A 60,948-nucleotide genomic window follows, 5' to 3' on the forward strand; every position below is an offset into this window, starting at 1 on the left:
GATGGAGTCCAGCCAAGTTGGTCGTACTGCAAGTGAAAAGGCATTGCAGTGGCTGGATCTCTTTCCTGTTTGACTCCAAAGAACTTCTGAGCTGCTTGGGGGGAGAAAAAAATAATTAAAAATATCTATTGTTGAGGCAGTGTTAGAAAGCTTAAAGTTAGTGCCTCAGCTGAGGCCAAACAAGGTAAAGGACTAACTGGTGTTGAAGTGAACTCCCTGTGACATGCAAAGCTCCCTGCCAAACCAGTTTCTGTAGCTCCATGTCCCCTTTGTGTGAACATTTGTTCTCTAAAAAGGAAAGAACAAGTGCTGAAATCGGTGCCTGACATGTTTGGGCAGATCTCTCGTAACTAGAGGGTTGCTGAACTACCCTTTAGGGATGGGTGGTGAGAGCATTGCCCTCCATTGGCATTAGCTTAGCAAGCTATAGCAGACCTGCTTTGCAGGGCAACTCCTGATAATCTGCAGCAGGGACCAATGGATCCAGCTGAAGAGCTCTCCCATGCAAGAGGTGTTGGCCTTGAAATTGCATCTCATGGTCTTGTGCAATCAAAGCCATAAAGTGGTGTAAGTACTTTTAGATAAAAGGGAATTGTAGTCAGCAGAGAATATTGAGTCCTAGTTTATCTGCAGTTGCTGTTATTGCAGAAAGTGTCTGAATTCTGGAAAAATGGCATGTAATGAGAGGAAAATTTAGTGTCCTCTATTTTTTTTTTAATTTTACCACCCCCCCTCCCCTCTGCAGACTACCCAGACTCTGAAGATGCCATATATCTGACCACCGTGGATACTCCTGTGGTAGGTATTGCCTCTGCATGTTTTAAGCAATACATAGCCACTCTGGTCTGTCTGTGAAGCTTTCTGAATACCCTTCCCCCTGCAAGACGTGGCATCAAGATGAATTTACCTGCATGAGCAGGAACAGTGTGCTTGTAATGCACTAAGCAAACTTTCTTTTCCCTGCACACCCTCCTATTTTTAATTGTAGGTAGGCTGGGTGCTGCTTACTGATGGGTGTGGTCTGTCTATGTTCTGTAGATATCTGACAACTATATCCCTGGAGATACTGAGAGAAAGATAGAAGGTGAGAAGAAAAACACAGTGGTGGACAATGAAATCATTCCAGACAAAGCTGTACCTGTTGAAGAGAACCTGTCCAACAAGATCTCCATGGCTAGCACAGCCAACAGCAGCATCTTTGAAAGAACAGAAGTCCTTACAGGTAATACTTCACCTTGTCCTGATAAATCATTAATACTGTAAATCAAAATGGCTTCTATTGTTCCTGTGTCTCTGGGGAGCAGTTCCCTGCTGACAAGGGGAGTGAGGTGCGTTACCTCTGTGACTGCCTGTAGCAGGGTCCCTTCTGCCTTCTAGTCCTTAAACAGCAGAAGAGCCTACTGCTTGCCTTGCTGGGGTAAACAGCTTGGTTTTGCACCTGCCAGCTGACTGATGGCTTAAGTGCCACAAGTCATGCGGCAGCTGCTGTGCACCCAGATACCACCTCACGAGAGGCGTATCTAGCCATAAATCAATGACATCATCGACTTTCATATCAAATGCAGGCATCTTCCTTCTGACCTCTGCCCGAGTCCTGCCTTCTCTGCACCAAACAGTTCCTCTAAGGGACTTGAACCCCTAGTCAACTGTTATGAATTTAAGTACCTCTGTCTAGAGCAAAACCAAGCGACTGGCTTCCCCTCAGCATATGGGATAGATCTGTGTCAAGGCACATTTTGTCAAGCACTTGGCCTGATGGTCTGAGTACGGACCTCAGCACACGTTGCAGCTCTGCAGCCATCCTTCCAGCTGGAGGAGTGGATTGCACAGCCACCGAACAAATAAGTTGTTTTAGTGCAATGAGTAGGTGTCACAGTAAAGGATAAATTTCACTGAAGTCTTGTGGCTGCCCTTGGTGTGAGGACAGAGAAAACTGTGGTGGGTTTTTGTGGGTTTGTGGGGATTTTTGTTGTTGGGGTGTTTTTTGGAGGGAGGTGGTGGTGGTAGTGGGATGTTGCTGTTTAATTGAAATACAGAGTCCCCAGAGCGTGCTCACACAGGTAGTTACCAAGGGTAAATCATGCTTGACCAATCTGATAGCTTTCTATGATGTTATAACTGGTTGGAGAGTCGTGGGTGTCATCTACCTTGACTTCAGCAAGGCTTTTGACACTGTCTCCCATGACATCCTCGTTAGGAAGCTGAGGAAGTATGGGCTAGATGAAGTGACAGTGAGGTGGATTGAGAGTTGGCTGCGGGACAGAACTCAGAGGGTTGTGATCAGCGGCACAGAGTCTAGTTGGAGGCCTGTAACCAGTGGTGTCCCCCAGGGGTCAATACTCGGTCCAATTTTGTTTAATATATTCACTAATGACCTGGATGAGGGGACAGAGTGTATCCTCAGCAAGTTTGCTGATGATACTAAACTGGGTGGGGTGGCTGACACCCCAGAGGGCCGTGCTGCCATCCAGCGTGACCTGGACAGGCTGGAGAGCTGGGCAGAGAAGAACCTAATGAGGTTCAACAAAAGCAAGTGCAAGGTCCTGCACCTGGGGAGGAAGAATTCTAGGCACCAGTATAGGTTAGGGGCGGACCTGCTGGGAAGTAGCTCGGAGGAGAAGGATCTGGGGGTTGTGGTAGACAGTAAATTATCCATGGCCCAGCAATGTGCCCTTGTTGCCAGAAAGGCCAATGGAATCCTGGGCTGCACAGGGAAGAGTGTGGCCAGTAGGTCGAGGGAGGTCATTCGCCCCCTCTACTCTGCACTGGTGAGGCCACAACTGGAATACTGTGTCCAGTTTTGGGCTCCCCAGTTCAAGAGGGACAGGGAACTGCTGGAGTGAGTCCAGCAAAGGGCAACTAAGATGATTAAGGGCTTGGAGCATCTCCCTTATGGGGAAAGGCTGAGAGAGCTGGGACTCTTTAGCCTGGAGAAGAGAAGGCTGAGGGGAGACATTATGGCGTACAAGTATCTAAAGGGTGGGTTGAAGAAGGACGGAGCCAGGCTCTTTTCAATGGTTCCAAGTGACAGGACGAGGGGCAATGGGCACAAGTTAGAACACAGGAAGTTCCGTTCAAATACACGGAAAAACTTCTTTACGGTGAGGGTGACAGAGCACTGGCACAGGCTGCCCAGGGAGGGGGGGAGTCCCCTTCTCTGGAGATTTTCAAGACCCGCCTGGATGCAGTCCTGAGTAATGTGCTCTGGGCAATCCTGCTTTAGCAGGGGAGTTGGACTAGATGATCTCTAGAGGTCCCTTCCAACTCTGAAAATTCTGTGATTCTGTAGTTAACAAAGCATTTGAATCAGAGCTGTACCATTTTCCTGGAGTTGATGGTGTTTGTGGGTTGTGGTGGGGCTTTTTTGGGTGGTGGTTTTTTTTTGTTTTGTCTCCGTGCAGGGAGGATGTCTTTTTGTCAAAACTTCCTTCTTGCACTAAACTGAATTATTAACACAAATTGGCTAGTGTGGAACGTGTGATTATTCTATGGTTGGATGAAAAGCGATTTCTGGCCTTTTCCGATAACATCTGCTGTCATTGAAAACGCCAGCACATGTGGTGACAGGCACATGGACAGCATGGACTCTGGAGGCAGTTCTGAGGGCTGGTACTCCTGAAGCAGATTTGGAGATGTAGCTGATGGTTTGGAGTTGTCCAGGAGTTGACACTTACTCTATGCTCTCTTTCCCTCCCCAGCTCTCATTGCAGGAGGGGCGGTGGGCCTCCTGTTTGCTGTCTTCCTGATCCTCCTCTTAGTCTATCGCATGAAGAAAAAGGATGAAGGCAGTTACGACCTTGGGAAGAAACCAATCTACAAGAAAGCCCCTACAAATGAGTTCTACGCTTAGAGCTCAGCAGCACCTTGTGCCCATCAAGGGACAAACAGACTGTACGGAAACACTGTGCCCTCAGATGAGATGTGCTGAACAAATGCTCTTTTGGGATTGAATTTCAAAGCGACTTCGAGAAAAAACAAACTTCCTACGTGACCCTTCCCATCCTGCTCACCTAACAGGGGCCCAATGAAATACAAAGAGTCTGAAAAAAACCTCAGTGTATTTTTTTCTAAAGCTAGTGTAAAAAGAATAAAGATGCCAAATTTTCTGCTTGGTTTTATAGAGGGTATGTAAACACAAAACAGACTGTATGGAAGCAAACACTGTGTGTTTGCATCCAGCGTGCTGTGCTCAGATCGGCTGCTTCTATAGAAGGTGGCTTTTCTTTTTATAAACCTTGCTAATCGATGTCTTGCAGCAGGCTGTTATGTGAAGCATTTTTGTGGACAACTATTTATGAATCTCTTACACTACAGATAATGTTGCCTTATCAGGGAGTAAAAGGCCCATAGGGGCTCAAAATCCCTGAGTGCCATAAAGGGCCTATGGGAATGTCTTCCCCAGGAGACTTCTGTCTCTTCCTGTCGGCCCCAGGCAAGGGTCATTAATCCATGAAATCGGGACAGCCAGTTCTGTTTGGCTATGACGACACCCTTTCCTTGCCTTCAGTCTCTTACCTTTTTTTAAGGATTGCTTGTAGGATTTTTTTTTTATAACAAAATTTTAAAGAAAATAGCCTAATGTTTATATAAAGTTTGTAGAAATTGTTTTGAAATAATAAAAAAATAATCTACTTTTTTAATTTCCTCAGATTTATTTTTTCAATCCCTTTGTGTTTCCTTTGGCCGGGCGTTTCTCTAGAGATGTTGTTTTATATGATTCATAGTCTGAACTGAAGCAGAGTTAGCTACAGTGTGTTACAGTTTTCTTTTAGTTCTATAGCAGCTACTGTAGAGGGTAAAGATATTTATGGTTTTCCTGTAACTTTTTTTTAGGATTTGATTTTATTTTTTTTTAAATAGAATTATTTATAGTTTCTGAAATGGCTGCTCTTCTCATTTAGTAACTTTTATCCTTTTTATGTAAAACACTAATATAATGAGTCTCTGTGAAATCTATTTAAGCTTTATTCTGTGAATTTTAATTATGAATTCAAGGCAATAACTTCTAGGATTAATCTGTATGCAAAATTGGATTCATAATATGATTGAAGTAGGGAAAAGACAAGAGTATTTCTAGCCTGTAATATATTATAATCAGTCCTATAGAGCTATATATTATGTATTTTACTGAGAAATACACAGTTAAGAGCGAGAAGGCTGGAGTTAATTCTTTAGCAGCCTTAGTGTGTGTAAGAGGCTTGATCTCATTTGTACTGCTGTTTGTCCAGTGTCTTGCCTGGAGTGCAGGTGGGCTTGTGCTGAAGAAGGTGGCTGGGAGCAGCCTGAGCTCTGGAGCTCCGTTGCGTGTCCCAGGCTCCGGTCGGTGATGTGCCAGGTTTGATGCTCTGAGTTGGAGCAGAGATCCCCATCTCTGTTCTGGGGTTGCTTTTTGAAGCAAGCGTTGGAAGCGTGTAGTACAGAGAAAATAACTCTTTATTTTGGGGGCTGGCTGCACTGCAGAGTCCCCTGCGGTACTGTGCTGAGTACCTGCCTCTTGCAGACAGCTGGCTTTGGTAGCTCGAAGTCTGCCTTGATGGCAGCTCCCTGTTGGGAGCATGGAGCTTTCGTAGATGGCTAGCTAGGAACCTCCTGCACTGGGTTCTTAATATATCATGTATATAGCTCCTACCTCTACTGAGAGACCAATTCCCCCAGTGCTCCTAGAGTGAAGGGTAACGTGTGTGTCCGGTGCCTCTGTTTTAGGAAAGCGTTACAGAATGACTTTGTGCAAGTCGTGTCCTACTGTAGCTCTCGGAATCTGAGGGTGGCTTAAGACAAAATCTGAGTGTGGGTCCCTAAACTGTGTAACTGGGTAGGCAGCACAAAACCAGACGGTTGCGAAGGCTGTTCAGAAATCTCATCGACTCCTGAAGCCACCTTACCCAGGCTTTCTTGTAGGCTTGAGGCCAAATTCGTAGAGGCGATAGAACAAAGAAATTCAGCTTCAGCCGGTGGCAGCTGCTTCTCGGAGCTAGGCAGGCGAAGCGGAGATCGCAGGGGAGCCATGTATTGAGACATTGGTGTGAGAGGACTTTTCCCAAGGTTCCTCCTCCGGATTGACTCACTCACTTGGTCCCAGGACAAGCATGTTTGGGGAAGTTGCGGGCTCTGGGAGGCTCTAAACTGCACAGAGTTCAGTGTAGACTGGGAAGGAGAGGGATGACTTTACTGCCTATGGGCAGCACTACCAGGAAGGCAGGAGCAGCGTCTGCTTCTCGGGATATTTAGATTCTCTTGTGTAATTGCTCTTGGGGATTTTCCACTGTTACTGATTTATATTTTTTTTTTTTTCCCTCCCCTCAAATAAACTGGTACTTTCTAAAATTGGCTTTTTGGACTGTTTCTGATCTGAAATTACTTTGGGGAGCTGGATAACAGAAAGCTCATGTTTGTGTAACTTCTTGGTTTCCCAAAGGGGGAGGCATGCTGGGATGTGGCTTGGCTGTGGCCTGCAGCTCAAAGGGGCTTTGTCAGCTGCTCCCAAGCTGTCTTCAGTGTCTGACCCACAAGTGACTCCTGTAGGACCAGCGTCACTGGGGTTCTGGAGCTCCTGAAGCTCTTCCAGGCAAGTAAAGCAGACACAGGATGGCACAAGGAGGTGAGTCCATCTCTTCTCTGGTGATCAGTTTTGTGGTGGTGGTACTTGGAGAGGGTTGTCCCTGTGCAGCCGGAAGGGGCAGAGGGAGGTAGAGGTGGGCATGTGAGTGTCCCCTGATGACAGCAGCACGTTCCTGTGCCCTCAAACATGAGCAATGTGCAGAGTCTTGCTCCACCAAGTTTCAAGCCAACCTTGTTAACTGATGGGGGCCCTTCAAGTGGGGGTAGAGCTGTTTCAGTGTCTCGGCAGCAAGTCCACAGGTGACTTCATGCCACTTTGGACTAAAAGAGCTCTTCTCTTAAGCAAGACCTGGTGGCAGCTGCTGCTTTTCCAAGCCCCTCTGCTGTGACGGCTTGGTGCTCTCGAGGGATGGGACCCACCTCTGTCTCCCTGGGCACGTGGGAGAGGGTGGGCTGTGTGGAGAGCAGGGCTGCTCGCTGGGAAAAGTGCTGAGTCTCCTAAGAAGTGCTGTATTTAAATGGATTATCCTCCTTGAGAAAATCTAATTCCCTTCTCCCTGGTGGGAACTCCTACTCCTGGTGGTTAGGATTAGCAGGGATGGAGGAAACAAATTAGGACTAGTACATGGGCTCCCTTGGGGGTGAGGGAGTAGCAAGCATTTGCTCTGTCCTTCTTGCCCACTCCGTCACCGGTGTGTTCTCAAAGGTCCTCCGAGAATTTGCTTCTGGTACCAAGAAGCAGCCAAGTGTTTGCAGAGCTGCTCATTGCACTGTGGGAGCTGCTGTTTGTCAGTAAATCAGTGACGTATGCCTGCGATCTTCATGTTCTTGTGCCTCGTGTGGCTGTGACAGGTTCTTGGACATGCTCCTTGGAACAACGTATGTTTGTCTTTTTCCTCTTCTTTTTTTTTTTTTTTTTTCCTTTTCTCCTGGGCTTCATCTCTCTGTTACAAGAATCCCGTGTACTTTCCAAAAACGCCCTCAGCGTAAAAGCGCCTTGTTTTTGCAAAGCAATCTGGACGGGTACTCTGCAAATCCCCAGAGCGCAAGCCTGGCTGCCTGCCCATGCTTGCAGAGCCGTGGTTCCTGGGATGGATTTGTCACCGTTCCCTCCGTCTGCATTTCTGCCCTCCCCAGCCAGCCCGCTTGTATCTGATGTTAGCTGAGGGGCGACTCACACTAATGCCTCGTGAATTCCTGGTGGCACTGACCAGCTCTGACCCCTGAGATGTCACTCGGTTGTTCTTCCTCCTAGCACTGCTCTAGTTTTAGAACCAAAAACCCTGAGGACCTGCTGTGCCTGACTTGAAAATAGCTGGAACCCTCCTGGGTACCGATGTGATGGAGTGGCCATGGGCAGCTCTGCTCGTCCCAAACGCTGCCTGGCAGGAGGGACTCGAGGGAACAAACGGAGGAGCTGGAAGATGAAGTGTAGCCTTGCTGATCCCCTTTACTTTATGGCTTCCGGGAAGGTTTTGAGGTGGAGTTTGTGGGTGTTTGGGTGCTTCGTTGTGCAGGGTGAGCTGCGGCAGGTGCTGTGCTGTGTGTCAGAATGGTGCCGAAATAGGTCACGGAGATGGTGTGCAATAGTGTTGGTGATTGCGGTGTCTGTTCCCACCACCTCCGACCCTCCAGAGGGGCAGAGTGCATCCATGTCTCTGGGTAGGACACCCAGGCTGCCCGCAGAGACTCTGGAGTCCAGGAGGCGACAAATCCTGTACCCGGGAGACGGGGTGTTTCCCACGAGCACCCCCAGCCCGCTGGGTGCTGAGCAGCGCGCACGGCTGGGCTCCCCGTGGCTGCAGGCGGGGGACAGGGAGAGCCCGGGGGATGGGGGTCCCAGCACAGCCCTCCCCTGCCCGCTGGGGCCAGAGGAGCGTGGGTGGGTGTTTTCACACCGGCGGTTGCGCTTTGGGGTGTAGCAGCACTGTTTGGGGTTTTGGCTCCAAACCCTGGGCCGCCACTGCCTGCTGTTCCTGCCCGAGCCCGCGGTCGAGCCCCCCGGGCCCACCCGTGACACCCCCCGGGCCCACCCGTGACAGCCCCCCGGCCACAGACACGGCTCCCGGGGCCCGTTCCCTCCCGCTCGCGTGGGGTCTGCTGCCATCTCCTGGGCAAACCCCTCCCGGCAGGGCCGGTCCCCGCCGCCGCTCTGCCCCGCGGCTCCCGCTGGGGTGCGGGTTGGGTTTATTTTTGGGGGGAGGGATTCCTCGGAAAGCAGCCGCCTTGGACGCGGGACTGGGAATTGCGGTGGTGCTACGATTAGCAAAGCCAGCCGGCTGCGGAGAGCTTGTCTTTTTTTCCTTTTTCTCTCCCCCCCCCCCCCCCCCCCCCTTCTTTATTTTTCTCTCTCCCCCCCTCTTTCTTTATTTTTCTCTTCCCCCCCCCCCCTCCCCCTTTATTTCCTTTCTCCTTTCCCCGTCCCTCTCCCCCCTCTTTTTTCCCCTATTTCCCCCTCAGTGCAGCTAAAGGCCCTGAGCCCTTGGCAGGAATGGGGAGGAGGGACTGAAAGAGCTTCACACCAGGAGGTGCCACCAGCTCCTGCATCCTCAGACGGGAGTAAGTGCTCCCTGGGGGTGCTCCCCAGCCCAGGTGTGTGCTCCTTATGGGAAGGATTCGGAGAAACCATTACCAAGGCATTAGCTGTGTCAATTTTAATCCCAGTTATTGCAGCCAAAGCTCTTGGGTCCCTTTACAGAGGTGGCCTGTGGTCTGGAAGGCATCTGGGACCCACAGGGAAATATCACTTCCCCGCACAACGTATTAAAAGAGCGTTTGTGGGGCTTTGCTGTGGGGAGGAGCAGCACAGCCAGACACTGCGGCAGGCCAAGGACGGTCACCCATATCGGCTGGCTACCTGGGCGAGGGGGGGTGCGGCATGAGCCTGGGGGCAAAGGGGACCCCTAGAGTGGCCGTGTGGCAGGAGGGGCTCAGGCTGAGTGAGGGCCGGCGAGGTGCTGAGCTGCCTTTCCCTGTGCGCTGGATGTTTCAGCAGCTCAGGGTGCATCCTGGGGGCTCCCCCTGTCCCCGAGTCACCGTCGAGCCATGGTGGGTGAGCGGGGCTGGGAAAGGCTGCGCCTCCCCCACAGCACCCCTGACCCCCCGATGTAAGGATCCGCTTCGTTTTGTGTCTGGGGACGGTTGGAGTGTGCTGTGCCACACGCTGCAGCCCGTGCAGGGAGAACGCAAACCCTCCTGCCCCAGCGCCGTGGGGATGGTATCGTCCCTGTTCCCAGCAGAGCAGATGGAGATGGAGATGCAGATTCAGATCATCCCCCAGCCCCACGTGGAAACCAGAAGGGGGCAGGGATTTCTCCTGCCATCCTAAAATATTGGTGGCTTGGGAAAAGTGTGGGTGGGAAAAGCTGTAATGATGCGTTCGTCCTGGGAAGAGATTAAACTTAATAACATGGGGTCACCGTGGTGAAGGTGCGTCTGATCAGTGCAGTGAGACGAGGCAGAGCCCGATGGTGGGGAACGGACCCTGGGGTGGCAGCTCCTGCCTGACTGGTGTGACCCTGCCTGGGAAGGGGCTGGGGGTGCCAGCCAGCCTACTTCATGGAGGAACCCACCACCCAGATGGGGGCCCTGCCAGGCTGTGGGGACAGTGGGTGCTGGCAGCACCCCCCGCCGCCACTTCATCCTGGCCTGGGACCAGCACACTTCGCAGCTTCGGGAGCCACGTCCCCAGAGCCACCGGCAAGCCTGGACCTGCGAGGGCTGTGCCCGGCATCGCTGAGGGTGTGGTGGAGCCAGCCTGGCTCCCAGTGGCACCCCCAGCCTCGGGGCGGGGGGCGGTGGTGGCTCCGTGTGGAGCCTCAGCTCCTGGGGATCTCCGGGGCAGGGACGCTGGCTCGGCGCAGCCGCCCCACCGTGTGCTTGGCCACGGGAGGCTGAGCCGAGTGGGGCCGCCCTGAGCCCTGTGGCTGCATCTCCGTTCGGCTGCAGGGATGTGAAGCTCCCCCAGAACTGGTGGCCCCTCGTCCTGGGCGCTCGCCTACATGGCCAAGACAGGCGGGTGTGCAGGATGCTGAGCGCCTGCCAGCAGCCGGTCCCTGTGCATCTTTAGCCTGGGCTTGTGCAGGATCTGGCCACCAAAGCTACTGAGGCTGTTGGGCTCATTGCGGGTTTGTTTTGCGAGTCCATCCTTGGCAAAGGTGATCCAAAACCCTGGTCCTCCCGTTGAGCCTTTCCTGGAGCTACCAGGAAGGTGATGGCCAGGGCTCCTTCACGTGTGTCTCCTGCCTGCACAGCCTAAATGCAGAGACAGAGCTTGGAGCTGCTGAATTTTGAAGGTAACCTGCTGGGACTAGCAGGAGGGGCAGGCTGGTGTGCTCTCCCCTGCCGCTGCCTGGTGAGCAGCCGTACCACCGATGACCAGTTCCTTGTTGGAAACCAGTTTGCTACAGCTGCAAGTCCATTGCTGCTCTGCGTCCGGAACCGGTGGGGTTTGGCATGGGCAAGGATGGACACGGGTGTGGATGTCTCCATGGCTCTGCCCGGCCAGGCTGGTGTGAGGGCCCGGGGTGCTGGGGGTGCTCCCTGCCTCAACGAGCGCCTGAGGCTGAAGTTACCCCCCCGGGGAAGATGGGGATGCTCCCAGTGCTAAAGTCACTGGCTCACCATGAGCACTGCCCTTGCTGCCGCAGCGTCGCCCTACCGGCCTCGGGCAGGGGGGAGACTCGGGGCATTTTGCCCAGTGTTGACGTTGCGGAGGGAAGAGACCTGTTTTTTAATCACAGTCTGGTTATTTTGGGGAAGTGGGGGGTGCAGGAGGTGGGCTGTCAGCCCCAGGCGCGCGGGAGGGAACAATGGGGCCACTGTGCGGCCAAACGCCCCGGCTCCTGTCAGAAAGGTCCAGCGAGGAGTTTTCAGCATGTTTCTATTCCCCTGCTCAGCTATAATTACACGGGGGAACAAAGAGCCCTTCAAACCTGCCCAGTCCCCCCGGCACAGCCCCGGGGTCTGCGTGCATGCACGCGTATCGGCTCCTGACGGGGTGTAAGGGAATGGTGACCATGCCCACGGGCGAAGGCAGCCCGGCGGGGCTGGTGACACTGGGCAGTGCTGTGGGGACAAACCCTGGGTGCACCCCCAGCTGCCCTGGGAGCCGCGGCCAGGGTGGGGGGCTCCTCTGCCGTAGCCATGCTCCTGGTTGCGGTCCTTGGAGCAGAAAGAGAAGGGCAAATCTCGCCCTGCCTCTCAGCGCCGAAGTGCTGCTGTTGTTAATGTGGCTCTAAGCCGGAGCGGGTTTGATAAAGTGCCTTTTCTTCTGCCCCTGCGGTACCTCGGCCCACGTGTGGGAGCCCTGCGAGCTCCCTGGCTGGGTGCTGGTTCACAGAATCCCAGACTGGTCAGGGTTGGAAGGGACCTCTGGAGCTCCCCCAGTCCCACCCCCCGCCAGAGCAGGGGCACCTCCAGCAGCGGCACAGGATGGCGTCCAGGCGGGTTCGGAATGGCTCCAGAGTGGGAGACTCTCCCCCTCTCTGGGCAGCTGTGCCAGTGCTCTGCCGCCCGTACAGGAGAGAAGTCCCTCCCCATGTTAAGATGGAACTTCCTATGTTCAAGTTTGTGCCCTTTACTTCTTGTTCTGTCACTGGGGACCACTGGAAAAAGACTGTTCCCATCCCCCCGGCACCCTCCCTTTAAGTATTTGTAAGTATTTATAAGATCGCCCCTCAATCTTCTTTTCTCCAGACTAGAAAGCCCCACGTCCCTCAGCCTTTCCTTGTAAGAAAGATGCTCCAATCCCTTCATCGTCTTCGTAGCCCTTTGCTGGACCCTCTCCAGCAGTTCCCTGTCCTTCTTGAACCGGGGAGCCCAGAACTGGACACAGTGCTCCAGATGCGGAGACGGTTGGGGGCTCAGCAGGGGGGCAGCTCCCGTTCCCACTCCTGGCAGCCCCTCTGTGTGGGTTCGGGATGGATGGGCCCTCCCCAAGCAGCATTCCAGGGGCCTCATGTGGGTCTGGCAGGTGAGGACCATGCTGAGCATCCCTATGGGGAGTGGGTGTGCGAAGGGCTAAAGCCCCTGTGCTGCCCCCCTGCACCGTGTTACCTGGACCTGCCGCAGCCCGGGAGGTTCCCAGGGCCCAGCTCCCTCCCTGGGAAGGGTTTTGTGCTGGATGGAGCTGCGCTCACACATCAGAGCTGTAGCAATTCACTCCCGCTGTTTTGTTTTTTTTTTTTCCCCCAGCCCATGTCTGCCGCTCAGCCCACACCCCGAAACCCGGCTGCAGCCGGGGCCGGGTCCCAGTTCTGGTTGCAGGGAGTGAGGACACATCCCTGCGGGGTCGAAGCCCTCCAGCTGCTGCTTCTCCTTCCAGCTGTGGCTCGGCAGAGCCCAGTGCCCGTCCTGACACCCCAGTCCCTTTGCAGAGACCACGTGGAGTGGGATGTCCCGGCCAGCCCGGATGCAGAGGTGAGGGGCACTGATGGGGGAGTTTGGGGCCACGTTCCCAAGCGGTCCCAGCACAAACCAGCCAGGACGGGAGGCCAGATTTATCAGGGCAGGGGGTACAGGGGTGCTTGCAGCCAGCACGGCTCTGCAGCCGGTGTGCCGGCACGCTCCGCGCACGGCGCTGCACGGTGCTGCCTGCTCCCTGCAGTGCCCCGAGCAACGCCACGCCGGGGTAGCACCGAGCCCCCCACCGCCCTGGGGCTGCAGACGAGCACCCAGGGGTGCTGTTCAGCTCCTCTGCTGGTGGCTCCACAGATGCCAAGCCCTCGCTGGGCTCACCGGGAGGGAGCTGCACCCAGCGGTTTCTTTCTCAGGGCTGCTCCGTAACTGCCTGGTTTGCATGCCTAATTACAGCAATGGTGCATGGAAATCAGGCCTGTGTTTTTCAAGCCTTGTTGTTTGTTTAAGCTGTTTAAAAATCCGCTTCGCTTCCCCAGTGAACCCTGAGAAAACTGGCCGTGTATTTCTGTGGAAAGGGGAATGAAAGCAGAGTGGCAGCTCCCTCCAGCCTGCCCCCCCCAAGCCAGGCTTCCCGGACCCCCCGGCAGCGCTGCAGCATGGGGCTGGCCATGGAGAGACGTGTCCAGTGCCGATCCCGCACCCCTAATCTGGCCACCAAGCCCCAGCTGCAGCCCTGGGGCAGTGGTCCAGCCCTGCATCCTGGCAGGATGCTGCCAGCCCCCGAGATCACTCCTTCCCTGGGCTGCAGGGAGTCCGGAGCTTGCCAGGCGTGAGCTTGTTTTCAACTTTTTTTTCTTGTTTTAAGGAAAAAAAAAACCAACAACAACAAAAAAACCCACCCAAACCACACACACCGGAAACCAAATTTTCCACGGGCTTTTTGGCTGCATGGGCAGGGCTGAACGCCCAGAGCTGTGGGCACAGAAGCGTGGCGGTCTCTGTCCCTGAACAGCCCATCTCGGGACAGGGGCTAATAACCGCTTGTGGCATCGCTGGTGTCGCAGGCAGCCGTGGGTGTCTCTGGCTCGGTCAATCCTTAATGCTATTTGGGTTTTTTTTTAGAGTTGGGCAGGTGGGACCACACGCCTGGGCAGTTCCCGATGCGCTTGGAGTCTCTTGGGCAGGTAACTGTAATTCCTCAGCGACCCAATTCAGCTTATTTAGGCCTCGGCATAGTTTTGCATCTCGCTGCCCAGCTGGGTTATTCGTAGCTCTGTCAGAAAAAGGATGAAGTCAGCACAGGGTTTGGGAAGTGCCCAGAAAACTGTGGCCCCGTACGCAGGGTGGGCTGGGGGCAGGGGTGCCCTTGGAGGGGTGTTTGGGGTAGTGGGACCCCACTGGGCTCTGCGGGTAGGGCTAGGACCCGTGTGAGGGGTTGGTGGGGAGGGGGCTTTTTTGGCAGTAACTGGCCCCTTAGTTGGGATTTGTTGGCCGAGCCCTGTTCATGCACAGCGTCAGTCCCAGGGGCACCACGTTTCCAAGAAAGGGGTTTTTCTCAGCACCTTTCCCCTGGCTGGCGGGCAGAGCAGCATCCCCCGTTCTTGAGGGTCGGCGATACAGACGTTCACACCGAGCAGCAGCGTGGGCTGTGGGTGCGCTGGACCACCCGGAGGCTCTGCCTGGGGGTGCAGGGGCAGGGACAGCCCCAGGTGAAGGGCTTAGGGCTGGGGGACACAGCCTACTCCGGGGTGGTGACCCTGCTTGCCCCGAGTCTCCAGTGCTGGCTGCCGCATCTCATCCTGACGCGGGGTCCCCAGCAATGCTCACCCCCAGCCCCGTGCTCCTCCGCAGGGGACGGGCAGGGACCTGGCAGTGCTGCCACTGCCCTGACCACGCTCCTGTCAGGGAGGCGACAAAGCCGCAGCGCAGCAGAGGGACCTGCCCTGGGCTGCCCTTGCCAAGGCAAACACCTCGCTGGTACAGAGCAGCCCTGTTCCTTGCAGCCCCCTGGCCAGCTCCCCCTCTCTTGCCCACCCCTCACGCTCAGGGCGCTGCAAAAATCCCCTTTAACCGGCGTTTTTCTGATCTTTCTGCAGGTGTGGTTGCAAACGGCCCTACGAGCAAGCCAGCCTGCTGGCCGCCTCAGTGCCAAGAATGGTGTCACCAGGCCACCAGGCTGTATTTGGGCTGGGGGAGTAGGGAAGGGACATTCCCTGCACCCCCCATGTGCCATGGCTGCTCCCCGAAAAACACTCAGCCAACCCATCAGGGAACCTGCTGTGTGGTCTGGGGCAAAATGCAATGCAATGGCCGTTTAAAAAAAACGCAGCCAAACCCTCTCAGTTGGGCAGAATATGTCCCCCGGGGATGGCCAGAGATGCTCAGGTGGTCCCCAGCACCCAGCGTGGCTCCCAGGCTGGCCTGAGCCTCTGGGCAGCCTGGGCGCAGGCAGTGTGATGAGTGCGGCGGTGCTCAGCAAGCAGGGTGCTGGTGCCTGGGCTCACTAGATGGCAGCAACTCTTCTTCCAACCGGCCGCGACGGTGCCGCACAGCCCAGGCAGAGAGGGAGACAGACCAAGACCAGACTTCGTGCTCCTCTGGGGTATCGTTTCACGGGGGGAAAGCCAGCATTTTATTTTCTTCTTGATGTTTTTTGAAGGTACGCTCACCTCTGGAACCTGCAACAGTTCCTTGATGTGACGGGGCTCTGGGCAGCCCCAGCTGCACCCCAGCCCAGCAGGAACAGGGAACCCCCGTTGCCTTCGAGCCTCACCATCGCCTGGGGATGCTCACGCAACGCCACGGCTGCACGCAGCGTAAGTTATCCTGAGCATCCCTAAGGCATTTAATGCTTCTCCTAAACCCCCAGCTCTTGGAGTGATGCGAAGGTTTTTTCGTGCTTCATTTTATACCCATGTTTCTGGCTGCTTCGCGGACGGGGAAAAGCTCCAAGTACAATTCAGGAAAGCACGGAAAAGAGCTGCCAGATGGGCTCCACCGGGCAACCCAGCTCTGAGCAGGCAGCCCCGCTGGTCAGAGCCGGCAGGACCGTCCCCGCGTGGTTCTCTGACACGTGCTGGGTTCTCGTAGGATCCGGCGGAGACGGGCGCTGCCGACTCATGAGCGAGAACATACAACTGGATGGCTGGCGCCTGTCCGAAACATTTGTGTTAATCAGTGATTATGCAAATAAACAGCTCTGCGGATGCTACTAGCTTCTCCGCTGCGACGTGGAGCATATGTTCCCCGTGGCAGGGAAGTGGCTCCTCCAGGAGCTGCAAAGCTCCTTGTTTCCATTTGCAGGTCCTGCTGTGAAAAGCAGATTAAAAGCAGCCTGGGGCTGGTCGGGGGGAGGCAGGAGGCCCTCGAGGCCCCCCCCAGCCCGCCCGCCGCCACCTCTCCCTTTTCCCCATGTGGCTTGAATTACTGCGGCTGTTTGCTTAATCCATCAGGCTTCAAGAATGAGCCACTCGGTGCTTTCTTGGCCTCTCCAGCAAAGCGCTGTGCCGTAAACATAACAAGGCAGGCTTGTTCCAAGCCCTTGAAGTCCACGAGCACTGCTCCTCCTGCCCTTCGGGACTGGGCTGCTGCTAAATATAGCCGAGGGTGCTTTCCATTCATAAATGTGAATTATGCCCCGGCCTCCGAGGGAGCGGAGCGGGCTGAGGAGTCTGTGGGCTCCAGACACTGCTGCGTGGGATGCAGGCAGAAACTGAAAGGCTGGGCCCCATCCCTCCACCGCACTCCAGCTCTTCACGGGGAGGCTGGGGAGGAAATGCTTTTGGGGGAGATATAAGGGATCCTCTGTTCAGGCTGATTAAAGGGTTTTCTTGCATCTCGCCCTCAGTTACATTAGGCTCGGGGTGGATTTGGTGGGGAGGTGGGAGCATAGGGGGTGGCCCAAGTGGCTGTCACATGGGGGAAGCTCCCGCTGCCCCCAGCACCCGTGTCAGGTGCTCGAGCATTTGCCAGGAATGGGAGCAGTAAGGTCTCGTACCAACTGCTCCCAACACCTGATGAGCGCACCGGGACCCGCATCTTGCTCGAGGGATTTGCTTCCTTTTGGTAACCCCTGCGGATCTTCACGTGGTCACCCTTCCTCTGTCCTCCAGCCCTTTCCTCCACCGGCCCTTGGTTGTTGGCATGCACTGTAATATCCTCCCTGTGTTTTTCCTCTGGCAGCTGCAGCTCCAGATGCACACAGATGTGCTTGCCAACAGCTTTTCACCCTCTGTGAGGTTCCTGTTTTGGGGAAGAAGGAACCCCATCTCCTGGTGGAGTTCAGGGAAGTGCTGCTCCCCGGGAAGCCCTGGGTTAGGACCCGGGACACCCAAGCTCTTGCGCTCCCACAGGAGCCGGCGCCGTGCACAAGCTGCAGAGGGAGGAGGCCAAGACACGGGCGTCACGGTGCATCTCCGTGCTGGGTGGTGGGAGGCCGCCGGTCCCCTGCGGCCCCAAATTCAGCATCCTGAGTCGCAGTGGGGCAGGGGATGCATGCGGTGAGGCCGAGGAGGGGCTGCATGCCGGGGCTGTCGGTCTGTGCAGTGCCAGCATCCAAAACGTGCTGGATGGCACAAAACATCCCGGGCGATGAGCCAGGGATGCCCGTGTGTGGGGCTGGTCACCCCGTGCTCCTGGGGTGCTGCGGGTCACGGGGGACCACGCTTCCCCTCCTCCCCTGCCTGCTGCCGCCGACGTCAGGGTGGATTAAACACCTCCGTGGATTTGGCAGTTGGGTTGTTTCAAAACCCAGCTCGGAACTGCCAAACCAGCAGGTTTCCAGGTACACCACGGGTCTTTTGATGCCACGGAGATCTGAAGACTAAATAAAGCTGTAAGACCCACTCTGCGTAACGCTCAGGTCCGGCTCCAAGAAACCTGGCTTCTTTTTATGGCATCTTTAGATCAGCAGTTTCCTGCTGATGCCAGCACTGCAACTTCTGCGTGTGCATAAGTGTGTGTGTAAGTGTGGACAGCAGTGGAGCTCGGCAGAGCCACGCCAGCTAGGAAGGGGCTGGGTTTTCACACTAAAGTTTTTCTTTCTCTCTTTTTCCCATTTCCTTTTGAAATAACCCCATTTGGGCCTCTTAGGAAAAAAAAAACCAAACCATCTGGTACCGAGTATTTGGCTGCTGGAAATCGGCTCCTCGTTACTGAAAAGCACAGAAGCGATGCAGGGATTCCTGGTATAGATCAATAACGCTTAAGGCCACGTTCGTTCATCATCCCTCCTGGCCTTTGAATATATGGACTGAGGATACCAAGGGATCTGTGATGTTCTGTGCCAGCACGGGAGGCAAATCGTGAAGGTAAGTAAAGAAGCAATTGAATCAGTAAAGAGTCCTTGAAGTCTGATTTATTGATGCTCTCATGTGAGATCTCAGCAGGGTGAGATGCTGCCATGAAGAAAAGTCAAATCAGCAAATCACAGTAACTTGGTGGGCATTCGATGTGTGGGGAGGACCTGTTGGCAGGGCTACCCCGAGCCCTGGATGGGGACCCCTGGCAGGGCTCAGGGCTGCTCCCCTTCCCCGGGGCCGGCGGCGAGGCTGAGCCTCTGCCCGTCCAGCTCGCTAACTCTGCATGAAGAGGTGGAAGTTGGTCCTGGTGAACTCCTGGTGAATGCTGTCAAGTAATTTGTCTGAGTCCTGGGGGACATCTGAGAGGACCTGCTGGCCTGGGATGAAGCTCTGCTCTGGGGTGTAGGTGAACGTGAAGGAGCTGGAGTAGATGAGACCATCATCCCTGATCAGCAGGAGTGGGACCGTGATGGGGTATCGCAGCCACCTCCAGTCACTTCCAAAGGTGGAGACGTCGGGGACGACGCACACGAGGGACTTGGGGCTCCTGGGCACAGCGTGGGAAAGGAAAACATGCGTTAACGCAGGAGGGCCCTGTGCAAGAGCAGCCAGCAACAAGTGCCGGCACATCTCCTCCAGCCTGGAGCTGAGAGTGATGCCTCCAGCCGGTTTCTCCTCTCCTCCCCAGTGTCTCATTCCCCTGTGCTGGGGCTGCTTGGTCGTTTGCAGACCCCTGAGGTCCCTGTTGTCGCCCACCCACCACTATCCCCAGACTGCATCCAGAGCCAGAGGCACCAGCCAGACTTGTCCCTGCCTCTCCTTGCAATGCTCGTGCTCAGTCGTGCAGAACGGGCAGTGCGAGTCCCCCTGTCCCCACGGTTGGCAGCCATGTCCCTCCCAGAGCTGCCCAGACCCATCTGCCGTTCCCTGCCTGCTCCCCGGCCCCCTCAGCTGCGTTACCTGTACATGGTCTCTGCTTCCACATCTCCGAACCACACCTTGAGGTGTGCGTGGAAGTACTCCCCCTGCACCTCCAGCATGGCCACGTCCCCGCCGCCCGTGAGCTGTGACGGGCAGAGCACACAGCAGCGTGTTACGTGCTGGCATGAGCCAGACTCCTCCCGGAGGATGCTCTGCCCGCCTGTCCCGTCCCCACTGCAGTGGTCCAGGTCCAGCACCCCAAAACCGGGGGACGCTGAGCGCTGGTGCAAGGGCTCAGGTGCCGGAGCCACGACAGAGGCAGGTGATGAAGAGGCGGGGGTGGCCCGCAGCTGGCACTGTGCCTACCTGCAGGGCAGTGATGAGCGGCACGGGGCTGACGGGCTCGCGGACGCAGGCCAGGCTCTCGCTGAAGGTGTACTCCACCGTCTCGGTGCCGATGATGGTCCAGCAGGAACCGTCGTTCAGCAGCTCCCGGTTGGCTTCCTTTGGGCAGGGAGACGCCTGTGGAGAGTGTCACAGCTCCAGACACACCGCAGGGGACCGGGGACAGGATGCCCAGCTTCTGCCTCCAGTGTCTCGGTTCCAGCAAGCGACTGCTTCGCTCGCAGGAAAGGGGGATCTTTGCCTTTGCAAAGACCTTGGTGGCGATGTCCCCACCGAAGCAGGCAAGCTAGGGGCAGGCAGCTTTGCAGCGATTCTGACCTTAATGTGGATTTGATGAGCAAACCCCCTTTGCTGGAGGATCCCTCCCAGTGATGTGTTCCCCAGCCATCAGTAAAACAGAGGACCTTGGAAAGAGGATGGGGAGCACCCCGGGGGTCGCCACCCCCTCCTCACGCTGCCGTACCTGGAACTGGATCACTTTCTCCGTGGAGAGACACAGGTACATGCGGTCGCTGCCCTGGAACTGGAAGGCGCATTTGTGGAGCTGGGAGATGGGCTCGTCCACATCGAGCATGGCATACTGCTTCATCACCTTCCGAATAATCTGCAGGCAGCAGCAGCAGCATCCCAGGGATGGTACCCATCCCTCAGAGGCACAGAGCAGCCAGGTCCATGTGCCCGACACCCACAGGGGCAGAGGCTTACCAGGGGAGGCAGGGTGATGCCGGTGGCTGTGCAGACCAGCTGGACCACGGAGCCGTAGCGGATATACCCCTCCCGCAGGGGGAACTCGCTCCGGGTGCAGCGCTCATCGGCTTGTGGGGAAGGAGAAAGGCAGAGTCACCACCCCGAGCAGCCGGGGAGCAGGTTAACCTGGGCCGCCTTGTAACATGAAGGTCTGGCCATGCTCCCGGCACCTTCTTACTGCTTCTTCTGCTCTGCAGGTGCCCACTGCTTGGAGAGACCACTGCTCCCTGGCAGCCCGGCACAGGAGAGGGGACTGGGATGCTGTACCTCGCAGGGACACCGCCAGAGGCAGCGTGGGCAGGGATGCTCTGGGCTCTGGCCTCTTCCAGGCAAGTTACTTGCTTGGATTCATGAGCCTCCAGACTGGTACAGCTCCTGCCGCCCCGGTGACAGCCTGTGTGCTCTCAGGGCATGATGCCAACCCTCAAAGCCAGTGGGAAATGGCCATCGGCTCCAGAGCCACACCAGGAACACCGAGCAGAGGCGAGACCTGAGCCAGGTTCCCGCATCCCCAGGCTATTTCCCATCCCTGTCATCCCCAAGAACTGGCTTTGCAGGAGAGGAGAGCTGGGGCTGGGGGCAGGCAGCCCTGGGCACGGCCGGGGTCAGCAGCCCCACCAGGGTCCTTACCCAGGTGGAGGGTGAAGGCTGCCCACTGCCTGGCGCTGGCGACGAAGGCTCCCCCCTCGACGGAGAGGTAGCGGGTGCTGACGGTCTGGGAGCGCAGGCGGTTGAAGAGGGAGACTTTGGAGCCTGAGGAGATGCAGACTGCGGGGAGAGGTGGCTGGGTTAGCGCTTGCCAGGTCTTGTCAAGCCAAGGGAGGACAAGTCCTGGTTTCTGGTGTAACCAGCCTGGAAGGAGCCAGCACCCCCCGCCTGCCTCTCTCTGTGCGTGAAGGCCATCCCAGATGGGCTTTTCAAAGGTGCAGGTGAAGCCCACGGTGTGGGGAGCACGTTGGCATCGGGGCATTGCATTGTGGTGGGTGAACCATTTGGAAATGGGACATCAATATGTCCGGATACATCCTCTTTTGGGGGTGCCCATGGGCTTTGGGTCCAGTCTTGGACTCTGGAGCCAAGTTGTGAGCACTCAGGAGCATCCCACCCTGGGCTCACACCCTCTTTCCTCCCCGCAGAGCCATCCCCGTACGCACGGTCCGTGTTCTTCAGCGACTGCTTCTTCTGTGAGGGCTTGGAGATGACCTTGATCAGCTTGCTGTGGAAAGTGCCGATCTCCTGCCCGTTGCTGAAGAAGAGCTTCAGGACCAGGCGGAAATGCTTGCGCTTGTCCGCATCCGAGATGTACAGCGCCTTGGCACAGCCGAAGCCCTGCCAGGGGCAGAGAGGGGCTGTGGGCAGCTCCAGCCCAGCCCCGCCAGCCTTCCTCGCCCTCCTCACCCTCCTCACCGCCCCGCCAGGACATAATAGCGCCCTTTCAAAGAGCCCCGGGTTAGTCAAAGGGAGAAACGACCAGAGATGTTATTACAGGTGGAATGAAGAGCTGGGGATCGGCAGAGGCTTTATTTACACTGGGGGCAGAGAATTCCTCATGGAAATGAATGTTCACGTGTGATTTATCCCACAGAACATGAGAAATCACCCTGGGTTTATGGTTTCCCCGCCACCCTGGCCGATACGCCGTGCCTTAGCAGCACTGTAAACAAAGGCTCTTTTTGTAAGGTTTCTGGCCTGACTCAGACCCTGCGCTCTTCGGGGACCCCAGATAATGCTTTTTTTTTTTTTTTTTCCATTTCTTTTTTCCCCCTATCAAAAGATGCCAGATCTCTGCTGAAGCTCTTGAACTTTGGGATCGATCGGGTTGGTTTTTTTCAGCTGTTTACCTGCAAATGAAAGCCTGGGCTTTCATTTTGCACTAAGCGGCAGTGCTGCTCATGGGCAGAAGGTACCGGGGCTGAGGGAGCCGTGCAATTTTTGGCAGCTGGCCTGCCATGGGGCTGCCGACCCGAAAAGATGGTGCCAAAGAAAGACGGGGCTCTTTGCAAGGCAGGGGAGCCCGCCCAGCTGCTCGGGCTGCCGCATGTGGCAGAGCAGGAGCGGGGAGCGATGGCCAGGAAGGAAGGACCACAACGCCCCAAGGAAGGAGATGACGTGACATCCCAGGGCGTGGGGTGATGCCAAGCCCCTGCGTGAGCGGGATCCCCACAGCCCCAGGGAGCAGCGGGCTTTACCTTCGCGTCCGGCTGCTCCTCAAAGCTGAGCTTCTGGGTCTCCATCAGGCTGCTGCCCATGCTGTCCAGCCCCATGTACCCGCACACCCGAAAACCCGCCTCTCCCAGGTCCCTGGCTGGAAGAGATGGGGAGGAAGAACCCTGCAGCCCCCGCACAGCCGTGGGCTCCGCTCCTCCTGGCACGGTGGGTGACTCCAGCCCTCCCCGGGGCTGGACCACAGCGGGCTCAGCCTCAAGGGGGAAAGAGGAGTTTGGGGGGGAGGGAGACATAATAAACCGGTCGCTCTCTCCTTTGCAGCGGTGGAGGGCAGCTCTCCGTGGCACGGGAAGGGAGGGAGGAGAGGTCCAGGGCTGCGCCCAGTACTTACCTTTTATCTGCTCCTCTTTTAACTTCCATCCCGGCCCGCTCAGGTAAACGCAAGGTGGGGGGCAGAAAAACCTGCGGAGACGGAAGACGCTTTTTTACTGCACTTCAGCATCCAGAAAAAGTGTTCGGGGGTGATGGGATGGCTGCGCTGAGAGCAGAGACCTTCACCCAGGGCTCTCCGGCACCAGGAGCAACCCTGCACCCTGGGAGGTACGTGGTGCTGCAGTGAGGGGTTGGGGACCCCCCAAATGGGGACACGGGAAGGGCTGGCCGGAGGGACCGGGCTCTGCTGAAGCTGCTGTCTCAGCCTCTCTGCCCTGCGCTGACTGCCTCCAGCCACAGCCTCCAGCCCCAGCCCGGGGTGGCTGCCACATCTGTCGCTGCCGCTGGTGGCCATGAGCCCACTGGCCACGGGACAGCCCTGGGAGGGGAGGACAGGGCACCTTGCCCCCCCCCTCCGAGCCAAGGAGGGATCAGCCCCCCTGCCTCTGCCCGCCTGCCATGCGGCAGTTTCGGCAGGTCGGGAACAAAGTTTGCATTCACAGCCAGATCTGGAGCCCAATGCAAATAAATCTATAGCCAGGGCTTTGGAAACCTATTTTTCCTGTGTTTTATTTGGGTTTCCACTGTCTTTGCACTTGTGTGAATGGTGCAAATTCATCCTCTATTGGTACTGGGTAAAGCGCTAGCAGAGAAAACACCAGTGGGGGTGTGTGGATATTTCAGAGCCCTAAAGTCCTCGGTACGGGTTTATTTAAACAAGTCATCCACAGCATGGGCCCCTGACTCCTACCATGAAGGAAAACAGCATCAGCACCTCAAAACTTTAACCTGGGAGCTCTGTGCCGGTTTTCTCTCCCTCTCCAGACCTGGTACCTGATTTTCACGCTCATCCCTTGCACGGGGTCCAGAGCAGGGGGAGGAGGAGGCTGTCCTGAAGGCTCAGCGACGCGGGGACTTCCCTCCTGGCTGGGAGACCCAGTCCCGGCATAAAACCTTTACCTGTGGACCAGCAGCTCCTGGCAGGAGGCTGCACGCAATGAGGACCCTGTAGGCACAGCCATCCCAGCCGAGAGCTGTCCCCTGGGGTCGCTGGGCTCTGGCTGCGGTTACATCTCAGAGGTAGAGCTCGTCACCTCACAGCTACTCCACACTTGGTAATAACAGAGGATTATTTATATCACAAGGATTAATGGAGGATTAATTATATTACAGTGCCGCAGTCTGACGTCACTGCCCGGGAGTAGCAATTTTGGAGATTCAAGCCAGAACCTCAAGGTGTTTTTGCAGTGCGGGGAGGATTTTCAAAAATAGCAGCTTTTTGGAGACTGTGGGCATTGATGGAAATGCCCCAGTCCCTGCTGTGGCTGTTCAGATTTTAAGACGATTTCCAGAGCACTTAATACACTTTCCCCTTCTTCTTCTTCTTGAATAGTTTATTTCCTCCTTTTACTTCATCTTTCTGATCTCCAGTGCGTCATGGGAGGAACCTAATGACTGGGAATGTCTAACTGGGATGGATATAGGTGTGGGATTAGTATCATTAGTTCAAGACTAAACAGTAGTTTTGGATGCAAAGAGGTCATGAATGGATGGAGAGGGGATATGTCAAATCATCTGCTTGACCAGCTAAGATCAGAGAAATCTCGCAAGGCTGAAACTGAGCTTTAGGTAGGTGGGCTTGGAGGTGGCTATCGGAGAAGCCGGAGAGATCTCCTACCTTTTTTCATTGCCATAGGACTTCTGCGCGACTTTGGCGTGCAGTATCAGTACCGTCTGGTCTGCCGGCAGCTGCAGGTACCTCCGCACGCCGTCTCGAAGCAGGTTGGTTTGGTATGGGTTGGATCTACAAGAGAGCGGTCCTCCAGCACTGTAACCCCAGAACCGGGCTCCTCGCCTTGCCCCACCAGCCCCACGCCGCGCCGGGGCCTGGAGCTCCCTCTGTGTCCAGCCGGATGGGGTGGGGAAGGTGGAGAGGCTTTCCCATCAGAAAGCACTGGAGCCCAGAGAACATTTCAGCTGCTGCAAGACCAGGGCTGGCATTGAAAAGTATAAAACTTGGATTACTGAATAACCACTTCATCAGTTTTCAATCGAACAGACACCGGGCACTACGTTTATAGCTCTAAACCACTCATTTCTAAGCCTTCCAGTCCCACGCGATGGTGGCAGTGCTCTAATTGATCATGAATTTATTTCACCTGATGTGCTTGGTGCTGTGTGGCTTTTTGGTGAGTTGGGAAACAAAGCTACTGAGGCGTGAGCGCAGCCGGGGAGCTGTCACGCGAGGAGGAGCTGCTCGTTGGCTTCTGCAAGGGCTGCTGGGTGGAAATAGCTGCATTTTTCTCCGAGAACTAAGAAGTGGGTGGTTTTGCTGATTGTTTCTGCTCTATTAACTTAGAAGGTGTTCCCGTGCACCCGGAATTTAACTCTGCTAACTTAGTAGGTCGGGCGTTAACCAGCTGGAGAGAGATGAGGGGGGTCGAAGCCCGAGGTGCCCTGCTCTGCCACCTGGGACGCGTGTGCCAGAACTGGGGGATGAGAGGGGAGGGTTGTGGGGTGTCTACTGGGGAGACCTTTTGCAGGGATGATTTGCTTTCAGTGGAGGCGAGCCTGCCCATCTGAAGACCATCAGCTCCTGCTGTACTGAGATCCCCTAAACCCCCCCGAGTACCTTTAGCTGGATAAGAAGAAACCAGAGGAGAGGAAAGGGATGCTGTCTGGGCAGGAGCCCCTTGTTGGCACATCTGCCAATGTCCGGTACGTTGCAGCTGGGCACACTCAGGCTCCTACCGAGGGGACCTAGCCTGGCTGGTTATGAAAAGGTCTTGACTTAAGCCTGAGCTCACTTCTTCACGTGCTGAGCTCCTCGCTTTGCTCCAAAGGGGTGCTCATGCCTGCTGGGCCTTAGCCAATGCCTCTGTGTTTCAGCTCTGCATGCCCAGGGGCTGTTTTTGGCCCCACCTGGATGAGCATCAGACCCAAACCATATCCAGCATCCTCAGCAGACAGAAAGCTGGATGGAAACTGGTTCAGGCTCTGGCTCTTGACCCTCCCAAGGCTGTTGGGGTCACTCATGGCCTCTCCGTACAGCAATGGCCTCGCATGAGAGACAGAGAGGAACAGCGATGGCCAGAGAAGGCTGGGAAGCCCCAAGCACAGCTGCAAACACACCACTGAGCCACCAGGAGAATGCGGACGGGGACTATGGGCAGCGCCGGGGGCTCTCTTGGAGGAGAAGTGGTGAGGATGGGGGGGCTCTTGCGAGGAAAAATCTTGCAAGAGGCACTCAGTGGAGCATCCCCATGGAGCATCCCTGTTAAAAACATGCTCTCATGCTCTTAAATGGGTGAGAAATGGAAAATAAGTGAGAGCATAAATGATCAGATGTGTGAAGAAAGGTAAATGGGGTCCTGCCAAGCACCCCAAGGCAGGCGATGGTGAACTCTTGCTGGGCACAGAGGCCAGAGCAAGCCCCCAGGGAGAGAAGCAGCAACCACTGCCATCCCAAGCAGCGGTGAGGTCATCAGCCAGTTTTGCTCTTCCCGGTGCAACACGTGTATTTTAAAGAGGCTTCTAGGACCCACATTACAATTAGTGTTAAGCTTATATCCCTTCCCTTATATCCCTTATATCCCCCTGCCTTCCCACATTGTGGATGGAGCCGATGCTCTCCTGTTTGTGCGTGGAAGACAAACACATCTCCCACACAAGCAAATATTTACTCAGTGTCTCCTCTGGGTGGTCCCACAGGGACCTGACGCTTTGCACTCCACAGATTTTCCCATCACTGCCGTGTTCGGGCAATATAATCTCCCGCCCTCCTTGTTCTCAGTTCTTTATCCTAGGTGTGTTAGCCGCATCACTGGCAAACATAAATCAACGGAGCTGTGCCAAAATCAGATTTACAGCCGGTGCCAGCAGCACCCACAGCATTTGCTGCCGCTCTGTGTCTGAGAAATGAATGTTTTATGGCCACGGCAAGCCCGTTCCTGACTGCAGAGCACGGGCTGCAACCGAGCTCCTCTCCCTGCAGCAGTCCCAGTGCTGCCGCCAGTACGCGGCTCTGGGCTCAGCCACGGCCGGCACTCACGGTGAGGCAGAAGGAGCTCCTTTGCCAGATAGACCCTTGGATGGCCCTCAACAGCTCCCAGGGCAAGGCCGGACCTGTTCCCTCCGACCCTCCATCGCGGGGCTGGGAGGCTCTTGCTCCAGCAGGTTGAAGATGAGCTTTATCAACCAGTATCCCACCAGTGCCTTCTCTAGGACGAGTTACTTAGAAAGGCTGGAGTGAAGCGTTCCAGCAAGACTATCCACCGACTGGTTTATATCTTTGTACAGCCGAAGAGATCCTGTAAGAAAGTTATTTAATCTTTTTCCATAATGGTGATCCGCAGTGGTCTCACTGCTCTGCTGCCACGCAACAGTGTGATTTCAGCTTTGATCCACCTTTGCTATTTTTCCCTTCATCTAAAAGCACCATTTGGGAATCTCTCTGCAAAAGTCTTTTTTTTTTACAGGACTACTGACTGTGAACAGGATAAATATGGAAACGGATTGAGGAAAGGGCTGCCCGTTGGCCTGACTTTGGCTATCCTTTTACACGAATACAACATGGTGAAAAATGAGTATTAAACCTCGCTGGCTCCGTTCAGTAGCGTTTTGCCTTCAGTTTGTCAAAGGCAACGGGCGCAGAGCAGGGGAGAACCAGGCTGGGTGAGTGAATTTTGCCCCGGTGAGTCTCCTCTTTCAGCATTCAGTGCAAAATGAGGAGCGTAGCTTCGGGTCCTTGCTCGTGTCTCAGCTGTGGGGGACAGGTGCTCCATCCCTGTTAGTGTCACCGTCAGCACTGACGGGCTCGCCAGCACCCGTCCGTACAGCGCATGGTCGGCCCGGGAAGCAGGGATCCCCGCAGAGGTGCTGGGCGCTGCTGGAGGGAGCCTCTCCCATTAACCCACTGGCGCCGAGGCCAGGCAGCGGCAGGGAGTTGTTCAGGAGCAAATTGCCAAAACCTGTGGATTAAGACATGTGCTGACAGCGTGGCCAGCAGCAACGCCTGCTCCGCAGAGCGTCCCGCGGCACCGGCTCGGGGCAGGGCCAGGCTTGTGCCGGTATCACTGCTCCCTGCCATCCGTACGTAATACCAGAGGCACGTGGGTTACTGCCTGGAGCTTATTAAAGAGCCTTCTGGAATAATTATCCACATGCTATTTACTGCTTAAAGTGGGGCCGTGCGTGCCAAAGGCAGGCAAACAGACCGTAGTTCTTCAGATTTGATGTCTAGCTGGAGGAACAACTACTGAAAAACTTGTTTTTATTTTCTTTGTCTGCTCTCTGCAGCCATTGCCTTCTAAATTTGGGGGCTAAATTGTTTGAGTGACGCACTTCTGAACAGTGCTCGCCATTCTGCCCACCGAGGCAACCACCCAGCATCCATCATCTGGTTTAAATTTGCCTTCAGAAAGTCAAAGGGCTATTGCTAAAGCAGCTCAATATACCCGCTCGGCTCCTTCTGGCACCTACAGCCTCCTCAGGGTTACAGGGAATTATTCACTCCCTCTGACATTTATTATATTGAATTATTAAAATGCTTTGATTGTAGTGCAGTGTTAGTTCAGTGTCATGTTAGCAGCGCGGCACGGGCCGGGCTCTTAGAGCTCAGGCTAAAAGCGTCCTTTTCAGAGCCCGAGGTCTCAGCTGGGACTCCACCGCTCTCGCACACAGTTAGGCATTATGTGGAAGGTGGGGGGTGGGGGGGCAGCAAGGGGGGAGCCACCACCTTTCTCCGATGCTGATTTTTGTAAGCCTTTCCCCCTCCCAGCTCAGCCTGGCACCGCTTGCCGCCGAGGCTTTTCCCTCAGGAGAGGGTGCGAGCGGGCGTTGAGGTGCCCCTCTGGGGTGGCTCTGCCCTGGTGGGAGGCACCCAGAGCACCCACGGGTGTTCGCAGGCCCTGGCCGTGCTGCGGTGCCCTCTTCCATGGGAAACGAAGCAGGAAAGGAGGAGTGCCCTGTGTGCTTTTCACAGGAGATGCTCAGCTGGACCATCTCGTGAAGGGCTGTTGTGTGTGGGCACCCAGCCGGCGCTGAGGGGCGTTGGTAGGGTCGGACCCTGCAGTCAACCTCGCTGATTTTAGGAGAGCTGATGTTTAGCGCCGCAGTTGAAAATTAGCCCTTGCCTTCCCAGCAGTGAGTGTGGGGGGCCACAACCAGCGCTTTGTCCTGCCTCCAGCTGGGAATCGCGTTTTCTCCTTCCTCTGTCCCGGTGGGTCGGGCAGGGCTGTGCACCGCTGACTCCCTCCTGCTGCGGAGCACTGCGGCTCGGGGCGTCCCGCCTTCCCTGGGTGACCACCCTGCCACCGGCACGGCTCCTGCCTGTGTCACCACCAGGGGGGAACCCAACAGAGGGGCCTTTTCAGCTCAGCCTTCCCCTGCCACTGGGTCGAGCGTCCCCGCTGAGACAGCCGCGCTCGTGGGGTGGGACATACCCTGGTCCCCACATCGCCTCCTGCTCTGCGAGGGCAGATCAGGCTGGGAAAGTCCCACGACGTCCCGTGTGCGCCTTTGGGCGACCACAGGGGCAGAAAAAGCACTTTATAGGCACTGGGAGAAGCAAACTGCCTTCTGCGCTGCTGCTTTCCAGTTCGCCGACGTTCACCAGCTCAGTCTGCAGAGGAAGGGATCCGAGTTTTTCGGTCCCCTGGGAATGAAAGTACCCAACTCAGGAGACCAAAATACAATCCCAGGAGCTATTGTTTAGAGACTGGGTCTTTGAATCCACTCTTTATACAGGAACTATAACTCCTGGTAACGCTGTCCTCGAGTGCAGGTAACACTGAAATCAAGCGCAGAGATTTAATTTGCTGCTCTTCCCCCACAAAGGAGCCGCCGTTTGCCTCACTCGGGAGATGGCTGCCCAGCAGCTTACTGGGGTCTTGCTGCCACAGAGGGCAGTTGTTCTTTCCGGGGCTTGGGGAAACCAAACGTCCTAATAAGAAATATCCATTTTAGAGGTCTGGGTTATATTTTGTACAGAGCGGGGGAGAAAATGCCTGAGGTGCTCTTGGGTATGGAGTCAATGCAATGTTTATGCAAAAGGAAAAGCCATTAGAAGTCACAGAAATGAGAAGCCTGCAGTTTCTGGCTTCCCTCATTTTTCAATACCTCCTTTAATCCAGACCAACCCAACCCACAAGCCCTTGTATATGCATGGGTATTTATAAATCCTATATTTTCCTCACTGCACACACAAGTGAAATTCAGCCTTTTCTGGGCTTGGGGGATTTATTGACCACACCAACGGCAAACACCAGCGGAGAACAGGAAGCACAAAAACCCTGTGGCAGTGAGCTCTGCGGGGGACCGGGGGCCAGCCGGGGTGGTCACCCCGGGCACTTTCCCGGCTGCCCCGTGCCTGCCCCAGCATCACCAACACCCTCCAAATGCCCGTTTGATAAAGCAGTATTGGCTCATCTGCTAGAAAATTCAGATAATGTGTGTGATTTACTGCAGCGCCCTTTCTCTTTTTCTCATGTAGCCGTTGATGTCAGTGCAAAGAGGAAGGAAAGTGCTGTTAAAGCACTAAAACACAATCCTGTAAAGCACTAAAGGTGGTTTCTACCACCATTAGACTGATGCAAGCACTGGGAAGAGGTGGAGGGCTGGGAAGGTCTATTTCAAGGTGTCTAAGAAGCCTCTGCTAATGATCTCCAATCGCTACAATCGGGCACATCAGTTGACCTTCTTGCTGGAAGCTCAACCTGAGGCTCTACAGCCCTTGGAGCTCTGGTCTGCAGCTCCCTGGTTCAAACCCACTTCCCTACATCGACTGCAGCCACTACCTGTGGACGTTTTGAAACTCCCAGGGCACTGTAGCTCAAGTAGACATTAAGCTTGGACTCTCCTTTTTCCAGGACCTTCCGAGTTTATAGGGCTCCCAGGTGCACTCCCACAGCAGGGCAATCATAGAATGGTTTAGGGTGGATGGACCTTGAAGATCATCTATTTCCAACTCCCCTGCCACAGGAAGGGACACCTCCCACTAGACGAGGTTGCTCAAAGCCCTGTCCAACCTGGCCTCAAACACCTCCAGGGATTGAGGAAGATGAAAGAAAAATAAATAAATAAAAATAAAACAGCGGGGGAGGAGGTGGGAGAAAAAAGAAAAGAAGAAAAGAAGGAAAAAGAAAAGAAGGAAAAAAAGAAGGAAAAAGGAAAGAAGGAAAAAGGAAAGAAGGAAAAAGGAAAGAAGGAAAAAGAAAGAAGGAAAAAGGAAAGAAGGAAAAAGGAAAGAAGGAAAAAGGAAAGAAGGAAAAAGGAAAGAAGGAAAAAGGAAAGAAGGAAAAAGGAAAGAAGGAAAAAGGAAAGAAGGAAAAAGGAAAGAAAGAAAAAGGAAAGAAGGAAGAAGGAAAGAAGGAAGAAGGAAAGAAGGAAGAAGGAAAGAAGGAAGAAGGAAAGAAGGAAGAAGGAAAGAAGGAAGAAGGAAAGAAGGAAGAAGGAAAGAAGGAAAAAGAAAAAGAAAAAGAAAAAGAAAAAGAAAAAGAAAAAGAAAAAGAAAAAGAAAAAGAAAAAGAAAAAGAAAAAGAAAAAGAAAAAGAAAAAGAAAAAAGAAGAAAGAAAGGAGAAAGAAAGAAAAGAAGAAAAAGTAAAGAAGAAAAAGTAAAGAAGAAAAAGAAAAGAAGAAAAAGAAAAGAAGAAAAAGAAAAGAAGAAATAAAAGTAAAAAGAAAAGAGGAAAAGAAGAAGGAAAAAGAAAAAAATATATAGAAAAAAAAGGTTAAAAAAAGAAAAAGATAAAAAGGAGGCCTCTCCCTGGCCCCTAAGTGCCTCGCCGGCAAGGGCTGTGCACAGCTCGGTGCCGGTGCCGCCGCACCCCTCCGGCAATCGCCGTTTCCACCTGCGCGCAGGTCCCGCTCGCCCGTGGGCACCTGCACGGACGCGACGCGCGGGGCGGGGGCGGCTGGGAGCCCCCGGGTACCCCCCCCCACACCGGGGCAGCCGGCTGGAACCCCCCCATCCCCATCCCCACCGCTGCCCCGGGGCCGGGCCCGCCCTCCCCCCGCCCCGTTAAATGCTGCGCGGGGCCCCGCCGCCTCCCAGCGCTGCCGCCGCCGCGCACCGAACCGCACCGCCGCGCGCAGCTCCGCGCACCGAACCGACCCCGCCCCACCCCCGCGCAGCTCCGCGCACCGCCGTACCTGCCCCAGCAGCGCGGCGGGGAGCGGCTCCGCGGCCGGCACGGGTGAGTGAGGGGCTCCGCGGGCGCCGCCGCCCCTGCGGGAAGGGAAGGGAGAGGAGGGGGGTGAGGGTGAGCCCGGCCCCGGCCCCTCGGGGGTTGGCGGCCCCGGGGGTGGGGGGGGCTCCTCGGAGCGGGGCTGGCAGAGAGGGGAGCAGCGAACCTGCGCACGGGGGGCGGAGAGCAAAGCGGGGTGCGGGGAGACAGCAGAGCCTTTGACGTGCGTTTTTCCCCCCCAAAGCTGAGGGCTGGAGCCCTCCCGACCCCCCCTCCCCAGGCTGGAAGCTCTTATCCCCCTGCAACGGTGCCAGCAGTTGCCCTCCGGAGCGCGCTGGGCTGGGGGTATGTTTTGGGGGGGGACAGTACAAGGACGTGGTACCCCGCTGTGTCACTCGGCGCCCGTGCGGAGGATGTACGCTCCGCTCCGCTGTCGGGATGGCGCAGTTCGCAGCCTGCCTGCGCCGCTCACCTTTTGCCTAGCTGTCGGGCAGGTTCCTGCTTATACAACCGAGGATCTCTTTTAGCAGAGAATAATAAGGTCTGGTACACCTGGGCAAGGCGTACCGAGCAATAGGAGATTGAGATCCTGCTAAAAGATAAGCTTAAAAGTGTGCCCTGAGTTTGTTATGCACTGTTTCTGCACGACTGGAAGATTGGGTCTGTGCATACCCGTAAATATGTTTGCACAAGCAATCACCCACCTTTGGCTTATGATTCCAACCCTTTCACAAGGAAAAATTAGCTTTGGGCACTGCTGTTCCAAGCAATTATGTGGGAAAACTTGTTTGGAAAATCAGATTATTCTGCACTCATCGTTATTTGTGCTAACACGTAGCTGTCAGAGATAAGCACAGCTGAGCAGATACATGATGTGGAGGTATGTGCTCTGCTGGGGTTTTTCCCCTCGTCCCACGAGGACAACCTTTGCTGCCCTGCCGAGAGCTGCCAAATCTACCCGGCAGGCAGGGCTGCAGAGCGGGAACCAGTGTCGGTGAGGAGGCCGGCATGGAAACGGGGCTGTCCCGCTTCGAAGGAAGCCACCACGTGTGTGCAGTGGGACGGGGTGGGGGTAAGAGGACTCCAAGAGAGGAACCTGTTCAGAGCCGTGACTCTGAGACGAGGCATACAACTTTACCTCTTCTGCCTAGACCCATAGGATTTTTGCTTCAGTCAAGCCCAGTTTATAAAGTTACTATGAAGTCCTCCCTGTGGGAGCCTCTGTAGCGTCTCTTGATAGGAAAGATTTTTTTTTTTTTTTTTTTCTTCCAAGAACAGAAGCAATTAATCACAGGCAGTGAGTGTGCAGGTTCTCAATAGCAAGTAGAAACTGCATTTCACAAGCAGATTCTTGTGATCTCTGCAGGGATTCATTAGATTGGCATTTGATATCGGCAAAAAGTGTGTGTAGGGGGAAATCTGCTCTCGGATCTCAGCCCTGATATTTGCCACCAGGATATGGATAAATTTGGCCTCATCTGAAATACAAATTCCCATCTGGAAAGCACGCAAGAGCTCTTAGTGTTTGTAGTAAAATGACACTTTCCGTCAAAGCAGGCAGGGTATTGCTGCATCCAACTGGAGAAGGCTGTTGTTGACTTTTGTGGAAGTTGTAGCTTGCTTTTTTCTTGAAGAATTAAAGAAATTTGATGTGATTAGTACAAGATGGGCTCAGGAGCTGCCCTTCTTGGCCACGGTAGCAAAGAGAAAAGACGGAGCCAACAAGGCAGCCCGTTGTAGGCAATCTGCGGTCACAGAAGATATTTGTGCTCCGATTGCTCATAACATAGCATTTCCCTTGAGGTTGGCATTAGGGGTTAAAGGTTTTCAAGAGAAGCCTTTGTTTAAACATCTTTAAAGTTTCCAATAGGGGCCCCTTTGTTTGCTTCCCGAGCAGTGTGCCGGCCTTGTTAAAAACTCAGCGCTCATAAAATGCCATTTACAAATGCTCAATGAATAGGGCTGGAACGTGGAGCGGGAGAGAATTGGTGTTTGTATCTACACGCACATGAGAATTACAGACAAACCCCACCATGAGTGAATTCATGGCACCTAGAAAAAACACAGGAAAAAAAAATAAAAATTGAGTGGTGCTTATAAAGAAACTTATAAAAAAAGCAGCTGCTCCCCCCGAAACAGTCAGTCCCTCTTGTGCCAGATGTCACACGTGTCTCCTCCAGCCGTGCCTCTCCGTAACTGTGTTTTCTCCACTTTGGGCCCAAACAGCAGCAAATTGATGCTTGGGCTGCGTTGGCTGGAGGGAGCTCACGCGGCTGCCACAAGGGCTGCATTGAGCCGCTGGGGCAGGGGACCCCGGCTTTGGGCTTTCTGTTACCTGCTGTGGGCCGGCGAGAATCCCCCCTCTGTAGGTACTTGCAGCATGGATGTGCTTTTAGGTGTCGAGTAACATTTTTAGCACTTAGAAGGATTTCGTCCCCTCTCTCGTCCTGGCTAAGTGTAAAGGGTTTAAATGCAGCTCTGTTGAAGTGTGTGGGGGGGGTACAGCTGAGTGCTCAGAGTCTCTCTGAGACTCCAGAGGCTGGTGCACAGCTATGGCAGCATTTCTGCTAGGATGTCCCCAGGCTGCCGTTGCCTGATCCTGCGTCAGAAGCTTTTCTGGTGCTCAGGCAGCTTGTCCTTTCTGGTGTTTTTTTAGGTTGGATCCTTCTTCCCTAGCAACTTTCTGCCTTTGTCCGTGTCTCTTTGTCTGCGAACTCCTGATCTCTCACCTTGCAAGCCCTTGGTTGCGCACGTGAATCCATCACTAACCTGGTCCCTCTGGTGCCCATCAGGGACGTCTATAGGGATCAGCTGCGGTCCCTTGCAGAGAGATGGCAGTAAGTTGCTTTCTCTCCAGACTTCAGCCTTCCCGTCTCTGGGCTGTGTCATGTTGCTTCGCTGGTTGTTTGCCAGCATCTAAGTTCGGGGGTCTTGAGTTGTAGTCTGCGGACCCGTAGGAGTCCCAGGTCTATGGCAGGAATCAGTAGGAGCAGATCTGTTGACAGCAGAGGTAACCCACTACACAAGAGTCTGTGTCTTGGCAGGAAAATTAACAGGGTCCACAAGCTGAAACACAGGGGAAAACCCTACCTTTGGGTATTCACAGCTCCTACGCTTGCAGCTGGACTTGGACGGCTTCCCCAAAGTGTCACGTTAGACATCCCCCTCATTCTTTTTCTCTTTTCACAGCATCTTGCTTTGGCTTGAACAGTACCAGCCAGGATGAGAGTGGCACAAAAGGTTTCAGTCTTCTCTCAAATGCCAGGCAGCAATCTCGCTGCCGCTCCTCCATTTCGCCCTCCTTGTCATCTGCTGAACCTCTCGTGTCAAGTTGTTGAGGCAGATGGTAGGCTGAGAGCAGCTGCCCCGCACCCAGGCTCCATAAAGCACCTCTGGGTGTTCCCTCGTCTGTCTGAAGTGCTCTTGTTTCCCCCTGGCTGGGTCGGTGCCCTCACCTCGGGATGCAGGTGGGAGAGCCAGCCCGGGTCCCGGCTCTGCCACAGGCTTCCCACAGTCTTTGACTCTCCTGGTCTCTGGTTCTTCATGCCATGATGTAGGACTCTTCTTGGAGAGCCTCATAAGGCCTGAAAGCCTCAGTGAAGCAACCTCAGACTGTTCCCTGATCTCTCCTGGAAGCAAAGACTTCGTAGGCACCTTTGCAAAGAACTTGGTAAATGCAACAGAATTAGATGATTTCAACTGTTTGCTCACAGGTTGACCAGAAAGGACTCATCCCACATAGGGGTGAGGTTGAGGTCAAGTGGTCCAATGCTGCTTCGAGGCCCTGGGGAGGTCTTGCAGGAGGTTTCCACACAATGTCTGTGTTTGCTGACAGTGACAAGATGATGCTGAGGCACAAGGGTCCCCAAGGCACCTGCTCTTCAGTGTGGGCAGAAGCGAGGCCACAGGCTGCTGCCACACTGGTAGAAGGTCTTCTCTGGTGTGTCTCCTATGGGCTGATGGCATCCTGGTCCTGGAACAGCACTTCTCCTGCTGTTGTGGTTTCAGAGGGACGTGGCAGCTGTGAAGTTAGGTGGGAACGGTTTCCAGTGCTACCTTTGGGGTTGTCCCTGTGAAAAGTTTCTAGACAAAGAATTCTACCAGCTTGCTTTTCTGTCTTGAGGAGGGCCGAAAAGTCTCTGTGTGCTTTTCTGCAGGCGCCAAACTCTCCTCACTTTCTGCTATTTCAATTAAACACATAGCAGGATGGGTAGGATAAAAGGGGAGAGGCACAAGAATATTCTCCTGGCGTGTTTCCTTATGCCAACACGTTGAGTCACATCTCCAGAGTGAGAAATATGATATAAAGATTTAGAGAAGGAGGTCAGGCAATGAATCTATGATTGCGGGGCTGAAATAGCAGGCGCTCTCTGTGGTTGTCTGTGCTGTGTAAGGTTGCTGGAGGTCAGTCGGGGATATTGGTCCCAGCAGATTCAGGAGACAGACGTCCTGCTAGTAACTAGCAATCTCGTTGCTTAGAGATACCGGCTCTGCTGCATCAGGAGCTCAGCTGACAAACTCTGCACCAGCCCAGGAGCTGCTCTGGGCCATTTCTCTTTCCTTTGTGGTTGAAGATGCATGTTTCTGGGGAAAAAAAATGCTCTCTAACACCTTCCTCCCGAAGAAGAACTTGGGCAATGGATTGCTGCCTCAGCTTCTGGATGGCCCAGACCTCCTTCCCTCTAAAGCTGGAAGTCTCTTGGCCCAGTTCAGCTGTCCTCCGGGGGCCTGTTTGCACAAGAGCGTTTGCTTTTTAAAGAGAGTCAGTAAGGTGGGTCTTTCCCTTGTTGATCACTTTTCATCAAAATCTAAAAGTATTCTAAGATCACTCCAGTTTTGCTTAAAATCCCAGTTAGGAGCAGGGCTGAGTTTGCCTGTCACGCAGCCCAGGGGACATGCGCAGCCTCAGGTCTTGAGTGGCACAGAGTGGAACAGAGAAATGCCACCAGCAGTCCTGAAACAGGAGCCATCTCTTGACATGATTAGTTGAACACGGGGAATTGGCTGACCGTGTTTTCCTCTTGGCTAGATCTTTAACGCGCGCTTCAAAAGGCCATGTTTAATTTGCGAGTGTGGCATTTATTCTTGCCAGCTTTTGCCGCAGCAGCCCAGGTACGGCGTGTTTCAGCGCAGAGGCTGGCTGGGCAAGAGGCTGTCCTCCTACCTGAGTTGCAGAGCACTGGGAGGTCTTTTAGGAGTAGATTGGTGGCAGAGAAAGACCCCATGTGCTGTTGTGGAGAACGCCTAAAAGGGGATGCTCTGTGCATTACTACACCCAGCGTTTCCCTCCCGAGGGGCCTTCAAATGTCATCTCAGAGTATAAGCCCCTGTTGGGACTTGTATGATGAGCTGTGAAACGAAGACATCTGTCCTCAGCGGGCAAATGGACCTGGACAAGAAACCCATCTTCTTCGTGCCCTCCCTGTGAAGATGCCAATCTGAGTGAGTGCAGGGGTGGGCCTCATAAAACGGGGAGTTGGCTTTTTGGGGGAGCAAGGTGAGAGAAAGAGAAGCCCCTTTCACATCCAGGAAGGTTTTCCTGTTACAGCACTCCTGCCGATTTGATCCTGTTGGGTTTGGAGCCGTGATGGGCTGTTAGAGAAACGCAGCCTTGTTTTTCACACAACGAGTCCTTCCAGGTGGCACTTGGCCCAGTAAAGCTGCCATAGCGTTGTAACTGGAGAGTACTGCGATGTCCTGGAAAGAGTCTGCTCTTGTTCTCCCACACGTGTGTTTGGGAAGAACCAAGGACACAGCAGTCCTTGAAAAGAGAGAAAAAAACATTTTCATGCTATTTTCCTGGTTTCGATTGTGCTTATGCTCCCTGATGCTTTCTTGCTCTAAAAACTGCATTGCTGTCCTCTCTCGGGGCAGTTGCAACTCATCGTCCAGCTGCTGTGGAGGATGAGCATTGACACGATGGAACTGTGATTGAGTACAAGGTCATCACTGTCTGTAAAATGGTTCTGAGGGTGGATTCAGTGCTCCTGGGGCAGCAGAGGCACCGCTGAGAGCTGTGCACCTGCAGGCAGGGGGTGCCTAGAGATTGTGGCTCATGTTGGGAGAAACCAACCTTTGGGCAACCCTCCAGGAGAGGGAGGATCCAGCTCCACAGCTGTCCTGGGCCACGTCCGTTCACACGCCTTGAGGCTCTTGCAAATAAATGGACAATGTGCCAGCGGTTTGTCAGGGTCTCCACAGCAAAATCTGACGTCAGGAGGTGCCTCCAGGTTGATATAAGTTGTCTGTATCTCTCCAGGCAGTTCTGGTTGCTTCCTTGTCACCCATGCCTGGGGTAAGACACACTTCTGTCATCTTCTCTTGGTCTTACGTGCACTTTTGGGTGGTCTTTCTCTTGGGAACGGACCCGAAGGACGACTTGCTGTCCCACCAAAGACAGATGCAAATTTGTCCCCCCTATCCTCCATCCTGAGGCCAGCTCTTGCTGTCTTTCTGCTGTTGTCCTGGCAGGACTCAGGTGTCCTAAGCACAAGGAGTTTGTGTCCAGGCTCCTGAGCCTGTTTCGGGGCATTTTTGACACTTCCATCAAATAACACTCGTGGGAGTTGAATTATGGCCTGTCAAAACAGCCTGATTGGGTGTCCACAAAGAAAAGCCCTGCAGAACAAAACGGGCTACGTGGAGAGGCAGGCGAGATGGGTGAACCTCAGGAACATCACATCTAGTGCTGCTTTACCATCAGCAAAGGCTTCCGGCACAGAAATACATGCTATGAGCTGGTAGTACATACGGCATCAGTATCGTGCACCCCTGCCGTGCATTCCCAGGCATGCTGTGCATGCCTTCTCCGGCACATGGGCACGCTGCGTGGGACAGCAGCGTGGCTTTGCTCCTGTTGGGTAACAGCGTGCTCGGTCAGAGGCCCCCGGCTGTTCCCGGCTCCTTGCAACGCGTGGTAATCCTTGTCCAGGCTTCTCGTGGGGTCTGGAGCGAGGGCAGAGCTGCTGCTCCCACAACGTGCCAAAGCTCTGCCAAGCCCGGGCAGGTGGCTGGAGTCGCGTGTTTTGTCGTAAATGGAAATCTCAGCTGAAGGCTGATGTGCCCAGATGTATGAAATCTTGCATGTGGTTGTACATGAGACCTGGTTCATGACTCCATAGCCGTGGCCCACAATCTGCTTTCCTCCTCGTGATACTATGGTCGGGGCTTTTCCTGGGCTGTGAATGCACTGTGTGTCCTCAGCCTTCCACCCCTTCTTTCTCTGTCTGCTTCATCCCCTCTACAATTGAATATATAAAGCCCCCACCTCCGTAGCAGCGAGGAGGGCGCAGAGCTGCTGCATCCCTCTCCCAGCTCCCTGCCCTGTCCTGTCCTTTGGGCTTGCCCAGGGGAGGATGCACCCAGGTCCGACCTGCGCGGGTGAACCAGAAGGGGAATATTCAGAGCATTTCTGTTAACCTGTAGCCAGGAGAGGGCTGCCAAGGAGGCCACGCTGAAACCCGAAGCGGCTGTTTTTCCCGAGACTCAGCACTTGGCAGGGAGAGCAGACGGACGAGCGGCGGAGTGGGGAGGGATGCAAGCAACTTGGGGGGCAGCGCTGCAGGCAGAGGAGCCCCGGGAAGGTGTGCTGCTTACCTGTTTGCCTCTGGGGGTTCATCTCCATGTCCTCCTTGTCCGAGATCACAAGAGGAGCCGAGAAGAGGCTGGGGTCATTGCTGTCCCTTCTGTCCTTGTGTGGCTCGTCCCTTGGTCACCCTCTTTGTGCCATGTGCAGACCATCCCCTTCAGCAGGGACAAGCAATGGCTGGTTTTCCCCTTGCGTTGCTCACAAAGTTCGGGAGATGGTCCAAATGTCCCTCTCAGCTCAGCCGCCACCGGGTTCGGCTGAGCCAGTCTGGCCAGCAGCACTCTCCCTGCCTGGACCTTTTTTCCTTTATAGCTCAGCGTTATCTCAAGGTCCCCGGCGTTGCGGCCGGCGCCGTGTTTGCCTTTCCTCGCAGCACCTGCCTGCCAGCCGGTCGCTTCCCACCCGTCTCCCTCCCACCCCTGGGTGGTGGCAGGGAGCTTGCAGGGGGGAGGGCATGGGAGCCCTTGGGGTGGGGGGAACCCCCGCAGGGCTGCAAGTCAGCCCCAGCGCTGTCGGCCCCGGGGGAGTGGGGACGGCGAGTAGCAGAAGTTGCCCAGCGCAGGATGGTGGGAGGGATACTCGGGGGCATCTGTCCCATCAATTTTGCTTCTCCATCCCCGCCAGCCTTGCTGCTGGGGCAGGGCTGGGTGTTATATTGAATCGGGGACCAGGGCACTGTCCCAGCCTGGGTTTCTGCTGCCAGGACCGGTGCTGGATACATGGCTGAGCCGCCGTGCCCTGCCCTGTCCAGGCAGCATCAGCCCCTCCAGCCACGGCGAGTGCCAAGGCTTCATCCAAAGCTGAGATGCTGTTAAAAATAGATCAGTCGTGAGCTGGTTTTCTCCTCCTTGGTTCCTGGCCCAAGAGCTCATTCCTCTCTCTGGGCTGGCTTTGAAGCTATCTGGATGCTGCGAGGCGCAGGCTGTGTGCCAGCCTGCCATTGCAGGGAGGCTCGGGGAGCAGAGAGCTGCAGGACTGTTATAGGTGGCATAGCTGTCCCCAGTTTATTTAGTGGTTAGTGAGTTCTTTCTCCCCCACCAAAAAAGCATTGCTGGAAAAAGAATCTGCTAAGTAAATGGGGAAACGAAGGTGGGATAGGAGGGGCTCTTTGCTCTTCTGCTTGCACATGGTGCTCTTGTGAGGGGGCACAGGCACTCGAGCACTCCCGACCGCAAAGCGATGCTCACCTTGGCCCCACGGCTTCCTAGAAAAGCCCTGCCACGCTGCAGAGTCCCATAATCTCCCAACCCGGAGTGATCCCGCTTGGCCCCTCCACTGCACAGCTCTGCAGGAGCTCCCGAAAGGCCACAGTGCGTCCCGGGCTGGCTGGGCTGCTCACGCTCCCCAGGAAAAGGCCGTGTCTCCCACTTTGAGACTGGTGTTCTGGATCCCAGTTTCCTCTTGTAGCCCTTTTCTGTCCTTCTAATTCTTCAGTATCATTTTTCAGGTGTGACCACTGAGTCTGGAGACAATTTTAAGATGCAGCTGTGAAACCTATTATCAGTGTCGCTGCTATCAACTGCATTAGGTTCAGGGCTGCACGTAACCACTGAGCAATTAAATGGCAACCCTGGTGATGAATGACAACTGAGACCTCCTGGGGCTAAATAAATATCAGCTGATAACTACCGATAAAATGAATTTCCATGTGCTTTTTTTTTTTTATAAGCACCCTTCCAGTATCTGTGCCCGGTCGTGGTGCTGCAGGTCTCCTTGGGAAAGCCCCATGAACTGTGGAATCCCCCCCCCCCCCCCCCTCCCCAGCACCTTGGGTTTCCAACCAGAGCTGGAATAAAAATAAGCCAAATAAATCCGTGTCCCGGCAGGAACTGAGCCAGGGCAGGGAAAGGCAAGGTAAGGCAACACAGGTAGGCAGGGAGGGAGACAAGTGACAAGCTGAGGTTTTGGGTAACTGGTCTAAATATCTTCCCCCCCCCCCCCCCCCCCCCCCAACTATCCCACCTCAAGCACATGGAAAAACCTGTCGGGGTGCAGAGCATGCCTCGGAAAAGCCAGCAGGACGGGGAGAGCTGCAAAGCGCTGGCGACAGAGCGGTGGGGTCCCCCAGGGTGATGCCCCCCTGCAAAGAAGGAGAGCAGGAGGGGTGCAGTGCCTGCGGAGGCTTCTGCTCTCCAAAGGCAGTTTGGAAAAACACAGAGAATAAATTTATGGAGCTTCTTGGAAAAACGGTCTTTGCCAGTGACTTCGAGAGGCTTCTGAGCAGGTTTTGTCTGTGCTGGCATTTCGTCTGGGGGCTTCTCGTCCCGGCACATTGCGGAGGGAGCGTCGGGAGGGCCGGTGCTCCGCGTCCCCGGGTGCAGCTTTCCCACTCTCTGTCTGGCTGTGGGGAGCAGCTGCACCGCCAGTGAAAAAGCATTTGGCTGAACATCCCATCCGCCTGGTTTGCAAGTGAAAATAAGGTTTGTCCGATGGCCAGCTCCACCCAGAGCAGAAAATCAGACCCTTTGGCAGGTCATTGCTACTGTAATGAAATTTAGCTGTGCTGAGACTGCCAGTCCTCGAATGGGAAGAGTCCCACGTGGGTTGGGAGAAGTTTGGGGATGGATCTGTCACAACTGCTGCTGCTCCCCGGTGTTTTTGGCACTGCCTGGGGCCACCCACTGCAGGCGATCGTGGCCCCGTGGCTCAGCCCACTCTCAGCACTGATTGCACATCATCTTCTCCCCACAGTGAGTCCCCCCAGCCCCGGAGCCGTGTAGTCTCGCAGAGCCATGATGAAGCTCCTGCCCGTTGCCCCTCTCCTCCTGCTTCTGCTGACGATGCTGGAAGCCAGACCAAAACCTGCAGGTGAGCCCTGGCCGGTGGGAATTGCCTGGAGGAGAGAGAAGCGAGTGTGTCAGGGCAGTGAAGCCCTCGGAGGACAGCTTGCCGCTTGAGGTGGGGGGACTTGCTGCCTCTTCTTGGGAGGCATCCGCGGGAGGATGGAGGGTCCTCCCAGGCATGAGACCCGAACTTCCCAGCGCTGCCCAGCGGAGCGGGAGCCTGAGCCTGGCCCCAGCGTGGCGGGTCTGGGTGCCACTTGCTCCGGGCATGTCCTCAGCCTTGGCACAGCCCAGCTCAGGGCTTGTCACCCTCCTGCCCGTGGGCTCTGACCACATGAGGGGGAACCCCTTCCCTCCACGGCTCTCCTGATGGGGGGGACAAAGCAAACCCAGGGGCACCGGCCTCTCTCCTCCCAGGGCAGAGGGAGCTAAATCAATTCCAGTTTGAAAACGGTGAAGGCACCGAACGGAGGAAAGAGCCGTGTATGTCTCACAGACCTTCAGAGCAGTTGAGATGACAGCCCGGGTCTGGGCATCATCCCAAGGGGACTCAAAGTGTTTGCTTACCATTAGGGCCAAATTCTCCCAGGCTTGGGTACGCACAAGCCAAGCAAAATATGTTCATTGGCATTTCACTTGCTAAACACTCTCCCGGTTTGCACTGGAAGTTGCACCCATATGTCCAAGAGAGGCTCTGGCTCGATCCCCACCGTGTGCGTGCCCTTAGCCGTGCTTTTCACTGTCTCATTTTTTGCCCTTAAGAAAAAAAAGCAAAAAAAACAGAACAAAGCAAGCCCTGGTTTTAGGCAGAAACTGGCAAAATGCAGTAAAACCAGGGGAGGCTGGAGCTGTGGGGGGAACAGAAGAATTGCCCAGAGCAGTATTTTCATGCTTGGCGCCACAGCAGCGGCAGCCTGTGCGGTGCAGAGGTCCGGAGTGGGAGCTGCAGCGCGCAGAGGACAGCACGGGGCACTGGGCTGTTTTATACTTTAATGCTGTGATTCGCTACAGAGGTGAAGATGCCGCTGCCTAAACCTGTGCTTAAACCCTGCCAGGGCAGATGCCGACAGACAGAAGGGCGTTTCTGCAGCCCCTGTGGAAATGCAGGGAGCAGGAGCTGGGTCTGGCTGCAGAGATGGAGTTGGGGAGGAGGGGACACCATGGTTTCCCCACGGCCAGGGCATATCTCCCAGCCTGTTGTCCCTGCTCCCGCTCTGCCAGAGAGCGCCTCCATGGGTTTATTTGGTAGTGGAAAGATGCTGGTCTGTGGGGGCTGCCCTCTCCATCCCCCCCGAGCACCCCTCCGGCCACCCAGCCGGCATGGCTCCGCTCCCAGCACTGCTCCCCGCAGGCAGCCGCAAAGCTGAACTGTCTCTTTGCCCCCTTCCAGCCCTGAAGTGCAGGACAGGTCCCCTGGACATCGTGTTTGTGATCGACAGCTCCCGCAGCGTGCGCCCCTTCGAGTTTGAGACCATGAGGCGGTTCATGATGGACATCATCGGCAGCCTGGACGTGGGCCCCAACGCCACGCGGGTGGGGGTGATCCAGTACTCCAGCCAGGTGCAGAACATCTTCTCCCTCAAGACCTTCTTCACACGGGCAGACATGGAGAAGGCCATCAACAGCATCGTGCCGCTGGCCCAGGGCACCATGACGGGTCTGGCCATCCAGTACGCCATGAACGTGGCCTTCACGACGCAGGAGGGCGCACGCCCCCTGCACAAGAAGATCCCCCGCATTGCCATCATCGTGACGGACGGACGGCCCCAGGACCGTGTCACCGAGGTGGCCACCCAGGCCCGGAATGCTGGCATTGAGATCTACGCCGTGGGCATCCAGCGGGCAGACATGAACTCGCTGCGGGCCATGGCCTCACCGCCGCTGGAGGAGCACGTCTTCCTGGTGGAGTCCTTTGAGCTCATCCAGCAGTTCGGGAAGCAGTTCCAGGACAAGCTCTGCGGTGGGTGAGAGCTGTGGCGGTGGGGTGGCAAGGGTTGCCCTGGTGCCTGCTCCTCATAGAGGCTAGAAGATGACCTCCAGAGGGGTGTTTGGGGTGGCTGCCCTTGCTAGGAGTAGCGTGGACAGGGAACCAGTGTCCCCGAGGGGGTGCAGAGACAGGCAACCTTTATTCTTGCTCACCCTTCCTGGGGGGAGATAAGGAAAGCTTTGAAAGCAGTACAAGGAAGCACTTTCTTCAGCCCTTCCCAGTAGGTCTGCCCCAAGCCAGGACATCGTGGCAGTGGTGATGGGAATAATAAAGAGCAGGAAACATGGAGCTGATTTCCCTGGGTGTGACGGGGACGGGTGACACGTCCCAGAGCCCCGTATACATTTCAACGTGGCTCTAGCGGGGTCTCCTCCTACGCAGACACGTGCGTGGCATCCGCTGCACGCACATTTGTGTTTAATAAAACCCTGGCTGTGTGGGGCCGCTCTGGAGCGTCCGGCCGGGCTCGGCTGGGAGCCGGGAGGCTGGTTCACACTGTGGCCATACTGGTGTGGGTCGGGAGCTCCCAGGCTGGGACCTGTCTGTCCCCTGCCGTGCTGGTGGGCTTTGCCAGAGACCTGGCACCGCAGCAGGCTGGCAAGACCTCGCTCACGTGCTTCAGCATCTGTGGAAGGGCTGAAGGCAGCCGCCAGCATCTTTCGGGCAGCGTTTCCCAGTGCTGTGGTGAGTCCCGGCTTGCTGGGGATGGGGGGTCCAGGGCTGACCAGATACTACCCCCAGGGCCCTGATGTGCTCCTGTGCCCGCTGCCTTTGCTTACGGCGCCCTGCCCGTCACCTGCCTGCCCTGGTGCCCGCTTCCCAGCCGGCTCTGCGGGCTCCTGGCCATGTGGATGTGCTGACCTGGCTCCTTCAGCGTGTTCTGGCTGAGCTCAAGCTTTCGCTTATTCAGCTCAAGCTATCGGCAGTATCAATTAATACTGAGCGTAGATCAGAAAGCCGAGGCAGTTCAGAAACCTGCCCCGGGCAGTGTTGGTGTCCGTGCGCTGGAAATCAGTGGGTGAGCGCTGGGGCTGGAAGGGCTGGAGCCATGCGGGTCATCCCGGTGGCTGCGGCTGCAGGGACAGGGCACGTGCCGGCGCTGGGGTCTCCGCTCATCCGACCTGCCCGTGGGCTGCTCTGATGCCCTTTCTGTCTTGCAGGGGTGGACATGTGCGTGGAGCAGGAGCACGGCTGCCAGCACAGCTGCGTCAGCACCCCCAGCTCCTTCTACTGCGAATGCAACCCGGGCTACAGGCTCAACGTGGACGGAAAGACCTGTTCCCGTAAAAACACTTTTTTTTTTTTTTTTATCCTAACTCTCATAGAGGGCTTGTAGTTACAGGTCTCACAGAAGGAAACCGAAACACAGCGGAGGACCCAGTGAGGCCAGCAGCAGCCTGGGTGCTCCGTTCACCGGAGATGCTGCCTCCCGGGTCTGTAATGACTGGAGACATCCAGCATTGGTGAATCCTGGTCACCTCTCTGGGATGGGACACTTGGGGCTTATGTGGGCATAACTGCCTGTCACCAGAGGGAGCTGTGGGCAGCCGGTACCGGACGATGCGGTCCCAGCCACCAAAGTGCATAGTGTTTTGGCCCTGTATTTTGAGTGCAAAGCGGTATTAATTGGTTCTGGCCACCACCCTGGAACTTTTTCCTTCTTATCTCGGTGCTGGGAGCTTCCTCGAAGCTCTGGAGCAGTGCCTGCTCGGCTGCCTTGGGGAGACCGGGATGGGAGGGTGACGGGTGTCCTGTTCCCCCGCAGCCATCGATGCCTGTGCAGAGGGGAGACACGGCTGTCAGCACCAGTGCGTCAGCGCTCGTGGGTCGTACTCGTGCCGCTGCCGCCCAGGTTACTACCTCAACCAGGACAAAAGGACCTGCTCTAGTAAGTGTCCCTCTCCCATCCTGTCCCTTCATTTGCTTCTTGGTCTCCCTTTCCTTCTCTTGCCTTTCCCTTTCTGCCCACCCCTCTTCTTCTCTCACCAGTGATCGATTACTGCAGTTTCGGAAACCACAGCTGCCAGCACGAGTGCGTGAGCATCCCCAACGGCCACTACTGCCGCTGCCGCAGCGGGTTCACACTGCAGCCCGACAGCAGGTCCTGCAGGGGTACGTCCCGGCATGGCACAGGCTGCGATGTACGGCAGGCGCCTTTACGTCCTGCCCTGGTCCCCAGGGGGAGGGGCTGCTCCTGGGCCACCCCGCCTGGACGGGGATAACCCTATGCCCTGTGTCTTCCAGCCACCGACCTCTGCAACGGGGTGGATCATGGCTGCGAGTTCAAGTGCGTGAGCACGGAGGGCTCCTACCGCTGCGTGTGCCCCGAGGGACAGCAGCTCCAGGCTGACGGCAAGGCGTGCAGCAGTGAGTACCGGGACGCGGCTCTTGGCATCCTCCTCGTCTGGGCTCTGTGCTCCTGGCGAGGGCTTACCTGAAACTGGGCTGGGGGTCTAAGCGGGACTTTGTTTGAGCTGGGTTGGAAGGAGAGTGAAGAGCGGGTTGGACTTGGTGGAACGCCCCGGCTGCTGCGGTGATGGATGGGGGCTCATGTCCTCAGAGACACGGCCCAGAAGATGCAACAGGAGCTTTGAGGAAAAGTTCAGGAAAAGGGAGAACTAGGAAAGACTTTCAGGGGATGCTGGGGTGGCAGTGGAGGTTTTTGGGTTTTGCCCTGCTTCCTGGCCTCAGCCCAGCTGCATATCCAGGGGGTCCGTGTGGTGTCCTGAAGCCCAGCAGCAATGCCCCAGCCCTGGGCATCTTCAAGGCCAGGCTGCTCCTTCTCACCTTCCCCCTCTGCCCACAGGGTGCGGGGCCAGTCACGTTGACCTGGTGATGGTGATCGATGGCTCCAAGAGTGTCCGGCCCCAAAACTTTGAGCTGGTGAAGCAGTTTGTGAACCGCATCGTGGACCTGCTGGAGGTGTCCCCCCACGGCACGCGGGTGGGGCTGGTGCAGTACTCCAGCCGTGTCCGCACTGAATTCCCCCTCAACAAGTACCACAGCGCAGATGAAATCAAGAAGGCGGTGATGGAGGTGGAGTACATGGAGAAAGGCACCATGACAGGTCTTGCCCTCAAGCACATGGTGGAGCACAGCTTCTCCGAGCTGGAAGGTGCCAGGCCTCTCTCCCACAACGTCCCCAGAATCGGGCTTGTCTTCACAGACGGGCGCTCCCAGGATGACATCTCCGAATGGGCCAGAAGAGCAAAGGAGTCAGGTGGGAGGGGGCTGGGGAACCCCAAATTGCAGTGCTTTGGGCATCCCAGGATGGTTCCTTGGGGTGGTTGGCTCTGGGGGAGGCTGCAGCACCCAGCACCCAGCTGTGGGATGCTGCACCGCCTGGGTCCGCATGCTGTGGTCACAGGGCGCTCTGAGCAGCATCCTTCTGCAGCAGCCTGCACCGTGGCGGTGCTGCCGCGCTCCTCCCCATCCTTCCCAAATTCCTGACGTGTATTTGGGAAGCCTGGGGGAAATTCTGCATCCTTGGTTGCCCAGGGGGAATCCCACACCCTCAGCTTTGCTCCCTCTGGGCTCGGGGCTGCCTGCTGGGGGGTGGCTGGCACAGTGCTCAGGATCCGTCCTTGCCACGCAGGGATTGTCATGTTCGCCGTGGGTGTCGGCAAGGCCGTGGAAGAGGAGCTGAGAGCCATCGCCTCTGAGCCGGTGGAGCAGCACTTCTCCTACTCAGCAGACTTCACCACCATGACCCACCTCGTGGAGAACTTCAAGCTGAACATCTGCCCAGGTGGGTGCTCCTGGCCACACCGGGGGGGCTCAGCCCAGAGCTGAGGGACCCCTCCTCTCCCTGCAGAGTTGGTGGGGTGGTTTGTGTGTCTGTCACCCTGTGTCGCGTACCGCCTGGGCTGGTGTGCGCCTAGGTGTCTCTGGATCTCACCGGCCTGTTGTGGGTATAGAGGTGGGTCTCGGGGAGGCATTTGGAAGAGAAGAAGGTGGAGCTGGGGGGGATGTGAGTGGCCACCCCAGTGCCGTGTCATGGGCAGCGGCTGGGGTTGCACCCTGCCTCGAGGGATGCTGCTCCGGCTCTGAAGATGGCCTGTCTCCTTGTCCAGACTGGTGCTTCTGTTGCTGCCGGGTGCAGGAGGACCATGAGGGATTACTGGGAGGGTCTCCCTGCCCTGGGGCAGGCTGGGGCTCCCCAGTGCCCTTGGGACGCCCTGCAGGGCCGCGGATGCGGGGTCAGCGTGCCCCCTGCCACCCTGGCTTGAAGGCAAAGTGAAGCTCAGCACTGGCTGACCTCGGGGCGCTGTCACCACGTGTGCGGCAGCCCCGCGGGATGACTGGCAGTGAGCTCGCTGGTGAAAAGGAGTGAGGCTGGAAAAAGAGGGGAAGATGGGGTGAGAGGCCTGAGGCTCAGGTCCGGCCCCGGCAGGTGGCTGCAGGGACAAGGGACTCGTGCTGTGTGGGAGCAGGGAAGAGCCAGGCGCTGCGGGGCTGTGGCTCTGACTGCTCCCAAACCCCTGTGGTCACAGAGGAGGGCAAAGGGGAGATGGAGATCCGCAGCCCATGCGAGTGCGAGGCGCTGGTGCAGTTCCAGACAAACACCGTGGCCATCCTGCAGAGCCTCACCGAGAAAAATATCCTTTGGGGTGATGCCTGGGCTTGTGGGGGTGCAGGGCAGCCTGGGGACAGACTGCACACAGGGAAGGAAGGGATGGATACATGGGAATGGGGAAGACTTTAGGCTCCTTCAAGGGGAAAAAGCCTTTTGCCCACCAGACCATCCAGCTCACACTGTTTCCTTAGCACGTTCACTTGCTCAGATGACGGCCAGACTCGAAGACTTGGAAAAGCAGATTGCCAACAAGAAGTGATCCTTGCAGAGGGCTGCAGCGCTCGGACGGGGCACGGGGACGTACAGTAGCTACGTGGCATTGTTATTGCTAGGTTATTGTAAAGCATCAGTGTTTGTTCTTGTATCGCAAAATCCCAAGGGGGAGGTGGAGTGTGTTTAAAAAAAAAAAAAACAAAAATCCTAAAAAAAAACCAAAAAAGAACTTGAGCAGAACCCCCTGCTGCGAAGCCAACGGGTTCAGCTGTCATCGTTTCCTCGTTCCTCCGAATTGGCAGGTCTGGGCTGAGTTGGGATGACTGCGTGGGCAGGCTGGGCTTGGATGAGGAGATGTGACACCCGGCCTTTTCGTGGAGCGATTGGGATGAACCAGCCCCTGCTCAGCCCCCCCTGCTCCCTAGCACCCAGCACGCTGCTTTGCAAGAGGAGAAAAAAAACAAACCCTACAGCGGTCGCACCCCGAGAGCTTCTGCCATCTCAGTGTCGGCTGCCAAGTGCTGGGGTGAGAAGAGCCGGGCGCTGTGGGCAGTGCACGGGGCTGCGTGCTGCCCGGCCGGCTGCCAGCGTGGTGCCCGGGTGTGCACCCATGGTGGGAAAGCGGGTGGCAGGAATCGGCACACCCCTTTGCCCCGCTTTTGGCAGAATTGTTTGGGAATTGGTCATTATCTTGTTTTGTTGTGTCTTTTTTTTTTTTTTTTTTTTATCACATAGCAAAATGGTAATAATTCTTTCTATAAATATCTACGTGTGTGTATATATATATATTTCATTTTGAGAGCAGGGTAGTGCTATTTTTAAACACTTCTTTTATATAAAGAAATTTCTATCCTGACAATAAACACCCTGAAGATTTGTATGACACGTCCCTCTCCTTTCGGCTGGGCTGCAGGGCCCCGGAGGCATCTCTGCGTCAGAACAGGGGCCTCCGGCTTTTGCAAAGGCTCCCTATCCTCAGGCTCTAAAAATCCTTTGGGAAAATCCTTGCTCTCTGGGCACCCCAGCATGCTGCAGGCCTGGCCTCGGCTGGAGGGAGCCCGTGTGGCACAGCCGCTGTGTCGCCTTTCCCAGTGTTTGGAGCCTGCGCTGGTCGGCGCCGGGGGAGCTCAGCGCCTGCTTTATGGGGGTATAAACGCGCCAAGTCTGGCACAGGGTCGCATAAACCCGTGGGGGACCCGGCCCTGGTGCCAGGATGCCTCTGCTCGGGGCAGGAGCGCTGCCGAGCTCCCGGCTGCCCGGGGAGGGATGCTGAAGCAGCCGTGGACCCATCTCCCACAGGTGCGTGGGGCAGAGGTGGCTTTTTAGTCACAGAAGCCCACAGTCCCCGTGTCCCACACCCAGGGGAAAGGAGGTCTCCACTTAGTCCTGTTTCCTGCACACAGGCAGAGGCTGCCGGATAGGGGCATCCACAGGTTTTCGGAGGGGTCCTTCGTGTTTGCTGCTCCTGTGCCCAGGAGGTGAGGGCGAAGCGGGACTGAGAGGAGCTGTTGTTTCCGGACTAGCGATTTGTGCAGGAGGGGTTTGTGTGCCTGGGGGGGCTCACGGGGCTGTGCAGGGTGCTGTGCAGCCCTGGGCTGGCGGGAGGAGGAGGAAGAGGAAGGTTACAGCCCTGGGCTCGCACCATTTCAGCACAGCTCCTTCTCCCTGGGAACTCTGTTAGTGGTTCCAGCGCCCACCTTGGCCAATTTGGGGGTAGGAAGGTGCTGATGGTCATAAGCCACATCCAACCCAGATCCGATATTGCTACAGAGTGCGGTGACCAAGAAGCCACAGCAGTGTGCTGCAAGCCCAAAACTGGGGGTTGGGACTTCCCTTCTTTATATGCAGCTCTCTAAAAAATCACACAGTAACTGCAGGGAAAATAAAAAAAAAAAACACAATAGAGAAAAAAAAAAAAGGGGGGGGCAATTACCTGCCCAGGAGAATACAGCTTCACTGCCTCCGGGCTGCTCGGGGGGATGATGCCCTTGACCATCTGCCCTTGGCTTGGCCCTCAGCCCCAGGTGTGGCTGCAGGGGACAGTTGTGCAATGCAAGAACTGCTTTTTGAGCAATTGAACAATCCTGTTTGTATCTTGTGCAAAAGGCTTCCAGAAAACACAATGCAATAACAGAGGAAAAAGGTACAAACATCAACATGTGCCCAGCCCAACTCCCCACCCCCATACTTCCCAAGGGTTTAAGTGTCCGTGTCCCCAAGCTCGTCATGCTCTCACCTCTCAGGGACACGGCAGCATGAAGTCGGTGGCCGCCCTCCTCCTCGTGGGGATGCTCATCCTCTGGACAGAGCTGCCGACAGGTAGGAGATGTCCTAGGATAAAGTAGAGGGAGGAAAATAACCGGTGCTGGGAAGGAGCACGTTTGCAGGGATCCTGCGGGATGGGAGGGCAGAGGAGAGGGGTGTTTGCTGGGGAGCATCTCCCCAGGACCCCTCAGGTGCCGGCAGCCTGGAGCAAAGAGCTCCCTCCTCTTGCAGGCAGCGCCTGGTCCTGCCCGCCCGTCCACATCACCTGTGCCATGCTTAACCCTCCGAACCAGTGTTTCACCGACCGGCAGTGCCCACGGTACAAGAAGTGCTGCCCGTCCTTCTGTGGGAGGAAATGCCTCTCGCGCCGTCCTGCCCTCCCCATCTCCTACGGTAGGGTCTGGGACACCTCTCCTGCTCCCACCTCCCCGCCTGGCAGAGGGGGGATACAGTGACGGTGGCCCTGGGCAGGGAGCTGTGTCCAGCTGCCAGAGCCCTCCACTGTCTCCTCACTGGGTGACCTCACTGGGGTGACCAAATGTGTGGGCTGGGGTTACTCTGAGCACCAGACCCGAGCTGATGCCTCCTCTCCCTTTCTCCAGTGTGAGCACCTGCTCCCAGCACAGACCGAGGGCCGTCTCAGCATCCCCGTGCCACCTCAGCACCAGCCAGCTGCACATGCCTCATGCTTGTCCTGCCCGATGCCGGCTCCTGAGAGGATGGGGATGGCCACCAGCCCACGGTCAGCGACCACCTCGGCTCCAGGAGCAGCCCGCTGAGAGCTGCCTCACGGCGCTACGTGCTGCCTGCACGCCCCCTCCCTCCACTGCCCCACTGCTCTGTTGACAAATAAAAGAACTTCTCCCAGGGATGCTCATGGTGTGCAACTCCTTTCCCCGCCGCCTCCTGCCTCTCTCCGAGCCCACCCTGGCACGTGCTCCCACTGCTGCTTTCACCCCCAAATTCCTGCCTGGGGGAGAGGAGGAGAACCGTGCGGCTGCACACCCCGAGGGTGGTGAGGGGCTGGCTTGGGGGAGCAAATCCAGGCAGAGGCTTACAGACCCCGGGAGGAGAGGGCAATGGGAAGGGTGTGGAGCAAAACAGGACGGGATGATTTAGGGGACGCTCCTGGCAGGCTGCGAGGGGCTCTGGAGAGCAGCGTGTCCCCCCAGGCACACCCCGAGACAGGCAGGGCTGTGGGCAGGGGAGGGACCCTGCCTGCTCACGGGATGCAGGAGGCAGAGCCTCCCTGTGGTACCCCACTTGGGGCCCGGTGGGAGGGCAGAGGAGGGGGGTTGCATAGACCATAACCCCAAGTGGTGCTGAGCCCCTTACCACTCAGCAAAGCTGAGGCAGTGGGGAAAATTCAGCTGAATAGAATTTCCTGGGAAAGCCTTGAGGCAGGGCACAAAACCACAACTCTAAGGGGTTCTTCTAACTTTTGTCTGTGGGCATTGCTCAAACCTGCCCTCTCCATCCCCCCCGAGCACCCCTCCGGCCACCCAGCCGGCATGGCTCCACTCCCAGCACTGCTCCCCGCAGGCAGCCGCAAAGCTGAACCGTCCCTTTGCCCCCTTCCAGCCCTGAAGTGCAGGACAGGTCCCCTGGACATCGTGTTTGTGATCGACAGCTCCCGCAGCGTGCGCCCCTTTGAGTTCGAGACCATGAGGCGGTTCATGATGGACATCATCAGCAGCCTGGACGTGGGCCCCAACGCCACGCGGGTGGGGGTGATCCAGTACTCCAGCCAGGTGCAGAACATCTTCTCCCTCAAGACCTTCTTCACACGGGCAGACATGGAGAAGGCCATCAACAGCATCGTGCCGCTGGCCCAGGGCACCATGACGGGTCTGGCCATCCAGTACGCCATGAACGTGGCCTTCACGACGCAGGAGGGCGCACGCCCCCTGCACAAGAAGATCCCCCGCATTGCCATCATCGTGACGGACGGCCGGCCCCAGGACCGTGTCACCGAGGTGGCCACCCAGGCCCGGAATGCTGGCATTGAGATCTACGCCTGAGCTGGGATGTGCTCAGGTATTCCCTTGACAAAGTGAGGCGTTGCTTTTTCCACACGCAATCGAAAGCAGCGGTTCCCTAGCTCAGCGTGGGGGTTTGATGGCTTGTGAGCAGGGCGCTTGTCCCAGTTGGCATCAACTGGGGCATTTGCAGCCTCATTAGCTTCATTTACCTGGGCTGGCAAATGAAGCAGTGCTGATTAGCTCTGCGCCTATCCCAGCTGGCAGCCCCACAGCCCTCCTGTCAGCCCTATATCCCACCCGTCAGCCTCACATCCCATCCATACACCCCCCAGACCCTCCTTGTCCTCTCCCCTGCCCCGCAGCCCAGCAGACGGCATGGGGGGTGGGGGGGGGGGTTAGGAAGGTGCTGATGGTCATAAGCCACATCCAACCCAGATCCGATATTGCTACAGAGTGCGGTGACCAAGAAGCCACAGCAGTGTGCTGCAAGCCCAAAACTGGGGATTGGGACTTCCCTGCTTTATATGCAGCTCTCTAAAAAATCACACAGTAACTGCAGGGAAAATATATTAAAAAAAAAAAAAAAAAAAAGCAATTAGCTGTGTTTAGGATTTAATAACAAGCTTGATGAGGGCAGATAATGGCACACCCTGAGGGCATGATTAAGCCTCAGTTAGCCCAATATAATTTTGGCAAATATCTAGGGGGGTTGTAAGCAAAGTGGAGCTGGGCTGGCAGCACAGCGCGGCCTCGGGGGTGGGAAGGTGTGAGAGGGGAGGCGGGGGGCACAGGGAAGGGCAGCAGAAGCTGCGGTGGGATTTTCGGGAAAGCATCCCCAGCACAGGCTGTGGGATCGCGGCCGTGCCTGCGTGGTCCTGCAGAGCCGCGTTAATGGCTTTTCACTAGATGGCACCAGACACCAGCGCTAATGGGGGTGCGCCGGGCTGGGGGCTTCCCCAACTCCCGGGCACCCCGAGGCGGTGGAGCATCCTCAGCCGTGAGCGGGGGACGGATGGACGGAGCTCGGCCTCGAGCAAAGCATTGCATCACCCGGTAAGGGTGGCACGGTTTGAAGAACCCACAATAATTTGTTGTCATTTAAACCATTATTTATTCACCCAATGACCCCTCCCCACCCAGGAAAGGGAACTGGGGAAAAAAACAAGGAAAGGCAAGGGGTGAAATATAAACAGATTTATTAGAATACTAAATAATTATTAGATTACTAAATAATTAACATTATTAATACTAAAGGACCAGTATTGAACCCGATAACAGTATAAAATACACAAGGATTATCCTCAGCCCATTCTATCTGTAGAAGCTGTGCACCCCCAGCAGTGACAGCAAATGTGGGACGCTGTCAGCACTGCGGCTTTGGGGGGAAGGGAAGGGCTCAGAGGTCCAGCACCAGGGCATGAAGTTCTCAGGATCGCAGCTGTCAAGGAAGAGAGTGAACTCCTCAGTGATCTTTCTAATTTATATTGAATGGAACATTCATGGTATGAAATAACCCTGTTGGCCAGCTTGAGTCAAGTGCCCGGGTTTCGCTCCTCCTTGTCCCCACACCTGGTGAGCTTGAAAACACCGAGACCTTGAAACCCGCATATCATAACTGGCTATAAAGTCCATATTTTCACTAATTCAGACACTAGAGTCTTTGAAAAATGCAGTTTTCCCAAGCATTAGAGGAGAACTTACTGAAAAGTAAAATTACTGAAAGAGAAATTAATCCTGTGTCGTTCAAACCAGGACAAGAGGACAAGGGCTGCTCTGCAGGGCACAAACTGTTCCTCCAGTCTTTTTACACCCTGCTAATGCTGGGGCTTGGCCATGGTCAAGTCCTGAGCCAGGGGACCGGGGGCTGCCGGCCTCCATCCTTGCCATCCCTGGGAAACACAAAGCAGAGAGCCGCCCTGCCCTGGCTGGGAAACAGCAGCATCAGCCGGCAGCATCCTGCACCGCTCGGGGCTCGCTGCCTGGGGAGGAGGCTCACGAAGTGGTCTGCATGGAGGGAGAGCATGAGCAGTGTGGGATGGGGACAGCTCTGCGGGGACCCTGGGGCCATGGGTGCAACACAGGGACTGCAGGCGGTTCTGTGCACAGAAATGCCACGGTCTGCGTTATTCCATGGGAATTTGCAGTAGAAGCAGACTTTAGACTTTTAATAGTGCTTTATCCATAGCAAGTATGTAAGGGAAAAGTCCTTCAGGTGGATTTCCCCCCCCCCCAACTTCTCTACACTGAATCCAAGCCTTGCTCCCTGGTGTTTTCTCCTCTCTTGGAGGTGCAGCCCCAAGCACCACCTCAGCTGGATCCCAGCACCAGCTGGGAACACAGCACTGTCCTCTAGAGCCCCAACAGCAGCTGAACACCAAAGGATCGCTTAAAAATTAATCCAATGCTTCTATTTCTCATTAGAAGTGTTAAATTGTTGGTGCACAGCCCAGAAAGTCTGTTTGGGTTGGCTAAATACTCTCCTGGTTATTTAATAAGTGACTTTACAAAGAGCTAAATGCAGCCACAGAATCATTCGGTAAACTGGACAATAATTAACAGATACCCAGTAAGTTAACGTCCAGTTAATGCAGCACATCGAGATGAGAAGGGGCCTCTGAGCAGGAAAGTGTGCGGCGAGATGCCCATCATGCCCTGGATGGAAAGCAGTGGCTCCAGGGGCTGGGGCAGAGCAATGGTGGGGGGGCTCGGGGGCTGTGTGGAGCACATAGGGGTGATGCCTGGGCCTTTGCTGCTCCTTGCCCTGCCTGGTTGCGAAATCAGGGGCTGCCCAGGCTGGCCCTTTGCAGGAGCACGGGGTGTTTGGCTGCAGGGTGCCTTCTCCTCCCAGGGCATTCCCAGCATCTAGTTCCAGCTCAGGTTCCCGCCAGCCCCAGAAATCCCAAGGAGAGGCTCCAGGAACTTGTTGCACAAGACTAAGGGGAACATTGACCCATTGGTGGGAAATGGAGTAATTTCCCATTGCCCAAGAAAACAGTTTGCCTGAAGCAGGGGTACAACCTCCTTGTGAGGGAGAAGATGGAGGCCTGAAGGCTAGTGAGGTCTTTGCCTCTGAGCGAGGACCACAGTCCTTTATCCTTACAGCCATCAAGAGTTCGGGCTCAGTCACAGAGGGATGTTTGGCTGAACTAATGCTCCTACCCCAAGGAGCTCAGCCACTTTCTTCCCGTACCAACCTGCTTCCCACATGGCAGCGGCCACCCAGAGAAGATGTTGGTGTTCAGGTGACCCCCACAGAGCCTGGAAAAGACTCATTCTTGTCTAAGCCAAAGCTGCTTTCCCAAAACTAGCTTATGCCACCAGCAGGGCAGGAGCCAGCAGGGTTTGGGGCTGGGACAGGTATCCTCTGAGAAAGCCTCAAAAGGATCATCCCTGGGAAGGCACAGGCAGCCCCACGCTTATCTGGATCATGTGGTAAGGTTTGGTTTGCAGGTCCACGTGGAAGATATAGATGGAAACCCACATAACAGACCACCAGAATGGAAGACAGCATGGTCACCACAATGGTTTCTCCTGGAGAAACACACCTGCCCAAGAGAAAGCAGCTTCACAGGCTCCAGCCTGCTTGAGGGGATAATGCCTTTGATGGTCTCCCCTTGGCTTGGCCCTCAGCCCCAGGTGTGGCTGCAGGGGACAGTTGCACAATGCAATAACTGCTTTTTGAGCAATTGAACAGTCCCGTTGGATCTTGTGCAAAAGCCTTCCGGAAAACACAATGCAATAACAGAGGAAAAGATACAGACATCAGCACATTCCTACCCCCATCCTTCCCAAGGGTTTAAAAGTTGGTATCCCCCAGCTCATCACTCACCTCTCAGGGACACGGCAGCATGAAGTCAGTGGCCGCCCTCCTCCTGGTGGGGATGCTCATCCTCTGGACAGAGCTGCCGACAGGTAGGAGATGTCCTAGGATAAAGTAGAAGGATGAAAAGCACTGGTGCTGGGAAGGAGCACGTTTGCAGGGATCCTGCGGGATGGAAGGGCAGAGGAGAGGGGTGTTTGGTGGGGAGCATCTCCCCAGGGCTCCTCAGGTGCCGGCAGCCTGGAGCAAAGAGCTCCCTCCTCTTGCAGGCAGCACCTGGTCCTGCCCGCCCGTCCGCGTCACCTGTGCCATCCCCAACCCTCCGAACCGGTGTTTCACCGACCGGCAGTGCCCACGGTACAAGAAGTGCTGCCCGTCCTCCTGTGGGAGGAGATGTCTCTCGCGCCGTCCTGCCCTCCCCGTCTCCTACGGTAGGGTCTGGGACACCTCTCCTGCTCCCACCTCCCCGCCTGGCGGAGGGGGGGCAATACAGTGACGGTGGCCCTGGGCAGGGAGCTGTGTCCAGCTGCCAGAGCCCTCCACTGTCTCCTCACTGGGTGACCTCACTGGGGTGACCAAATGTGTGGGCTGGGGTTACTCTGAGCACCAGACCCGAGCTGATGCCTCCTCTCCCTTTCTCCAGTGTGAGCACCTGCTCCCAGCACAGACCGAGGGCCGTCTCAGCATCCCCGTGCCACCTCAGCACCAGCCAGCTGCACATGCCTCATGCTTGTCCTGCCCGATGCCGGCTCCTGAGAGGATGGGGATGGCCACCAGCCCACGGTCAGCGACCACCTCGGCTCCAGGAGCAGCCCGCTGAGAGCTGCCTCACGGCGTTACGTGCTGCCTGCACGCCCCCTCCCTCCGCTGCCCCACTGCTCTGTTGACAAATAAAAGAACTTCTCCCAGGGATGCTCGTGGTGTGCAACTCCTTTTCCCGCCGCCTCCTGCCTCTCTCCGAGCCCACCCTGGCACGTGCTCCCACTGCTGCTTTCACCCCCAAATTCCTGCCTGGGGGAGAGGAGGAGAACCGTGTGGCTGCACGCCCCGAGGGTGGTGAGGGGCTGGCTTGGGGGAGCAAATCCAGGCAGAGGCTTACAGACCCCAGGAGGAGAGGGCAATGGGAAGGGTGTGGAGCAAAACAGGACGGGATGATTTAGGGGACGCTCCTGGCAGGCTGCGAGGGGCTCTGGAGAGCAGCGTGTCCCCCCAGGCACACCCCGAGACAGGCAGGGCTGTGGGCAGGGGAGGGACCCTGCCTGCTCACGGGATGCAGGAGGCAGAGCCTCCCTGTGGTACCCCACTTGGGGCCCGGTGGGAGGGCAGAGGAGGGGGGTTGCATAGACCATAACCCCAAGTGGTGCTGAGCCCCTCACCGCTCAGCAAAGCTGAGGCAGTGGGGAAAATTCAGCTGAAGAGAATTTCCTGGGAAAGCCTTGAGGCGGGGCACAAAAACACATCTCTAAGGGGTTCTCCTAACTTTTGTACAGCTGAGTGCCAGGGCCAAAATCCAGGAAATGCTGAGAAACATCAGCAAGAGAAAACCTGAGCAGCCCGAGGGACCTGCCCGACATCTGCCCAGTGCAATATCAGAGCCAGGCATCGACACCACGCACAGTGGGGGCCGAGCACCACCCAGCCTGTGCTGATGCCCAGCAAACAGTGCCCGCCAGCCCCCCCCTCCTCCCCCCCTTCCCCAAACCTCATTACGTGGATCCACGGCTGATGCCAGGCTTGCGCGTCCCATCATCATATTCTCAACAACCAGACCCAGCCCAGACTGGGAGAGGAGTCTGCTCTGTCTGCAACGCACTAGAGAGAAGAGAGGAAAATGGTCTGGACAACAACGGGAAAAGAGCATTAGGGTGGCAGCCCAGCTCCCGGCCCCTCGCACCTCCCTGCCTGCAAGGAGCATCCCACAGGCGCTGCCTGAGAGGTGTCTGCTGCGGGGGCTGCTGCTGTGCGAGGGCTGAGCTAACCATCCCCACTGCCAGGCACGAGCAAGGCAATCTGGAGAGCAGCAGGGACTGGCCAGATATTTAAACCGCCCACAAATACAGCAGAATGAAGTCTCCGGCTGTGGGAAAGACATCTCGCATGGCCCAGGGCAGACACTGGAAGGTCCCTGGCCAAGGTTGGGGAGAGCATCTGCTGGAGAGAGTCCTTCCACGGTCACCCCCATGGAGGAACTGGAGGGAGGGAGGCAAAGACGCAGAAGTTATGCAGAAGGAAGAAGTCCTGTGGTGAAAGACCACCTCTCTGCTTAGCTCGGCCAAGGGCAGAGACGATGGGAGAGCTCATGCAGTGCCAGCGGGGGCTGGAAACACCAGGTCATCTGGCAGAGACAGGCAGAACAAGGGCTGGGACCTCATCAGTCAAATTCAGTGAAAAATCAGATGTTGCTTCTGACCAGTGCAGTGTCCTACTGGGGTAAGGATAACTATCACCCTTACACCAACCCACCCCCCTGAGTGGGAAGCACTGTGCCACACAAGCCATGGGGTGAGATGGGCAAAGCCCCAGCGCTCCCCTGGCCATCCCCGCACAAAGGTAGCCCGGGCTGGCGCTGTGGCCGAGGGCAGAGAAGCCTGATTATACCTCCCGCCGGTCATTAGTCACAGATCACAGCCCTCCCTCCTCCATCAGGACCAGCTATTATCAGCTATTAAGCAGGCATTTCCATACAGCTGGCTAATTTGATAATGCTGCAATTATCTTGGTTTGTTAACAAGATTAAATTGCTAATTGGTTTGATTAAGCACAGAGCTCCAGGCATGGGGTGCCTCTTGGCTGGTAACACTCATGGCCCCGCACAGCTCGACAGCGGCCGTGCCCAGTGCAGTGGCTCCTCCGGGGAGACAAGGGCACGCAGCCCAGGAGGGGCTCATCCTCCCAAAAACTACTGTCTGGGGCCTCCAGATCTCCATGTGATGGCCTGGAGAGGTCCCTCCTCCTGCCCTGAGGCAGAGCCAGCTTTGCCCGTGTCACCGCTGTCACCCAGCTGCTGGCCCAGGCAGGCAGGAGGAGATGGCTGTAGGACCAGAGGATGCTATGGGGATCTCTGGTCTGCCTCAGTTCTGCTTCTTTCTGTTTGGGAGCACTGCAAGTTAAAAAGCCCTGAGGCAATGCTCCAGCTGTGTGCATCCACCTGCAGCTTCATCAACCAATCCTCTGCCTTCCTCTCCCCAGGCACAGGTCACGGTGTTTCCAGCATCACCCAGCTCACCACCACAACTGTACTGGGGAGCTCCCATCACCATGGGCTAAACTCACCTCTACCCACCCATGCAGTGAGCACCCACCTGGGAGGAGCCGGGCAATGCACCAAAACATGCACAGGGCAGGATCACGGAGCGTGGTAAGCTCCTGGCAGCACGCTTTGACTGAAAATCCCTTGGATCCAGGCCTCTGGGGAGGAAGGGAATTGCCCTCTGCATCCTAGCTACGTGCCAGCGAGACAGCAGGAAAAGCAGCAAGTCCTGTGCCAGCGAGGAGATATTTCCATGCTGGTTCTTCCCACATCATCTGCTTCCCCAGGGATAGAGCAGCCTGGAGATGGAGGGATTGGTTTTCTCTGCCTGGAGGCTTACCACAGCTCTGGACCAGCTTCTGTGGAACCTTCTCCTGGGACAAGCCACCCACCAGGTCTGGTGCTGGAC

At 56.1% G+C, this 60,948-nt stretch overlaps 5 protein-coding genes and 1 long non-coding RNA gene across 7 annotated transcripts in view; 5 read left to right on the top strand and 1 right to left on the bottom strand.

The window, feature by feature from the left end:
• SDC4 (syndecan 4) overlaps positions 1–6,329 on the top strand; it is a 21,051-nt gene extending 14,722 nt beyond the window's left edge. Inside the window, exons 3-5 of the mRNA XM_082491077.1 lie at positions 746–798; positions 1,039–1,222; positions 3,699–6,329. Of these exons, the coding sequence (XP_082347203.1) occupies positions 746–798; positions 1,039–1,222; positions 3,699–3,850 (389 nt within the window). The 3' untranslated portion in view covers positions 3,851–6,329. The remainder of the gene's footprint in view (positions 1–745; positions 799–1,038; positions 1,223–3,698) is intronic.
• A 6,454-nt stretch (positions 6,330–12,783) lies between these two features.
• LOC309678161 lies at positions 12,784–16,117 on the top strand. Of its 2 annotated transcripts, XR_014269732.1 has the most exons (4): positions 12,784–12,978; positions 14,041–14,102; positions 15,578–15,734; positions 15,865–16,117. It is a non-coding gene; the product is annotated as an uncharacterized lncRNA (long non-coding RNA). The 2 variants fall into 2 exon arrangements; XR_014269731.1 differs by having other exon boundaries at positions 15,578–16,117.
• Positions 16,118–18,491: 2,374 nt separating this feature from the next.
• Positions 18,492–39,699, bottom strand: RBPJL (recombination signal binding protein for immunoglobulin kappa J region like; the record flags this gene model as incomplete). Its single annotated transcript, XM_082491216.1, has 12 exons — positions 18,492–18,765; positions 19,179–19,282; positions 19,506–19,661; positions 20,008–20,148; positions 20,250–20,359; positions 20,922–21,059; positions 21,446–21,620; positions 22,481–22,596; positions 22,849–22,919; positions 24,568–24,693; positions 32,041–32,116; positions 39,672–39,699. The coding sequence occupies 12 exons, from the start codon at positions 39,697–39,699 to the stop codon at positions 18,492–18,494; spliced, it is 1,515 nt and encodes a 504-aa protein (XP_082347342.1).
• A 2,696-nt stretch (positions 39,700–42,395) lies between these two features.
• MATN4 (matrilin 4) lies at positions 42,396–49,268 on the top strand (the record flags this gene model as incomplete). The annotated part of the gene is made up of 10 exons (XM_082491237.1): positions 42,396–42,471; positions 43,837–44,406; positions 45,594–45,716; positions 46,199–46,321; positions 46,423–46,545; positions 46,678–46,800; positions 47,240–47,653; positions 48,029–48,181; positions 48,927–49,043; positions 49,201–49,268. 10 exons carry the CDS (start codon positions 42,396–42,398, stop codon positions 49,266–49,268), a joined length of 1,890 nt encoding a protein of 629 aa, XP_082347363.1.
• Positions 49,269–51,411: 2,143 nt separating this feature from the next.
• On the top strand, positions 51,412–52,354 carry LOC309678297 (caltrin-like protein 2). The gene is made up of 3 exons (XM_082491292.1): positions 51,412–51,541; positions 51,719–51,880; positions 52,090–52,354. Exons 1-3 carry the CDS (start codon positions 51,478–51,480, stop codon positions 52,092–52,094), a joined length of 231 nt encoding a protein of 76 aa, XP_082347418.1. The 5' UTR covers positions 51,412–51,477; the 3' UTR covers positions 52,095–52,354.
• A 4,927-nt stretch (positions 52,355–57,281) lies between these two features.
• On the top strand, positions 57,282–58,194 carry LOC309678324 (caltrin-like protein 2). Its single transcript, XM_082491324.1, has 3 exons — positions 57,282–57,381; positions 57,559–57,720; positions 57,933–58,194. The coding sequence occupies exons 1-3, from the start codon at positions 57,318–57,320 to the stop codon at positions 57,935–57,937; spliced, it is 231 nt and encodes a 76-aa protein (XP_082347450.1). The 5' UTR covers positions 57,282–57,317; the 3' UTR covers positions 57,938–58,194.
• Positions 58,195–60,948: the final 2,754 nt, after the last annotated feature.

The sequence above is a fragment of the Vanellus vanellus genome (assembly GCF_965231255.1).
Source record: "Vanellus vanellus genome assembly, chromosome: 15".
Lineage (NCBI taxonomy): Eukaryota > Metazoa > Chordata > Aves > Charadriiformes > Charadriidae > Vanellus > Vanellus vanellus.

Excerpts from the sequence above, each read along its gene's own strand:
- LOC309678297 (XM_082491292.1), top strand. The coding sequence starts at position 51,478 with ATGAAGTCGGTGGCCGCCCTCCTCCTCGTGGGGATGCTCATCCTCTGG. Across the intron at positions 51,542-51,718 it reads CTGGACAGAGCTGCCGACAG|GCAGCGCCTGGTCCTGCCCG; the intron begins GTAGGAGATGTC and ends CTCCTCTTGCAG.
- LOC309678324 (XM_082491324.1), top strand. The coding sequence starts at position 57,318 with ATGAAGTCAGTGGCCGCCCTCCTCCTGGTGGGGATGCTCATCCTCTGG. Across the intron at positions 57,382-57,558 it reads CTGGACAGAGCTGCCGACAG|GCAGCACCTGGTCCTGCCCG; the intron begins GTAGGAGATGTC and ends CTCCTCTTGCAG.